Source organism: Heptranchias perlo, chromosome 34, assembly GCF_035084215.1.
Source record: "Heptranchias perlo isolate sHepPer1 chromosome 34, sHepPer1.hap1, whole genome shotgun sequence".
Classification (NCBI taxonomy): domain Eukaryota; kingdom Metazoa; phylum Chordata; class Chondrichthyes; order Hexanchiformes; family Hexanchidae; genus Heptranchias; species Heptranchias perlo.
This window is the reverse complement of record NC_090358.1, coordinates 16,714,402-16,775,349: the sequence shown is the minus strand read 5'-3', so window position 1 is coordinate 16,775,349 and position 60,948 is coordinate 16,714,402. Positions and strand designations below refer to the sequence as shown.

Genomic DNA, 60,948 nt, shown 5'->3' with positions numbered 1-60,948 from the left:
TCCGTCACTTCTAGACTTGACTTCTCTATATCCTCCTTGCTGCCTTCAAATCTCCACCCTATATAATCTCCAGATCATCAAAAATTCTGCCACCAACAACCTGTCCCTCATTAAACTTAATTTACCATCATCCTCCCATCTCCCCTAACCTATACGGGCTTGCATCTGCGACCGGTGGGCACCGCAGGGACTAGAGTGTATCGTCAATCCAGGAAATAGCATGATTATTTCATGTTATAAGTTTCCTTTCTTTGGTACGATTTGGATGTTTATTGTTTGTGCCCCTCTAAAAAGGGGGCACTTTTGTTAGTTTATTTGGGTTGATGACACTGGGACAACCCAGTGTTTCCTTACGGGTTCACCTATGTGGGCTTGCAGAAAAATCAACTGCCAGGAAAGCCCGGAGAGCAGATGGTAATAGGTTGTTAATGTGCAGCATTGGACCAGTAACCTCCATCAGTGAACACTCAGCCTGTTGCTGCTCTGATACACTGGGGGTCAGCTTAAAGTCCCGCCCTCTAATCAGGGTTCAATTCTCGCGATGTTTCCTGATATATTCGCGTCACCACGGAAACCAGGCGACGGGGACGCGATGGAGAATCAGCGGCGGTCGGTGGGTCGGGTGAGGAGTTGGGGGGGAGTCGCTGCGGGCACTGAGCCCAGGTCGGTGGGTCCGGCGAGGGCCCCGCAGGGAGGGGAGAGGCTCAGGTTCATTCAGCAGCACCGTTTTCTTGGAAGAGTTGAGCCGCCGACTGGGACTGAGGCCGCTCTCGCCCTTATCGTGCTCGGGAGTATTCCGGCCTGGGCCCCGCGGGAGGGCGGCAGGCACCACATAGGGGCTTCAACCAAGACCGGGTGGCATCACGCGGGGGCATCGGCTCAGGCTGGGGGGCACCACGCGGGGGTATCGGCTCAGGCTGGGGGGCACCACGCGGGGGCACCGGCTCAGGCTGGGGGGCACCACGCGGGGGCACCGGCTCAGGCTGGGGGGCACCACGCGGGGGTATCGGCTCAGGCTGGGGGGTACCACGCGGGGGTATCGGCTCAGGCTGGGGGGCACCACGCGGGGGTATCGGCTCAGGCTGGGGGGTACCACGCGGGGGTATCGGCTCAGGCTGGGGGGCACCATGCAGGGGCACCGGCTCAGGCTGGGGGGCACCACGTGGGGGCACCGGCTCAGGCTGGGGGGTACCACGCGGGGGTATCGGCTCAGGCTGGGGGGTACCACGCGGGGGTATCGGCTCAGGCTGGGGGGCACCACGCGGGGGCACCGGCTCAGGCTGGGGGGCACCACGCGGGGGCACCGGCTCAGGCTGGGGGGCACCACGCGGGGGCACCGGCTCAGGCTGGGGGGCACCACGCGGGGGTATCGGCTCAGGCTGGGGGGTACCACGCGGGGGTATCGGCTCAGGCTGGGGGGCACCACGCGGGGGCACCGGCTCAGGCTGGGGGGCACCACGCGGGGGCACCGGCTCAGGCTGGGGGGCACCACGCGGGGGTATCGGCTCAGGCTGGGGGGTACCACGCGGGGGTATCGGCTCAGGCTGGGGGGCACCACGCGGGGGTATCGGCTCAGGCTGGGGGGTACCACGCGGGGGTATCGGCTCAGGCTGGGGGGCACCATGCAGGGGCACCGGCTCAGGCTGGGGGGCACCACGTGGGGGCACCGGCTCAGGCTGGGGGGCACCACGCGGGGGCACCGGCTCAGGCTGGGGGGCACCTCGCGGGGGCATCGGCTCAGGCTGGGGGGCACCACGCGGGGGCACTGACTCAGGCTGGGGGGCACCACGCGGGGGCATCGGCTCAGGCTGGGGGGCACCTCGCGGGGGTATCGGCTCAGGCTGGGGGGCACCACACGGGGGCATCGGCTCAGGCTGGGGGGCACCATGCGGGGGCACCGGCTCAGGCTGGGGGGCACCACCTCAGGCTAGGGGGCACCACGCGGGGGCACCGGCTCAGGCTGGGGGGCACCACGCGGGGGCATCGGCTCAGGCTGGGGGGCACCACGCGGGGGCATCGGCTCAGGCTGGGGGGCACCACACGGGGGTATCGGCTCAGGCTGGGGGGCACCACGCGGGAGTATCGGCTCAGGCTGGGGGGCACCACGCGGGGGTATCGGCTCAGGCTGGGGGGCACCACACAGGGGCCACAGCCCAGCCAGAGCAACCCTACAGCCTTATCTTTTGGTGGGGAATAAGGTTTCATTCCAAGCTGGTGAGCTCCACATAGGAGTTTCATTGTGTGTAAACCTAAATGTACAGTTAATAAAGCATGAACATACTTTATTAATTATAATAAAAGAAGCATTTTTGTTTTAAAAGACTGTATGGATGATAGCAGGATGGGTGCATTATATTCCACAAATGCAGACCACATTGGACCAACATAAATTAATCCTAACAGTGTGTCCTCTAATTATTTGTTTTATAGTTTTCCTAATAAAAGTCATTATATTTCAGTTATAGAAGTTCAAGTGTAGTAGAAGCAACTAAATATATTTCTGCATTTAATCAATCTACTTTCTCTTTTGTTATTAATACAAAGAAAAGTTCTAATATCTTTGATAATTATTTTCTTAGAATATTTTTTGGTTTTTAAAAAAAATCTAGGCAAAGAAAGCTCTGTCTGTTAGATCTAGTTCTCTCCCATCGTCAGCTTCAGCAAGGAAAGCTCCTCCAGAAGACTTATTGGCTAAAGAAGAAGAATACAAGTATGAAAGTTTTTCTACATTAAGCTATATATTGCATATAATAGTTTGTAATCTGAAATTTTATCATAGTGGATGTGCAGTCAATATAAATATGTGAGAACTGAACACCTTTTTTTAAAAAAAACTTCATATTTAATCAGGCGATTAAATGCAGAACTGGAAGCAAAAACAGCTGAGCTGGTCCGCCAAGCACAAGAAGTTATGGTAAGTTTAACTAATGAGCGAGAGACTATATTTTGAATTGCAGTGCTGTCTTTATTGGAATATTCCTTACTTTTTCTCCTCTTCCCCAAATTTCTTCCACCCTGGGTTGGTGGGAGAGGGCAGTGCAGAATGTGGATATTGCCTCAAATGCTGCCGCCTTAGTCAACTCAATAGTAAGCATGATTAGCAATGTGGAAAGGTTCTTGGCCAGTTTTCCATCAGACGACATGCCTGAGACTTTGAAATTCATCTTCTAGCAGGAATGCAAGTGCAAATATTCGTCAAGATCGAGATTAAACTTCATATCTCCAATTAGGAGTCTTTGCAGCATTACTATTGTATTGAGCTGCCCATTATGGAAGAATTACTAAATAATGAATTCATATTCACATTATTGTATTTTATATAGCTTCCATATATCCCTAACTGTAAGACATGTTTTAGAAGGCAGTGACAAAGTGGTGCTCTAAAACAGTGTTCCGTGGAATAAGTGGATGTGCCCCTACAATTCCTTGTGCATTGAGTTGCTGATTTCCACATTGTTATTGGGTAGTTGCCAAGACATGGCTGGAGACTTGGGCTCCGATATTTCCGGGGAGACAGGGAGGAAACAGGGGTGCGTGTCTGCAGCCGGGAAACCTGGAAATATCGGGAAGGCAGAGACCCTGCCGAATTTAATGGCAGGACCTGATTAGAATTGTTTTACTCCATTTCCTGCCTGGCAGCAGGCCAGATCGAAGCCTGTGCAGGAGAGCCTGTGGTGGAAGGCCCGGCAATCGGAGAAGATCGAGGATGGGAGAAGGCCTCTGAGCCTTGGAGCATGGCAGTGAGGAGGCATGGGGGAAGGGGAAGAGAGACAGGAGAGAGATCGCCGGGGTGGGTGGGGAAGGAGGCCGGGGGGGGGGGTGCAGGGAAGAGATTGTGGGGGGGGGGGTGCAGGGAAGAGATTGTGGGGGGGGGGGTGCAGGGAAGAGATTGTGGGGGGGGGGGGTGCAGGGAAGAGATTGGTGGCGGGGGGGGGGGGGGGGGGAGGGAAGAGATCGCCCGGGGGTGGGGGGGGTGTGATCATGGGTGCGGTCGAATGACCACGGGGAGGGAGAGATCATGGTAGAAGGTTTGCATGAGGGGGATGCACTCCTGCTCCTCCTGGCTCAGAAGCAGTGCTGGAAGCGCACTTACCTGCTGGATCTGGCGGCTCCCGCTTCCCTTCAGCTACCGGGTTTCTCCCGCCCTGTGAGACCGGGTCCGCAGCTGTTAAATTCAAATAGCTCCCAAAGTCTGAGGAATGGAGTCAAGTTTAAATATTATAATCACTAACCCGTCTCTCCAGAGCAGGTTACTCGGACGCCCCCAAACCCACCGCGATTAAACCGGAAGTAGGCGCGTTTGCGACAGGTTGGGGTCGGGTTTCACATTTTTACCAATTCATCCCCCCGTTCCCCCCTCCCCCCCCCCCTGCCATCATGGGGGTTAAAATTCCCCCCATGGTCTCAGGAAGGGAGGGCAAATAAACACACATGCTGTTGCAAAGCTCCTGTTGGTTGGCTCAGCAAAGGCATTGGCAAAATGCTGGGAGTTGTGCCTGAAGAAGCTATTCAGATTTTTCCACTAGTGTCACTTCAGCAAGGGTATGGTTTTTATATTCATACCGCTGACCACTGCTCTTCTGTGTTCCTGCCCATCAGAAAACCACAGCTGAAAAGTGGAGGTTTTTAAATTACCCTACTCCTGAAATTTATGTCTGTTGCAGAAACATGAATATCTTAGTAACAGAAGATACTAGAAAGAAATTTTTTTAACCCCTTTATCTATATTGGAATTTTTTTTATTGTTTTGTGTTAGCTACAGCTTTAAAAGGGTTGGAAAGTCCAGGAGGAATACATTATGTTCAAAACACCCCCTATTCAATGGTCCCCATGTTGGCAATAACATTTATGTTCCAAAAAAAATAAAATGAGACTCCATATTGCTTTTTTGGCTATTAATAGGGTATTTTGAACAAAAAGTATCCTTACTAGGTTTTCCTTCCCCTTTTAAATGAAGTGTATTTATACTGGGTTCATACTGCTTGAAATTTGCAGGAGCTGTTTTGATACTATGTACAACAGAACCTGGCTCCCAATCAGATAGACATTGGTGAAGAGCCCCATGAACTGCCTGTTACTTGAGTCTTCCGAACTCAAATGGATGCATCTTGTACATTCTTGACTGGGCCACTACATGGAACATCTTGAGACAGCAGACTATTAGACCCAATGGGGCTCGGTTTGGAGGATGGGTGGGGGGTCAACATGTTTCCTTCACCTAACGCAAGTGCACTTACTATTGGTGCGGAGTTAGCTTTGGACCTGGTGCAACTTCCAGATTGATAAGTTACTCTTGTTTGGGAGAAGTGAAACAACTGAGAAATGTCCTGAGGGATTATTTGATTTCAGCTTCTGAGTATTCAGAATTGGCTTCTGTTAGATAATGTATTTAAAGTGATATTTGTATAGTTTAATATATGTGTATCTAGAAGGGGCAAGAGGAGATGCTGTCTCAATCAATATCATCACATATTGGAACGATTGCCATAGTGGATGATGAGAAACTGAGGTAAGATAATTACCCATTAAACAAAGTTAAAGTATTGCCTTGCAGGAATATTATACTTTAAATATTGCTTGATATCTTTGTGAACTTTTTTCTCACCAAGTCACTTGAATACACTCGAGTCAGGGATAGCCCAGTAAGCTGCAAAGTAAACCTCCATCTACTGTGCTCCATAAATCTGCATTAAGTCCAACCTCAGAAGAGTACTCCCCGCCCAGCTAAACCAGTATGATTTTATCCCCATTTCTTATATCAATAATTTATATTTTCTCTGAATGAGGTGGCTAAATTAGACACAGCTTGTGCTTTAGATCATTTCCCGTTAGAAATTGGCTTTAGACTATCCAAACTCATTTCCGGAGGAAACTTTGAACCCACCACTCAGACCTCCAAAAACGTTTGAGACTAGTTGTACGCAGTCTTTCAGGTTTATTTGGCTTTTAACAAATATATAGGTTCTTGATAAACTATTTAGATATTATGAATCTTTGACTACAGTTGAAATTGAATTGAGTGGGCTACTGTACCAGTATACATAGATTGTTTCCTGAAATCTTAACTAAGATATATGTATTACTGGACATCAAACTGCACACCAGATTACTTTTTGTAATAAAATGCAAGCCAGAGTTTTAGATCATTAACTGAGATTTACATTGTGAAGTTGATTTTGTTATTCCAATTGTCTTCTACTAGTCACTGCTAAGTAGTGAGACATTTCATAATGAATCGTGTGCAAGTATTTAAAATAAATTTCCTCTTGCGACTTATTTCCCGAAGCTAACCCCTACTCTGGTGGAGTTCCATGGTTGCTGACTACCTTTCCATATCTTGCCCATAGAACCATTCTTCACAAAAGCCTAGAAAGTGAGTGTCAGTAGCTTATTTGATCATGAAGGGCATTATTTCTGAGGCTTATTCTCACCAATCCACACACACATGCACTTTTTCAGCAGTGGCATTGAACTGTGATCAGGGGCATAAACCCTGTCTGACATCTGTAGTTATCTCCCCTCTAGCCGAGCGATGCTGAGGCCATTTTTAGTGTCCCCACAAGTGCCTTGGCTAAGACTAACTAACTCAGCTTTGGGAATGGCCTTGGATCTTTCTGATCCATATGGCTCAGTAACACTCCACAAAAACATTTAAAGAACCGTTTTTAAAAAATCCCTCCCTTACCCCCTCCCCCTCCTTTCAGTTTTCTCTCCTCACCCCTAAAGATGCCACTGATACTAGGATACTGTTCCACAAATGTTGGTGACCGTCTGGCACCTTCAAAATAGCCTTTCTTCATCTGTCAACCTGAACACTGAATGTAACTTGACGATATGACCATGGGTTATCATGGCAGAACCCAACCCATCTCCAACATTCACATATGCACTTCTAGCAGGAGTTCCTGAATAATATGGAAACTGTGGCAAAGGTTTTCTCTCCCTTGTCCAGGGAAATTAAGGCTAAATAAACTATTCCCTCCCCCAATTCAGATGAGATCAATTAACTCAGTATAAACCAGGGATTAAATCTGGAACATTCTGGCATCTCAAATCTTTCTTTATAACTAAAGCCCCTCATTCCTAATACCGTTCTATTGAACCTATGCTGCACCTTTTCTATTGCTTTTATATCCATTATTTAATGTGGTGCCAAAAACTGCACACAATATTCCAGTTGCAGTCTAACTCGGGTCTTGTGCAAGTTCAGCATTGTTCTCTTGCTATTAGATTTTTTGCCTCTAAATACAAAACCAACAATTCTGTTTGTCATTTTTAATGACCTGTGTATCTGTACAGCAAGATCCCTTTGCGCCTCGACTCCATTTAAAATCTTAGCATTTAAATGTATTTCCTTTCCTGTTCTTACTTTAAAGGGTATTGCTTCACATTTTTTGATATTGAACTGCTACTGCCACCTGACTGCCCATCCTGCTCAAATTTTTATGTTCTCCTGCAGTGTTTCACACTCTTGGGCACAATTAGCAGTGCTCCCACTTTGATGTCATCAGCAAATTTCAAGATTATTTCTTCAATTCCTGAGTCCACACCATTTATGTGTCGATAGTAAATAAGAGCAGCCCCAACATGGACCTCTGTGGAACACCGCACCTTTCCGTGCTAAGAAATTTTGTTTTACTCCTACCCTTTGCTTTCAGCTCTCTAGCCATCTCCTTATGCATGTGACTGCATTCAGCCTTAATTTCATGGGGCATTATCTTTGACATAATTCTCCTTTGTGGTTCTTTATCAAATGATTTTTGAAAATCGATGTGAACCACATCCAGTGTATTTCTTTTATCAATTCTCTGAGTTACTTCAAAGAATTCTTGAATGCATGGCCTGCCTTTTAAAAATCTGTGCTGATTGGCCCTTCTACGCTCATAATTCTCCAAGTGCTTAGTCGCCTAATATTCATCTATAATTTCCTGGGTTATCCCTGTCAGCTCTTTTTGAAGAGGTGAGTCATATTTACCACCCTCCAGTCCTGTGCCATTGCTTTCCTTTTCACAGAATTTTAGAAAATTATAGTCAGAGCATCTGCTATTTCATAAGAACATAAGAAATAAGAGCAGGAGTTGGCCATTTGGCTCCTCAAGCCTGCTCCACCATTCAATAAGATCATGGCTGACCTTCCACCACAACTCCACTTACCCACCCTATATCCCATGTTTCCCTTAGATTTTTGGACACTAATGATCTCAGTTTTGAATATACTCAACAACTGAGCATCCATAGCTCTCTGGGGTAGAGAATTCCAAAGATTCACAACCTTCTGAGTGAAGAAATCTTTCTTCAGCTCAGTCCTAAATGGCTGTCCCTTTGTCCTGAGACTATGACTTCTAGTTCTAGAGAGGGAAACAGCCTCTCAGCATCTACCCTGTCAAGCCCGCTAAGAATTTTATACGTTTCAATGAAATCACCGCTCATTCTTTTAAACTCCAGAGAATATAGACACAATCTACTCAATCTCTCCTCATAGGACAACACTCTCATCCCAGGAATCAATCTGGTGACCTTCGTTGCTCCCCCTCTAAGGCAAGTATATCTTTCCTTGGTTAAGGAGACCAAAACTGGATAATTTCTTCCCTCGTTCCTCTCAGGATCCTTGGTTGTACACGCTCAGGTCTTGGTGATTTGTCTACCTTAAGTTTGAGTAATTTCTTTCATACCACCTCTGTGAATAATAGTCTCCACTAACTATGCCCACCTCTTATATATCAATAGTTTCACTATCCATGCCCTCTGATAACTGAGGCAAAATACTTGTGTATTATTCCTGCCATTTTCTTACTCTCCTTTATGAGCTTTTGTCCTTCATTTCTCTCTGACTCACCTGGTATTATAAAAATAGTATGTCTCACTTGTGGTTTTGTTACACTGTCTGGGTCACACTTACTTATCTTACCTCAGCATACTTTTTAAGATGCAAATTTCTTGCACCAAATTTCTCCAACTACATGACACTAATTATATAGGCACAAACTAACAATTTAATTCTGAATAACATAGTTAGGGATATTGTTAGAGTTGATTGGTTGGCATTTTCCCAGTTTTTTTACATTTTTGTTTTACATTTATATTTCCATCAGGAACTGGTTTAAAATAGTTAACTTGAGTTTTAATGTTGTCTGACACAATGGTATGTACCTTTTCTGTTGCTTGTGTGGGAGGAACTAATGGAATAACATATGTGACCTATTTACTGGACTTCAAATTATCAAGTTTAGTATAATTTCCACGAACATTTAAACAATTAACCACATGAGATTGTAGTGCTATTTCTGCTTAGAAAAAGCATCAGATAACCTGCAAAATTTGGTGACATAAATTACATAGTTTACAGTGTTGAAATAAAGAAGTTCATGCTCATAATTCTCCACACATTGTTACTGATCTCAGCAATGCCTTTCTGCGGAGGTGTCAGACAGAGGCTCGGTGCTTCCCCTTGGTGAGAGAGGGAAATTACAGGGAGACTTACCACATCTGTTGTTGCATACTTTGTAGTGACTGGTTTCAGAGCAATACTGTTGAAAGCATCGGAGTAAGTCATCAGCCTGCCTCTACTGCACAGCTGTGGATACTGCAGTGATGTGTCGGGAGACCCAGAGAAGAAAATACCCCAGAAAGACTCAGCCTCTTAAAAAAAAGTTATGTTTAACAGAATTTCTATCAATTCCTATGCTTGTGTATTCTTTCTCCCATTTTCTGTGTTTGCAGACTGATCACCATCACAAATATACCTTTAGATATAATCATGTGTCTTGAGTTCAACATGACTACTGTAAAAATGCTGGTTTATGTTCAGCTAATAGGAGGTGACATCTGAGTGCAGAAAACCAGATGGTGCTATTTTTTTTTCCACCTCCTGAAATATAGGACTTAACTTCCACGTGATGTGCAACTCATCAGCCCAATTACGACTTAACTAAACTCGTCTGCACCAAGGAAAGCGAGCTTGAGTGAAGTAGAACCATGAACTCAAAAATAAACAGTGACCTTAAAGTTGAGAGCTAAGTGCTTGAGATATCAGGTTGTTGCATAATTTAATACAGCAATATATATTGACTACGACCACTAATATGCCAACTTGTATTTAATAGCATTCCTCCTAGGCAGAATGACATCTAAGAGAATGAGTCACTAATTATGGTCGTTTAGTATTTGGATGGGATAATTTGCCCTATATATTTAACAAATAATCAATAGAGCACATTAACCAGTATAAAAGTATGTAATAATATACTATTCTTTTTTTTCCCAGAGAATTCCTTTCCTCTGATAGAACATCTTTTGAAAATAAAGTAACAAAGGTATGTCTTGCTTTTTCAGATATCATACTTGTTAGGTCCGGAAACAAATGTAATTTAACCTGAGAGCTATCTTGGGTAGAATCTTAAAGCTAAATTATGCTCATCAATATTAAATGTGATCGGTTATATTAAAGGTTTGGAGAATCTTAAAATGTGTGCTCAAATTAGAGACTGAAACTGTTTTTCATAGATTTTCTTTCACTTGTATTTCTCCTTTACAAACTAATATATGAAAAGGACAGGAAAAGACCATCAGGCCCAATAATCCCAGCCCATCCATATATGGTGCAACCATATACACCATTTACTCATTCCTTAAACATGCAGTCTCCTGGGAGAGGCATAATTGTAGCCAATTTAGGAAAAACTCTGGGAAATGATATTCTAACCTCCTAAGGCAATCAAGCAAGGCATAAGGAGACTATAGTAGCCCATTACTAATCATCATCCCAGCTAACTAACAACTTAGCTGGAAATGTCCTCTTCACTCAGGAAGATATCAAGTTCCCTATTTAAAGGACAGCATGTTTTGGTAGTCTGTCCGTAGATAACTGCTTACTAGTGTACCAGGCCCTGGAAACAGTAAAGCAACTGGTCAGAACTGGAATCTTTTACAGTTCAATTCATCATCATGCTCAGTAAAAGGATTTGGTTCCCAAAAATGTCCATATAAAAGGCTCTGGTTGGGTAACATCGTACAATGTGTTGGTGCATTGCTACAGTGCATTTGAAATGTATCAATACACCAATAACAATGCATCAAATTTAAATTTTTTGACATTGTCTTTAAATCTCTTCATGGCCTTGCCTCTCCCTATCTCTGTAACCTCCTCCAGTTCTACTACCCCTATTCCTCTAACTCTGATTTCTTGTTGGCCGGTGTGCCTTCAGTTATCGCAATCCCGCTCTCTGGAATTCCCTCTCTAAACTTTTCCCCCTATCCACCTCCCTGTCTTCCTTTAAGACCTTCCTTAAAACCAACCTCTGTGACCAAGTTTTTGGTTACCCTTCGTAATCTCTCCTCCTTTGGCTTGGCATCCATTTTCTTCCCACCTCCGTGAAGTGCCTTAGGATGTGCCTTAAAGGCGCTGTATAAATGCAGATTTTCTAAATGGATAGTTTCTAATTTCAGCCAGCGAATGGAGGGAAGGGAAACTGTTGACCAACCAAAGAAAGTGAAAAATAATTTACAAAAATAGGAAGTAAAAAATAAAAGCAAGCTGTGCAAGCATGCTAGTGAGCGCCTGTTTGTGTTGCTCTATTTATAATAGGAATGTGGACACATATAGAGCAGAACATACAAACTGCTCCATTCATCTGATTATCCCATTTTCATTTTTCTTCTTGAAAAACCAGTGCAAAAAACCAGAAAAATAAAACTTCAGAATTAAATATTTGCTGTGCCTGAATTGCCTCAAATTTAAAAAGATACCTGCATTCCAATACCAAAGTTCTTCTGATTGTTTTTATGCTGTCTTGTGAATAAAACTGATTGCATCCAACAATCATAATTGTCGATTTTACAAGAGGCTTACTGAAAAGAGCCTGAAACAGTGATTTAGTTAATTGAATAAATTTGCAATATTGTGACTTCATAGATTTCTGGAATTTGCTTTAGTTTTCTCACCACGTTCCACATTTCAAAAAGTAATTCATTGTATGCACATTAGGTTGACACATCCTGAGTGATGTGATAAAGTCCCACATAAATGCAAGTGTGTTCTGGTACCTTAGTTGATTGGCTAACATTGTGTGATAATCCAGACAGTGAGTCTCAGCAAGCTATTTGACCCTGCTCAATTACAGTAATGAAGCCAATACTGTTTATACCTAATGTATGTAAACAATCTTACAACACCAGATTATAGTCCAACAATTTTATTTTAAAATCACAAGCTTTCGGAGATTATCCCCTTCACCTGACGAAGGGGATAATCTCCGAAAGCGTGTGATTTTAAAATAAAATTGTTGGACTATAACCTGGTGTTGTAAGATTGTTTACATTTGTCAACCCCAGTCCATCACCGGCATCTCCACATTATACCTAATGTATGTTCACACTTTCCAGCAGGAGTTATTAGATAATTTTTAGCCTTTCCAAACCCAAGGATATTGACAAAGAAAGAAAGACTTGCATTTATATAGCGCTTTTCACGACCTCAGGAAGTCCAAAAGTGCTTTACAGCTAATTAAGTACTTTTGAAGTGTAGTCACTGTTGTAATGTAGGAAACGCAGCAGCCAATTTGTTTACAACAAGGTCCCACAAACAGCAATGAGATAGTGATCAGATAATCTGCTTTAGTGATATTGGTTGAGGGATAAATATTGGCCAGGATATTGGGGAGAATTCCCCTGCTCTTCTTCAACATAATGCCATGGGATCTTTTAAGTCCACTTGAGAAGGCAGGCTGGGCCTCGCTTTAACGTCTCATCCAAAAGCGGCACCTCTGACAGTACAGGACTCCCTCAATACTGCATTGGCGTGTCGGCCTCAATTTTGTCCTCAAGTCCCTGGAGTGGGACTTGAACTCTCAACCTTCTGACTCAGAAGCGAGAATGCTATCTATTGTAACACTCCTACTGTTACCCTGCCTGAAAACAACTAACGTAGTACAGACTGGGGTTCTGACCTGGTGCCTTCCTAGTTTGCATGGTTCATTACAACATCACCCATTGAGTTATTGGGGAAGGTATTTGTGATTTTATCATTAATAATTTTTTGATGCAAATCAGTATTTAGAGCTTTTAAAATATGGAAAGCAAAAAGGTATATAGACTGCTGAGAGTATAATAGTAAAGTTTACTGCCATGAGATAAGGCTAATGCTAACCGACTTTGACACTTGATGTTACCAGTCCACCAAATAATACAGAATCTGTTTTAAGAAGTGACTTTTCACTGGGTATATTCTTGCAAGTTTGAGGTAATTGAACCAAGGATGATATTGTTACGTCATTTAAAATAAAGAATGACCAAATCATGTGCCAGATGCTGTGGTATTAATCAGGTTGTTTTGAGCAGCGGTTTATATACTGATTGGTAGATATTTAGACATGACATGATTTTGATATAACTTGATTTTGATATAACTTGATTTTGATATGACATGATCATTGACCAATCATAGATTATTGTGTTACCTATACCAATACATGTTGTAGATTTGTAACTAGATTCAAGGATTTGCAGCAATTATATGGATTTAATAATAAACAAGCAGATGGTCTATTTATCACCGGTTTCTAATATCCATCATGAACTCACATAGTTAGATTAATGTGAGTAAGTGTGAAGAAAAAAAAATAGCTCCCATGAGGCATTCCATGTAAAAGTGCTGTTAATAATGTTCTGGACCATGTAAGTGATTAGTAATCACTCACTATACTGTAATTTAAACTTTACAATACCTTCTTTGTACACGTGTAAGAAAACAACTCTCTAATTTCTTGGAGTAACTGTTTGAATGATAGCCATGTATATTTATGAGAATAATATTTGTGGTGAGACTAGAGCATCATATTAGAGGCTCCAAAAAAAACAACAGCAGGTAATCTTGTTTGGATGTATATGATGCTCAAATTTCTCCATGAATAGACTAGACAGACAAGTATTTAAAACTCCTACTCTCACATGCTTTCAATAGCTCTGTTAAAATACTATTAGATATCCTGTGATGTTACATAAATAAAAGGTGCCTTCTGTCTGTTCTGGTATTACAGAAGAAAAATGCAGTAGATGAAATTAAAAATCACCCTATCTACAATATAACACAGGGCTGTGGATGCTCAGTCGTTGAGGATATTCAATTGTAAACAATTTTACAACACCAAGTTATAGTCCAGCAATTTTATTTTAAAGTCACAAGCTTTCGGAGGCTTCCTCCTTCGTTAGGTGAATGATGTGAAAATGAAATCCTCGAAATGAAATCGCATTTATAATTCACAGAACAATGCTTGGTGATTACAGACAGTTTTTTCAACTGCCCGTTGCCAAGGCAATCAGTGTGCAGACAGACAGGTGTTACCTGCCAGGTCTCAGAATATACAAATCACCAAAAAAAACAACAAACAAAAAAAAAAGATGTGGAGATGCCGGTGATGGACTGGGGTTGACAATTGTAAACAATTTTACAACACCAAGTTATAGTCCAGCAATTTTATTTTAAATTCACAAGCTTTCGGAGGCTACCTCCTTCCACATCGTTCACCTGAGGAAGGAGGTAGCCTCCGAAAGCTTGTGAATTTAAAATAAAATTGCTGGACTATAACTTGGTGTTGTAAAATTGTTTACAAAAAAAAAAGAGATAGAGAGGTAGAAACATAGAAAAGACAGCAACTGACCAGTTATATTAAAAACAGATAACATTTGTTCGCTGGTGGGGTAACGTGTAGCGTGACATGAACCCAAGATCCCGGTTGAGGCCGTCCTCATGGGTGCGGAACTTGGCTATCAATTTCTGCTCGACGATTTTGCGTTGTCGTGTGTCTCGAAGGCCGCCTTGGAGTACGCTTATCCGAAGGTCGGTGGATGAATGTCCATGACTGCTGAAGTGTTCCCCGACTGGGAGGGAACCCTCCTGTTTGGCGATTGTTGCGCGGTGTCCGTTCATCCGTTGTCGCAGCGTCTGCATGGTCTCGCCAATGTACCATGCTCTGGGGCATCCTTTCCTGCAACGTATGAGGTAGACAACGTTGGCCGAGTCACAGGAGTATGAACCATGCACCTGGTGGGTGGTGTCCTCTCGTGTGATGGTGGTATCTGTGTCGATGATCTGGCATGTCTTGCAGAGGTTACCGTGGCAGGGTTGTGTGGCGTCGTGGACGCTGTTCTCTTGAAAGCTAGGTAATTTGCTGCGAACGATGGTCTGTTTGAGGTTGGGTGGCTGTTTAAAGGCGAGTAGTGGAGGTGTGGGGATGGCCATAGCGAGGTGTTTGTCCTCATTGATGACATGTTGAAGGCTGCATTGTTCTGTGAATTATAAATGCGATTTCATATCGAGGATATTCAAGACTGAGACTGATAGATTTTTGGACACTGAGGGAATCAAGGGACATGGGGATCAGGCAGGAAAGTGGAGTTGAGGTGGAAGATCAGCCATGATCTTATTGAATGGCGGCGCAGGCTCGAGGGGCCGTATGGCCTACTCCTACTCCTATTTCTCATGTTCTTATCAAATTACAAAAAAATGTATGTTTGATAGAAATATATCTAATGTATTAAAATATATCAAATTATTGTAAATATATATCCAATTGTAAATCTAAATGTATTCAATTACAAATATATATCACCAATTGTAATTCAATTCTAAATATATGGAATTGTAGGCGATCTATTTAATTAAAAGTTTTGTATCTGGCTTTCATCCGTAGAGTGTGGGAAATTTTTTCAAATTTCATAAGGTGCAATGCATACTGATTGGTTCAAATTTCCCATTTATTTTTAAAATCTTTCTACAGAACTGTTTTCTCACTGCCTCTTTCTCCATTCACTAAAACACAGTCCATGAATAAAGTTAACCACCTTTAAAGGCAATCAAATCGGTGATTTTTTTTAAAAGTCTTTTGAGAGGCCCTGTTGGTTCCTCACCCATCCCCAGTACACACCCTTAAAAATAAAATTTATATAAATATTATTATAAAAATTTTAAAGAAAAGAAGAGAGAATCACTTACACAGTCCATATTTGAAATGTCCTTCCTTTCCACAGATATGTCCCTTTCTCGAACTTGCCTTCTACTTTGTTTCCAGAGCTTGGAAACTTAAACTGGGCATTTGAGTCCTGATATTTTTTGGGCCTCCACGCCGACATGACTTCAGTGTCTTGCAAGGATTTCTAGCTTGTTTTTTTTATATAAAGTTCGCACTGTGATTTCTGAGCTTACTGAGCTGTCCATACTTTCTAATCACCTGCTTTTAAAGGTTGTTTGACAAACCTATTAGTTTTTTGAGGGTGTAACTAGCAGGGTAAATATGGGACCAGTGGATGAAGTATACTTGGATTTTCAAAAGGGATTCAATAAGGTGCCACACAAGAGGTTGTTACACAAGATTATGGCTCATGAGATTGGGGGTAACATATTAAGATGGATTGAGGATTGGTTAACAGTCAGAAAACAGAGAGTAGGAATAAACGGGTCATTTTCAGGTTGGGGTTGTAATTAATGGGGTGCCACAAGGATCAGTGCTTGGGCCTCAGCTGTTTACGATATATATCAATGACTTAGATGAGAGGACCGAGTGTAATATATCCAAGTTTGCTGACAATACAAAGCTAGGTGGGATAGTAAGCTGTGAGGAGGATGCAAAGAGGCTACAAAGGGATATAGATAGGTTAAGTGAGTGGGCGAGAAGGTGGCAGATGGAGTGTAATGTGGGGAAATGTGAAATTATCCACTTTGGTAGGAAGAATAGAAAAGCAGAATATATTTTTAAAGGGTGAGAGACTAAGAAATGTTGGTAGTCAGAGGGATTTGGGTGTCCTTGTACACTAATCACAGAAAGTTAACATGCCGGTATAAGCAAGCAATTAGGAGGGCAAATAGTATTGCAAGGGGGTTGGAGTATAAAAGTAAGGAGGTCTTGCTGCAATTATATAGGGCTCTGGTGAGACCACACCTGGAGTACTGTTGCACAGTTTTGGTCTCCTTACCTAAGGAAGGGTATATTTGCCTTTTAGAGGGGGTGCAACGAAGGTTCACTAGATTGATTCCTGGGATGAGAGGGTTGTCCTATGAGGAGAGATTGAGTAGAATGGGCCTGTATTCTCTGGAGTTTAGAAGAATGAGAGGTGATCTCATTGAAATGTATAAAATTCTGAGAGGGCTTGACAGGGTAGATGCTGAGAGGCTGTTTCCCCTGGCTGGAGAGTCTAGAACTAAAGGTCATAGTCTCAGGATAAGGGGTCGGCCATTTAGAACCGAGATGAGGAAAGATTTCTTCATGTGAATCTTTGGAATTCTCTATCCCAGAGGGGTGTGGAGTATATTTAAACTGAGATTGATAGATTCTTGGACACTAAAGGAATTGAGGGATAGGGTCGGTACTGACCATTTTGTGAGACTAATTTTGTGGGTTTTTTCTTTGTTTTCTTTAGAACAAAAATAAGGTTGGATTAAAAAGCACACAGCAAAGCAGACCATGTTCAGCAAATAAAGGAAAGAAAATTACAAGGTAAAGTTTTCTATATCTCTAAACCATAAAACTAATTCAGTATTGAGTATTTGAAAAACCTTACAAGCAATTTTTAATGTACGTATTGATGCTAACATATATATTAAGCACATTTCATAACAGCTTGGTGCTAAAACATCTATTTTATTAGCTTCCAGATTGCTTTTTGCTGCCTGTGTTTGAACTGGTGCAAGATGGGGAGGGGAGAAGTGGCTGCATGTCATGGGGATTAAAGGCAGTCATCCACTATCCAAAAGATAATCAATTTCAGTTTTAAAAAAAAGTTGATCAGAAAGGCATCTATAACCACAGCCCACCACCTTACTGTAGCTTTTATATAAGGATTGGCAGTGTAGCAGCACCTGAGTGTATTACGGGGTATTTCCCTGACCGTTATTTCTTAATATTATATGAATTATCTTGACACATAATATGGATTGCCGTATTAATATATATTACCATGACAGTAACATTGTTTGGCAGTGGCTCATCTTGACTAGTGTATACTAATGTAATTTCCTAATTGTGTTTTCTCTACACTGATCCTTCGCTTTTCTTTTATTTATTCCACAGTTGGTTACATTTTCTTCCCTTGTTTAGGCCCTTCTATGGCCTAGAACAGACTTTAGCCCAGACCTTTAATCAATTATATTTTAGAACCATTCACTAAGAAATATGCAAAAGCAGCAGAGAGTCATTTTCTAGCAGATTTTATCCTTTTTCCCTGTGGAGAAACACTTTTCTCTGTTGATAACCTGGCTTGAGATCAGGAATTCACTATGGATGGAATTGCTAATGTACATCTACATCCTAACACTCTGTGATGGAGTATGTCAGTACATCAGTGCACTGGGGCAGCAGGTTAATGCTTATATGCCAAAAATTAAAAATAAAGTAAGTAAAATAGGCTGTTAGAAATGTATTGTCAAAGTAAAGGCCAAAATTAAGTGAGATATTCATGCACTGCAAAGCCCTCCTGTGCATTGATTGTAATTTTGGATTTGTTCTTAATTTACAACTGATTTGAGTTAAAACTCAGTATTTTAGTAACACCTTTTTTTTTCTGCTCAATGGTACACCTTTGCTTTAGAGTGTGCATAGTTTTGTGGTTAGATACCATATACTATCTGTGCATTACTTTCAGTAAAGTTCCATTATAAATAATTTGGAGAGGCATTGTTAATTAATTATGTGGTATAAAATATGATAGAGCTGTTTTGTGGGGAGGGCAGTAGAATTGGAATTTTGCGACAATTCTAATTTAGAGATAGAAGTAAAATTTTGTTTGACTCGTGTAACAATTATAATTAAAGTAGCATGCCCATTTAACCACTTTTAACATAGGAAACAGTTGCACAATGGTTCTTCAAAAAAAAATTAACATTTTAGGTATTATGGTACATTGGATCACATATGGCCACTACCACACAGTCATGGGATACAAGTATGATTCACTATTCTAGTAAATTCCCAGTGCCTTCAGCTGCCTAGGCCCTAAGCTCTGGAATTCCCTCCCTAAACCTCTCCGCCTCTCTCTCCTCCTTTAAGACGCTCCTTTAAAACCTACCTCTCACCTGTCCTAAGATCTCCTTATGTGGCTCGGTGTCAAATTTTGTTTGACAACGTTCCTGTGAAGTGCCTTGGGATGTTTTACTACTTTAAAGGCACTATATAAATGTAAGTTGTTGTTGTCTCATCCAGTGGCTGGGTGAGATGCCAAACAATTGTCCCCAATCAGGGAGGAGGAGGAGGAGGAGGAGGAGGACGCTTTTATACGGCTCCAGTCAGGCGAGAGTAAGGCCTTTGTGATAGGTACATTAATTTGAGGAATTGCCAAGCATCACCAGTACAACTCGAGACTTTCCCCAACAACAGTTAAACATTAACCTAGCATCTCCTTTTTAGTTAGTAACCTGGGAAGGCAAGGGCAAGTTGTTTGTAAAGCTACAGTATACAGTTTTTTATATATGTCACTGCCTTTGCTTGTTTTACTTTAGTGGGACTGGTAGTTTGGAAAGGTCTGCTGCCAGGGCTGCTCCTTCATTGGTGGATAAATCTTAAATCCAGCAATGAGAGAGCAGCAATGAGAGCCAATACAATCCTGCTAAATTCAAATGGACGACGCCAGTGGCATAAAAATAATTCAACGCATATGTGACAACAGATTTTTTTTCTTAAATTTACTTAATGCCGTTACAAACAGCCTCTCCAGGCTGCTGACAATTTAATAGCAGGTTGTTGATTATTTAATAGGAGGAAAAATTGGGCTAAAACAGGAAAAGGAGTGGACAGGGATTGTAAAACCAGGGATACTACCATGGCTTTGCAGGCTAATAGCAAAGACTTGAGCTACATATGACCCATGAGCGATAGTTTGAACACCTCTGGCCTATAAACCGGCAAGATGAATAGTTTAATGTACATTGTAATGACACAGTTGTTACATTAAACTCTGGATTGCTGCAAGCATTTTCCAATTATAATTTATATCTGGCATGTATTCCAAATATTATTTTGTTGGTTGTCCCACTGCTCTTAACAGTTCTTGTAAAGCCAGCCTTTCTTGGAAAAGAGTGTATACAATTTAGGACGCCTAAATGGAAATATCAAATGACATTTAGGTTAACTTGTCAAAAGCACATTCACATGTCAGAGCAGCCAAATGTGTTACTGAGATTATGAATTTCTGAAATGTGAAAATACTGCTGACTTACTTTGTTTTCACTCCATAAATTCAAACCTGATTTGTTACAAGTTGATGCTTAAACAGTGTATACAGCTGGAATACAAATTATATTCTTAGACTGTGACTTTTTGTATATGTTTTATACTTATTCCATTGTACATAATTATAGTGATTAAGCCACTAAGATCTATGGTGCAATATTTGCTAAACATTCAAAATTATGCCCATGTGAGCATTTCTTGACTACTTTTGAGCTTTATTTTTTCTTAACGATTTGTATTTTGGCGAGTTCCAATTTTAAGTACGTTAGTTCCAGAAAAGCAAATTTATATTCTGAACTGGAGATAGGAAACTCAATACTAAAACATTTTTTTTTTAAATTTTAGTGCTAAACACAAAACTATTGAATTACATGTAGCTGATGATGTTGCGGTTCCAAAGGACTTTTCCGATTTCTCCCTTGCAAAGACAATTAGTAAGATTGAAGGTCAACTGGAGGATGGCTCTCCTGCTGTTGTGGAAGATGAGATCATGCCCAGTATAGGCAATGAAATGGGCACAGGTGGGTCTGAACTCATTGCATTGCTATTGGTCTGCATTATTCAATTCAGTTATTAAAAGCTACGTTACTCTTACAAAAAAAACTTGCAGTACAGTATACTGATCAAAAACATTTCAAATAGTTACTAAAACTGAGTGGAAGAATTTTGATAGAATGCAAATCTCGTGGCGTAATTTTGAGTTTCGGGTTTTACAGAATGTTGTAGAAATTGGGTCACCTTTCAAGGATGTAAGAATCCACAGAAGCTTTCATAGAATCTTATAGCACAGAAGGAGGTCATTCAGCCAGTCATGCCTGTGCTAGCTCTTCGAAAGACCTGTCCAATTTAGTCCCATACCCCAGCTTTTTCCCCATAACCCTGCAAATTAGTCCTCTTCAAGGACATATCCAATTGCCTTTTGAAAGTTATTATGGAATCTGCTTCCACCACCCTTTCAGATAATGCATTCCAGATCTTAACAACCCTCTGTGAAAACATTTCTCCTCATTTCCCCTCTAAATTCTTTTGCCAATTATTTTAAATTTATGACTGCTGGTTACTGACCCACTTGTCAGAGGAAACAGTTTCTCCTGACTTGCTCTATCAAAACCCTTCATAATTTTGAATATCTCTATTAGGTCTCTCCTTAACCTTCTCTGCTGTAAGAAGAACAATCTCAGCTTCTCCAATCTCTTCACATAATTAGCTAATTACATACCCAAGTTACTACCATCCCTTTAATCCCATGTGCTTCTATTTTCCGAATAAGTCGGTTGTGTGGTACTTTGTCAAATGCCTTTTGACAGTCCAGATATACAACATCTGCTGCACTACCTTCATCAACCTTCTCTATTACTTCATCAAAGAACTCAATCAGGTTAGTCAGACACGATTTGCCTTTAACTAAACCATGCTGGCTGTCCCTTATAAACGCATGCTTCTCCAAGCGAGAATTAATTTTGTCCTTGACAATGGTCTCCAGCAATTTTCCCACCACTGACATTAGATTGATTGGCCTGTAGTTATCAGGTTCATCCTCTGGCACCACTCCCACATCCAAAGAGAATTAAAAGATTGTGGTCAGAGCTTCTGCTATCCCCACCCTTGCTTCCCTCAGCAACCTAGCATGCATCCCATCTGGAACTGGTGACTTGTTAACAGAGTGATGCCAACCTATTTAGCACCTCTTCTGTCTATTTTTATCCTATACAATATCTCTACTCCCTCTTCCTCTACTGTGACATGAACTTCATCCTCTTCTTTTGTGAATACAGATGCAAAGTACTCATTCAGTACTTCAGCCATGCCCTCTGCCTCCACAAGATTTCCTCCTTTGTCCCTAATTGGCCCCACCATCTATCTTTAACTATCCTTTTACTTTTTAGATGTTTATAAAAGATTTTTGGGTTCCCCTTTATATTACCCACTAACCTTTTCTCATAGTCTCTCTTTGCCCTTCTTATATCCTTTTTCAATTTCCCCCGGCACACTCTGTATTCCCTGGTTTTCTATTGTACTCTACTTGACATTTGTCATAAACCTTTTTCTGTTTTATTTTAACCTTCATTTCCTTGGTCATCCAGGGAGTTCTAGCTTTGGATGCCCTATCTTTCCTCCTTATGGGAATATGCTTGGTTTGTACCCATATTATCTCTGCCTTGAAGGCCTTCCATTGCTCATTTACTGTCTTCTTGGCCAGAATTTGTTTCCAGTCCACTTGTGCTAGATCCCTTCTCAAATCACTGAAATTGGCTCTCTTCCAGTTGGATATTTTCACCATTGATTTTTCTTTATCCCTTTCCATAACTACTTTAAACCGAATTGTATTATGATCACTATTACCCAAATGTTCTCCCACTGAATCACACTCCACTTGCCCTATTTGATTCCTAGAACTAGATCCAGCACTGCTTCCTTCCTCGTTGGGCTAGAATCATAGTGATTAAGAAAGTTCTCTTGTACACATTTTAGGAATTCTTCACCCTCCTTGCCCTTTTATACTGTTTTTTTTCCCCCGAGGATAACTGAAGTCCCCTACTATTACTGCTCTATTATTTTTACATTTCTCTGAAATTTGCATACAGATTTGCTCCTCTATCCCCTTCTCACTATTTGAGGGTCTATAGTAAACTACCAGCAATGTTACAGCTCCTTTTCTGTTCCTTAACTCTAACCAAATAGATTCAGTCTTTGAATAAGGGGCTGCTCTTTCAAAACTGAGATGAGGAGAAACTTCTTCACTCAGAGGGTAGTAGGTCTGTGGAATTTGCTGCCCCAGGAAGCTGTGGAAGCTACATCATTAAATAAATTTAAACAGAAATCGACAGTTTCCTAGAAGTAAAGGGAATTAGGGGTTACGGGGAGCGGGCAGGAAATTGGACGTGAATTTAGATTTGAGGTTAGGATCAGATCAGCCATGATCTTATTGAATGGCGGAGCAGGCTCGAGGGGCCGATTGGCCTACTCCTGCTCCTATTTCTTATGTTCTTATGTAACCCTCTAGTATGTCGTCCCTCTGTAGAACTGTAATATTATCCTTCATCAAGACTGCCACCCTCCCACTTTCTTTTTTCCTTCCCTATCCCTCCCGAATATATTGTAGCGAGGAATGTTCAGTTCCCATTCCTGCCCATGTTTAAGCCAGGTCTCTGTTACAGCCACCATATCATAACACCATGTGGCAATTTGTGCCTACAGCTCGTCAACATTATTTGTAACACTCCTCGCATTTTGACACCATGCTAGTCTGCTTCGCTTTTTTTCTCCATCTAATTCCTGCTTTTTCTACATTATTCTTTATTCTGTTGCTGTTTGTCCCTCTTGGTTTTCTACGCGCTTTGTCTCCTTTCTGCTGCTACATCCTGGTTCCCCACCCCCTGCCAAATTATATTTGCTGGGGAGAGTGGTATTGGGGGAGAAGCCCGGATGTTAACGGCTGGACCTCATTATCATTTTCTTCTTCTGTTTCCTGCCCGGCAGCAGGCTAGATTGACAAGTTATCTGGCTGCTGGGCGGGGAAAACCAGCAGCAGGAGGCCACAGCCGGGGTTCCGTTGGGCACGGTCCCCAGCAATTGGGTGAGATCGGAGCTTGGTTGGGGGGTTGGGGGATGGGTTCGTTCAGAGCTCGGCCTTCGGGGGGGAAAGATTCGGGCTCGGGCTTGGGTCGGCGGGGAGGGTGGGGTCAACGTCTGGCAATCGGAAGCGGGGGTTGGAGATCAGAGCCTAGTAGTAGGCTCGAGGTGGGGGTGGGGGGGGGGAGGGGTTGCCAATCATGGCAGCAAGGAGAGTCCACGATTGGCAGAAGAGAGGCCGAAGGTTTACTTGAGGGGCTGGGGGGGGGAGCACTCCTGTTCCTCAAGGAGTGCTCTAAAAAGCACTTACCTTCTGTAGCTGGCAGTTCCTGTCTCTATTTCACTGCCGGGTTTCCTGAGCCCTGGGGAACTTGGCCGGCAACTAATAAGTTTAAATCAGGCTCCCAACTGCGCTGTGGGAGCCTGATTTAAATATCATAATGAAGTGTCCTGCCTCTCCAAGACCAGCACACAACCTTCCATAGTGAAAATGGCAGTAGGCACGTATGCGCCGAGTTGGGGACGCATTCCCTGGTTTTTAATTTTTAATCCCTCCTGCCTGTTGTGAGGGGGTTAATATCAACCCTGTTATTTCTACATTCAGTCAGGTTCAATTAAATGATAGAAGATTTGGGGTAATTAATTTTACAATTGGATATCACCGAAGTTAATTTGAAGTGAGAGAATAAGAGACTGTTTTTGTTTTGCAGCTTCTGAGTGCAGCATTGGAAAGCAAATTTTGCCAATGTATTGCTTAGAAAAGAACAGCGTGAGCTAAGTTTTCTTCAAATTTAGTAACGGCTGCAAGTCTGTTTTGGTGGATAAGCTGCAAAGTCTAAAACTTCATTCTATTCTAACCCTCATTTCAGTAACCATTGCTATGAAAACTGACATTTTACTAAGGTGGATACAAAAAAAGTTTTGAAACACCAGCCAGTGCAGAAATCTCTTCTGTGCAAGCATGCCGAAACAAAACTTAAACCGTCGTTATGATGTCCATCAGCTGTGAGTGATTTCAGAAAAGTACTTTAGTGCCCAACATCCTTGCAACTGTTCGCACATGTAAAGAGAAGAGAAACGTGAGAAGTAACAGAAAGCATTAAAGTGACACGACTTTGCCCCTGTTCTTACAAATACTGGAGCAAGTGTAGATGATGGGAGCTAGGCTACTTGCATCTATAGTAAGTCCCTGAAATCAGTAAAAAGAGTCTTTTTTTTCCTAAAGCAAGTGCATGTTAATAATTAGAATGCCTAAAGCAGATGGAGGTTTAATAATTGTTCAAGAGTTCATTACAGCAGCGCTGAGTTGGTTAAAAATGTGTTTTTTCTTTTTCTTCTATTCTTTGCCTCTTCTCCTCCTCCCATAATGGCATTGACTCCTTGCTGGGGTATGATTCCACAAGCATTGCGCACCCTCTAATACCTCACCTAAGTGTTGGTGTGCTATTTGACCACCACAGCCAAGCTTGATCCTGCCCTTCCCTGATGCCCACACCTACTGTCCCTTTTTCCTCTAGCTAACTCAGGAATACTTAGGTCAGTTGCCACTTCCTCACTGTTGCCCTGTTGAGATCAGTTAACTCAGCACAGGCCAGGAACTTTACTAGTGTCAATGACTCAGACGCTTAGGCCTAGAAATCTAGGTGCACCCAAAAATGGGCACGCGGGGTGCACAGAAGTGGATCACTGCGCCTGAACAGTGAAGCCCGAGGTGCACCCAATATTGGCCCTCGGGCTTCATTATCCATTGAGCTGGCAAGCTGCGGATAGTAACAGTCAGCTCTCCGGCGAAGAGGGATTGAAGATCGGGCTACTGCAATGGCAGCAAAAGCCCTCAGGTAAGTAATGTTGGGGGTGATCGGGTCAGGAGGTGCTACGTGGCCGAATTTCTAGGCCACAATGCCTTCCGCCAGGTGAGCTATCAGGGATGTCCGGTTCACAATTAAAATGGAAGCTCCCGCCAGCTATACTTAAAACTCTTATTTCACTTCAGTTACCTATTTAAAAAAAAGGCTGAATTCTCAGTCAACATTTCTATAAAGAAATGTAGACACAAACCTGTTCTAAAATGGCACGTGTGTAATGACAGGTTAAATTCAAGCTGTTTCGCCAAGTTGAATCAATTTATTTTAAACTATTTTCTACAATGACATTAAACTTGATTGGTTTATATGAATATTGCTAGGAATAATTTCTTTAGAAATCTATTTTGATAAACTGATTATGATAATGGTTATAATAAATCTTTAAGATGTGGAGAAAAGACCAATGTAAACCAAGAATCTTTGTTCGTGTGATGGAAAAATAACTTAAAATCAAAAGTGCAGAGGCAGAAAGGTTTTGCTTTCCATCACATGCTCACTTGTTGATTTCCTTTCTGATTTATCACAACTATTCATGTGGGCGGTGGCTAGTCCAGTGGGATGAAAAGGAGATCAAAACCTTGGCTATCATGCAAGAGGTGCAATTTGTGCAGTTGTGGAACCAAATAGCTTTGGACAAGGCTGGTGGATTATTTGTGTCATCTTCTGTAACATCAGGCCCAGATTTACTAACCTTTGTTTGATGTACTTCCAGCTGGTATATCCTTGCAGGCTGCATTCAATGGTTAAACAAAAACTGCAATCTGAGGTTCATATTACAGCAAGACATTTGTTTGTATGGAAAAATCAGTTCTGGTTCCAGACATATGCATGTGAAAACCAGACTTTTGCTGCCACTCCAAATCTCAGTGGAGTGAGGTTTGACCATTTGAGGGGTGCAGGGACTGGCAGCAGCTTTAGTGTTTCAGATTCAAAATACTGAGAACTCTGTTTTAATGGGAATGGGTTCTGGCACAGTCTCTATCGGTGAAACCACAGAACTAACATATTCAGCCAACTGACATCTGAGTTGACTGATACCTATTGACAATTTTAATATCAAAATAATCTATAGCGTCAACTTTCGAAGCACACAAGGGAGGGGGGTTACATACCCAGCCTGGAGACATATTATGACAACTACGTTGCTTTGTAAATAGGAGTAAAAGTATTTTGAAATTAGAATGAAATGAAGATCAAATTAAACAAAGACAAAGAACTAACTTTTTAAATATATAATCTGTGCATGTTGCAATGTAAAAAAACTTAAATACTCATGAAATTCTTGGGGAAACTCATTTTCAAAGAATTATTAAGTCTTTTTTAAATAAATACCGTATGAATTTAATTGATACAAACTGAAAAACAAATCAGCTTAATCAGCAATGCAACATGTCATTCATGCATTTGTTTTGAATGTTTATATCTTTGTGTTTTCAATTTTATGTGTACATCATAGTCTTTATATATTTTTTGTTTGTTCAGCTCCCCCAAAGGCTTAATGAATAATGTCACCACCTGGTGTAGCACAAAGCCATAGAGTCCAAAAAGTCCTTAATTTGATTCTCTGTCTATGCTGAGTTATCTTGACTCAGCCAAGGCTGTCGTTTGCCTCCGTGTCCCTGGGTTAGAGAGAGGGCAAAAAGCAACCATGGTTCCCATTTCTTGATTGGTATTCAGTAACCGTTGCTGGAAAATGCATGTATGTGGATGTTGGGCGAGGACAGGATTGGGCTCATCTATGATAACCTCCAACACTCACTGTCTGGACTCACAGTTGAAGATTTGTCTCGGATGAGGTACTGGAAAGCTGTGAACACGTGTGAAACCATACAGTAGTGAAAGCCAGTGCCTTCAAAAGAGGAGATAATTTTTTTTGTTTGGCTCAATAATACACCACGTGCTACATCCACCTAGCGAGCCATCCCGGGAGCCTACACATCACAGGATAATGCTGTATTCTGTGGGCACGTCTCTTTGGATTACCCTTACTGTGTTCTTGTATGTTTTGTGTGACTATACCCTTTTGGGTTCATCCTTGTTCAGACGAGCTGTGCAAAATTTGTTGGAGATCTGCTGATCTTCCGGGTTGAGCAGGAATGCTCCCCTTTTTTTAGATCAAATTGTGCTTTTAGTTGCTGGTAGGTCTGCATTTCTTACAGTTAGGAGGTGCATTGTTTGTTCCATCCTTTGGGGATTTTATATATGGCAATCACCTGTAGGAATGCCTGGGTTACTTTGAAATTGCAGTGTTGGCGGGAGTTCTGTAGTATCTGCCGGCTTATTTTGTAAAGTGGGTGGTTCTGCTTGGGGGGAGGTACTCCTTCCTTTGATCTAAATGAGATGTAGGTTTCAGGGAGGCTCCCACATCCTGCTTCTAGGGCAGCTATAAATGATTAAAGAGGACTGCTAATACCCAGATTTTAACAACTTGTACTTGGACCACCTAGTCGAATTTACAGTTAGACATCAACAACTCACCCTTGTCTTGAATCCTCTGCTGTCATGGCTGAAATGAAGAACTTGCTACAAGGCACATCAGAAGCTTAGTGTGATCTTTTAGGTTTTTTCCCTTTTTGGTTTCCTTTTTTTCTTGTATTTCTGCCGTACATTAACCATTGCAGCGCTAAGATCATCCTGTAGAAATCATGATAAATGTCACGTTCTATTTGTGCTGATTCTTTTTAAAACTCCAGAGAACTGTATTTACATAAATAGTAGATTGCATAAGATAAGGGTGATCTAATATTTAGCTGATATCAAAAATGGTAGTATAGCATGTTACATTATAATCTGATTTTTTTCTTTTGTACAACAACCCTTTAAAGTAAGTGTTAATAGTACAGTCATTCATGTATTGTAATGGGTAACAATTTTTTTAAAGCTATTGTTTGCTTTAATTCTGTTGGATTAAATTAGTTATAGAAAGAATTAAGAAAATGTACTATTTCTTAATCTGAATTCAGAGGCCCAGATACGATTTCTGAAAGCGAAACTACGCGTAATGCAGGAGGAATTGGATAGATTAGCTCATGAATACAACAAGAAGGTAAGGGTTTAAATATAATAATTACACAGAGTATCATGTGCATTCACCATTAGCTGGATGAATGTCGCAGTTGGAAATATTTTCTAAATGTCATAATCAAATACTAATAATATCACTGTCATTATCAAGTGCATGATGAATAGGTGATTTAAAAAAAAGTAACAAAGCTGATGTTTAAGAATAAATAACTTATGTGATAAAATACGGAATTGGGGAAGGGATGAAATAGGATGAATATCCCATAATAGTATTTATAGAGTAATAGTCACAAGACTGTTAAACTACATTCAAAGATTTAGGAAAACTATTGGTAATTTTGTGTGGTAAGGCTCTGGTTTGGAGCTTTGCTAATGAGATGTGGAGGTTGTGCCTCTCAAAATTATCCCTAATATGTTATGGAGTCAAACCCAGAACTTTTCAGCTTTAAAATCCTTTTCAGTTAAACACTGAAAATAATCATTTTAAACAAAATACCTATGGCTTACTTAGATTGTGATTTTTCAATCAAGAGACATACATAGATGGTAAACATCATGTACTGATGGTATGCACAAAATAAACCATTGAGTGACAGAGAATGGTGATCATAAGTTATGATGGACACAACAGAGGTGGTTTATTTTGCTTAAAAAATCTGTTCCTGCTGTGTATTTTTTTGTTTTAATTAGGATATGAAACATTTCCCTCTCTCAGCACTTGTAGCAAAAAGGAACATGGAATCAGCCATAAACCTATTGCGTTTCACAACCTCAGGATGTCCCAAAGTGCTTCACAGCTGATTAAGTACTTTTCAAGCGTGGTCACTATTGTAATGTAGGGAAATGCAGCAGCCAATTTGCACACAGCAAGGTCCAATAAACCGCAATGAGATAAATGACCAGATAATCTTTTTTAGTGATGTTAATTGAGGGATAAATATTGGCCTGGATACCAAGAGAACTCCCTGCTCTTTGAATAATGCCATGGGATCTTTTCCATCCACCTGAGAGGGAAGAATGTTGCTGCTGAGCCAAACACCAGGACACTTGCAACATCAGCCCAACAGTGGCACTCTCTGAGGAGGTGCTTGGCCTTAATTTGTTTTGGAAACTCTGCAGAGTAGGTAGATTGTACCTCAACTGATGGTTGTAAGGATTTGAGTTGGGTTGGAGTGCGAGGAGCCAGTAGGGGAAGAATGCTGATCCCCACTTAGATAACTGGAAGTCAGCTGGAGATATGTAATCTGAGAACGTTTCACTTGGGTGATAAACCTGATGTAGGGTGTCTCCAGAGACTGTTGTCAAAGTTGCAGCACTTTATATAAAGCAGGTATATAAAATGTCTGTAATAGACTTCCTGTGATGTTTCCCTTTGAAAACTGTAATATGCATAACTTTACATTTCATTCATGGATAGCAATTTAGGTTATTTTTGTCATAAGTTTTAAAAATATTATTTGAATGGTTGGATATAAACATGACCAAGGGTTGCTGAACCATTGGAATTCTTGCCTATAAATAGTAGCAAAAAGTTGACTAAATAAAAAAGATGATATCCTTTCTTGCCTTATCCTCAGCCCCTTGAGGACTTTTTCCATTCTTCAGAAAATTAACATTTAATTATCAACAGCACTAAATAACACAATATTGTCTTCCTCAGATGCGACTGTCTGTTTAACCTCTTGAGACACAATCTCTTCTCATAAGAAATGAGCTTGTGTAGTTAAAAGGACTTGAATAGGTTAATAATTAAGCAAGAACATTTGTTATCCTTGAATGTGCAATGCAATAAAAATGGATTATATTGGGTAAATGCCAAAATAACAGAAAAATATATGCTGAAGATGGTTGTAAATAGCATCTGTTATGTTACGTCTTTCTTATGAATAGATTTTTAAAAAATCTCTAAAAATTATCTTTCATTTCATATATTTATTTGTAATTAAAAGTCTTGCTGGGGGTGCCATTTTGACCTCAGCAAAACAGGTCACTGGATAATATATTGATATTAAACATATGTGGAATATGGAAAATATTCCACAGATGGTAGATATTATCTGGATCAGGACTAATTCTTTACACATTTGCTCCAACTGACATTTTTATTTTTAACAGAGCCAGTGCTTGTTTCCATGGGCTGATTTCTCAGGCCCAAAATATCCTTTCTCCACACAGTGCTTAATCATCTTCCTCCAACCCATTTCAGAAAGGTAGCAAACTCTGGTTATAAGTATAAATTTTTTTAAAATAGCTAAATACCTCATCTCTCCCTTTCACCTCCTGCATCATTGCTGTCTTTCCCAAGTTACTTGACCATCATAATCTCCACATTCTTAATTGGCCGTAGTCATGTCACTCATACTTTTTAAAAATACCGACGACTGCCTTTATCATTTCCCAATGTAGGATCTACCTCCTGATTTTTACAAGGTTTAGTTTCATCCAACGCATATCTGATATTCAGCAGCACTCCTCCAGTCATTTATTTGTGTACGCCAGTTTTACTTGAGTTAAACCTAAACCTTAGTCGTCTACTGAACAGGAGCAAAGATAGGAGAAGGAAAATGCTGCAGAATTGGTAGAGGTGTCGAGACAGGATGCTATCCCAGGGTAAGGAACTAAACAGAAATACTCCAGAAGCAATTTAAGGGTTGTTAGTATAGGAAGGAGGGAAGATGATACACTGTAAGGGACAATCCCAAGATGAATAAGAGCAGTATATAACCACACAATCACCAATGGATGGATAAATGTTAGAGATTAAGAGGAAGATACAACAGTCTGTCGTTGTAATTGTTTCCTAAACAATATATAGCATTGGCAGCTGGATACTGACTACAGATATTCCAGGGACAGAAATGCAATGCACGTGTTAAGCAAGTATACTCATTTGGAAAGCACAGCGAAGAAAGTTAATGAGACTCTGGGCTCAGATAATATTACTGGTTGAAATGGGCGTATGGCATAGCTATACACCGACACAAGATCCTCACTGCTTTGCTACTTTTTCTAACAATATCATTATTTCCATATCAGCCAAGCCTCACTTTCAGCAGAGATGCATCCAATTGCCTCTTGAACTAATTTATATTCTTGGCTTTGGTGGTTTTCCATATACATTTATTCCATATGTCTATTATCCTTTATGTGAAATAGTCATGCCTAAATTCTTAATTTAGAGAGTCAGAGTAAATATCACCCCTAATTTTTGAAGCCCCTCCACTTCCTTCCATCAATATGGACAATTTGTCTCGATCAACCTTAACAACAATCCTCTTCAGAAGTTTAAAAACTTTTATTAGGCCACCTCAGTGCGTCCTGCTTTCCAACAAACAAAGTGTAACTCCCTGAATCGTTCCTCATAACAGATTCCTGCATCGTAGTGTTATAGAATGATAGAAAGTACAGCACAGAAGGGGGCCATTTGGCCTATTACACCTGTGCCAGTGCTGGCTCTTTAACTGGAGCTTTCTACTATTGCAATCCATTTTCATTGCCCTTTCTCTGTATCCTTTTATATTTTTCCTTTTCAAATATATATGCAATTCCATTCTAAATGGTGTAGTGCCTGCCTCAAAAGCCACTTATTGCACAACATTCCATGTCCTAATGACTGAATTTTTTTTCTAATTTTGCCCGTTGTTCTTCTACCGATTATCCTTAGTTTAAGCTTCCTTGTTAATGTTCACCAAATCGCAGATACAATTTTTCATTCATGCTCTCAAAACCTTTCATAATTTTGAAACTTATATTAAGTCCCCATTAACCACCTCTTTTCCAGTGAAAAAAGCCGCAATTTTTCTAGCTTTTCTTCTTCACTATAATCTCTCTTTCCTGATTTAATTGCAGTGAATCTTCTCTATCTTTATCATTTCCACTGCTGTACTGTCCATCCTTTAATGGAGTGCTGAGAACTGCATGTAATACTCCAACTACATGCCAATGTCTTATATAAATTGAACATCAATTCCTTGCTTTTGCCCCAATTGCTTTTTTTTAAAAAAAAGTCCTATTCTACCTGCACTACCACTTTTATAGATCTATGTACCTGCACCTCCGATATCTCCGTTTCTCCACTTTAAGAATCATAACATTTAGCAAATCCTTCCTCTCATTGTTATTTTTCTCAGTGTACTACTTAACATTTCTCTGCATTGAGCTACATCTGACACCAATCTGCTCACTCTGTAACCTGTCTATGGCCTTCTGCAATCTCCTCACTCTTTGCCAGGCCTCCAATTTGATATCACTAGAAAATTTCCACTTCATTCCACTTGAGCCAATGCCAAATCATTTATATAAATGGACAATGAAAGAGGACCAAGCATGGACCTGTGGAACATACCACTATCCATATATCATCAATCTAAAAAACATCCATTTACCCGACTCTTTGCTTTCTGTTCCCTAGCCACTCTCTACCCATGCAGCGACATTCAGTTTAATATTAAGTGCCTTAATTGCTATAACAAGCCTTTTATATAGTGCATATATCAAACATCTTCTGAAAGTGTACTACATTCCCTTTATCTACACTCTTACTCTTAATTTGAAATTGCTTAATTGATGATTTTCTGTTCACTTTGCATTACTAATCTTAATGTTGATTGTGTGAAGTTGAGTGACCATTTCAATTGAAAAGATTTCAATAATTTTACCATAAATCTAGCCACAAGATTATTTTTCATAGTCTATTTCATTGTTTCATTGAATAATAGGATGAAGAAAATAACACTTTGAGTAATCATGTAAAAGAAGTAGAGGAAGAACGTAACAGATTACGCAAGGCAACCAGCATCCAGCAGACACAAATTGAAAAGTACAAAAGCCTGGCAGATGAGGCACACAGGAAAAGTGATGGATTGCAACAGCAAGTATCCTCCTTAGAAAAGGTATATTTTATATTATAATGAAATCTGAGTAAATTCATGCCTGATTCAGTTTAATTGTAGCATTCCCACTTAGACATTTTTTTAAAATTGAGGATAAGTTCCACCTATTTCTCTGCCCCCCCACCCCCTTGCTTCTGAGTATCACTTGGTCATTATCAACTGCAACTGAAAGGGCAAGCAGGTGACCTGCTACCAGGCCTCCATCAAATTGCTCATAACTGACCAAGAGTCACTGTCCCTCTGATTTTTTTATCTACGTGGTTCTGTGCAAGTGCCTGGCCTTCACTTGATCTCCACAACAGACACCATAAGCACATGGTTGGTTTAGGAAATGAAAATGGCATACTGACATTATAGAAGGGGAGAATCATATTGGGGAAGAGTGGAGGGAACTTTATCTTGAATTTAACCTGTTCTATACCTTATCTGGGATGCTTGATACTGGTTGTTACATTATTGGGTCGTTTTAAACCTTCTTATCCTAGATTATTTCAGTTCTCATATCTTACCACACCCTTGTGGACAACTCACAGCTCCCCAAATTTTTAAGTGTCTACCCTTGCCACAAGTAGGTAAGCTTTCAGTAACTTGTCCAGATAAAAGAACGATGAGTCCGATTTGGTAATTGCTCTTGGGCATTGGAAAATCTTGTACCTCTAAGATCCCACTTCAGTCTTTGAAAGCAATAAGGAATCACATCAGAACTCATTTAAAATTTAAAATATGAAGTGAATTTATTGCACAAATAAATATAAATGACAGGTAAAATGTTCTACTGTAAATATAACAAGTAGAAAAAATAATGAAAGAATGCAACTTTAATTAAGAACTAAACTAATCCTTTATAAATAGCTGTTAATTGCACAGTGGTTCTCCTGTCTTTCAAGACTTTAAAATTGTTGGTTGTTCTCAAACAGTATCCAGGTTGCTTTTCTGAAATTTTTAGTCTGTTACTTATGAGATTTTCCAGCTGCCAACTGCTTTTTTGAACAGAACAGCTCCTTTTCATATCACAGAAAAGAGCTACCAGAACTTCCTGGATTTTGGATACCTTAACCCTCCTTCAAAAAGGAGCTGTCTGTTAAATTCATACTGAACCAATCATGAAGTCTGTATACGTATTTGAAAACTGAGTGTTAGATTCACACTCATGTTTGTTACCAGGGAGAGTGTGGCTAGAGTTTTCAACTTCAGTGCTTACGAGCCCATGATTTTCTCCTCATTAAAGTTAATGGGAAGAATTCTTGGGCTGGCGAGTACAGAAGTGGAAAACTCTGGCTTATAACTACAAGCTTCGCAAAATTGTATTGGAGAAAAGCCTGGCATTAGATTCTGGCTGGACTAACTGTTAACCTCCATAAGCATAATGAACAACTTTTAAAGAGTCCTGAATGAGTCACATTGGTGCAGGAGTTCCTTAGGGCAGTGTCCTAGGCCCAACCATCTTCAGCTGCTTCATCAATGACCTTCCCTCCATCATAAGGTCAGAAATGGGGCCGTGCCCGCATGCAGCAAGACCTGGACGACATCCAGGCTTGGGCTGATATGTGGCAAGTAACATTCGCGCCAGACAAGTGCCAGGCAATGACCATCTCCAACAAGAGAGTCTAACCACCTCCCCGTGACATTCATTTGCATTACCATCGCCAAATCCCCCACCATCAACATCTTGGGGGTCACTATTGACCAGAAACTTAACTAGACCAGCCATATAAATACTGTAGCTACAAGAGCAGGTCAGAGGCTGGGTATTCTGTGGCGAGTGACTCACCTCCTGACTCCCCAAAGCCTTTCCACCATTGACAAGGCACAAGTCAGGAGTGTGATGGAATACTCTACACTTGCTTGGATGAGTGCAGCTCCAACAACACTCAAGAAGCTCGACACCATCCAGGACAAAGCAGCCCACTTGATTGGCACCCTATCCATCACCCTAAACATTCACTCCCTTCACCACCGGCGCACTGTGGCTGCATTGTGTACTATCCACAGGATGCACTGCAGTAACTCGCCAAGGCTTCTGCGACAGCACCTCCCAAACCCGCGACCTCTACCACCTAGAAGGACAAGGGCAGCAGGCACATGGGAACAACACCACCTGCACGTTCCCCTCCAAGTCACACACCATCCCGACTTGGAAATATATCGCCGTTCCTTCATCGTCGCTGGGTCAAAATCCTGGAACTCCCTTTCTAACAGCACTGTGGGAGAACCGTCACCACACGGACTGCAGCAGTTCAAGAAGGCAGCTCACCACCACCTTCTCAAGGGCAATTAGGGATGGGCAATAAATGCCGGCTTTGCCAGCGACGCCCACATCCCATGAACGAATAAAAAAAAAATCCAAAGCCTAGACAAAAATATATAATTTTCATCACATTGATGAAAATCAGATGAGAAAATCAAAATGCCCCTGTGCAAAAGAATCCAATTTTTAAAAAAATTACAGCAAACTGTTCAGAAAATCAAACTCGGCTCCACTTGGTCCCTTCAAGTAATCAGAAATATATGGTTTGTATGTAGACTAGCAATACAAGGATGTGTAAAAATCATTCTTGCAAATTGAAGACTTTTGAGATTTTTAAAATCCAATTGACAAAATAGATGCTTATTCTTAAGTAAAAACTGTCAGATTATAAAAATTACATTTTCATGTTTATTTTGTATAGATGTTTATTATATAACCACTAATGTGTACAAATTTGTTTATTGCATTCACTTATTACGTCTTGCATATTTGAAAAGAAGTATTTAAAGAAAAATCTGAATAAGGAATACCACCAGTGTAGCATATCCTACAAACATGAAACTGCTGATTTTGCTTTAAGATGTTGGACCTGAATTTGCACCACTGCTTACATAAAAATAGTCTTGGTACAAATGGGACAGGTACAATTTTATTTTTCAGGAATCAGTCAAAAAATACATAATTCATTGTCTCTGAACACCACCCAAACTCCTTTCCAAATCCTTTCAGCAGGAAATGTGCATACCACCCCAGCACTCACCCTGTAACAGCATAACCTCCAGCTCACTGAATGATGCCATAGAGTCCTGCTAATGTATTGAAAAGAATTCCAAATGTTTTAAAAAAAGGATATTTGACTCAAAATAGAATGATGCTGATTATTACACATATTAAGCATGCCTCATGAGTAAGCAGTACATGGTCACATTTATATTAGTAATTATGTTTATTTGTTCTTACAATATTGATGTTTTTATTTTTTGAGGTGTATGAGTTAGTTTGGTAACTAGGTACATATGTTTTGGTGTGGAAAGATAGAATGGTCATCTAAATGTGAAGGTTCTACCATGGGAAGTGTTTAGTGCCTATTGTGTGAACCTGGAGAATGATCAAATATTTTAAAATGGGAAAACTTGAGGCCTGTGTAAGCTCCATTAAAGTAGAATTATACACCTATTTTAGTGTTTGGAAAATGTAAGTAAACTTGTATCTTTGGAGAGCAATTTTCTGTGAGAATGACTTGAGGCTGTAGATCAAGGTAGGAAATGAATTAAGTATTAAAATGTACGTGTTCACTATAAGCTTCAACGATTTGTGTGATTATTGCTTCAAATTTGACAGGAATAAAATATTTCCAGTCATAATGTTATATTGAAGTGCAGTACCGTCTTTTTTTTCCTCGTGGAATTTTTTCCAGTTTTCTCTCCTCCTCTCCTCTCCTGAAGGAGCTCATTACATCTGGGTTATAATCTACGGGTGCCAGCAGGTTTGCCCAAGTGGCTATTCTTCAAGTATAAACCCAGACTGTGAGTTATTCAACCATGGAGGGCATCACAGTTGAGTCCGATCCTGTTTTTATCCAGCGTGCACACATGTACTTTCTGTTGGGTCACTGGATAACAATCAGGAACAGAAACCCTGGCAGATTTTTCCATTTCCAGCCCAGGGGCACTGAGGCCAATAATAGCTCCCCATCTGTCGCCCCGGCTGAGATCAGCTAACTAACCATGAACCAGGAATCAAACCTGGAACCTTCAGCTCTGCAGGGTTTAGTACTGTACCAGACGGTGCCTTCACTCACCCGAGCCATTGCGGATCAGTCATTTTTAAGAGACATTGCAGTCAATGAATTTTTTTTAAATCTAAAAAAAGTTAAATGCTCAAAAACTAGAATAGTTTCATTAAGTTAAGAATTTATGACCAAATCACACTTAAGCACACTTAAGTTACTAAATCACACTTAAGCAATAATGTGTAAAGAAGTTAAATCAGAAATATTACTTGTTGCTGCCATCTGATGGTTAGGAATGGAAAGTTCACTATATCTATTTATGATTTCCTGTATTTTTACTCGATTGCTGCATTCACTGAATTTTATTAATTCATTCTCAGGATGTGGATGTTGCTTGCAAGGCTGGCTTTTATTGCCCATCCCTAATTGCCCTGAGAAGGCAGTGGTGGTGGGCAGTCTTCTTGAGCAGCAGTTTGATACAACTAAGTGGCTTACTAAGCCGCTTCAGACGGCAGTAAAGATTCAACCATGTTTGTGTGGGACCGGTGTTACGCATAGGCCAGACCGGATAAGGACAACAGGTTTCTTTCCCTAAAGGACATTAGTGAACCAGTGGGTTTTTACGACAATCCAATAGCTTCATAGTCACTTTTACTGTTACCAGATTTTATTTCCAGATTTTTTTTAAACTGAATTCAAATTCTCGAAGTGCCATGGTGCGATATGAACTTGCGTTCATTGGATTATTACATAGTAGCCATTTGGCTCAACTGGTCTGTGCTGGTGTTTATGTTCCAGACGAGCCTCCTCCCACCCCATGGAATCAATGCCTGTTTTAGTACGAATGAAGGAACTCATTTCTTCAACTTTTATTTGCTGTTGAGTATTATTGATTGAAATGTAAGGATTCCTAATTCTAAACCCAATGCATTACTTTACTGAAGAGATTGAGGTGAATAGTATGCTTTTAAATATGCAACTAGATTGCTTTTAGTAAAGGGTCTGTAATTTACTGTATAGCCACAAAAAATTAGAAAATCTAGTTAAGAAAATACATGTAGAGATTTCTAAATTATGTTGATATACAGCAATACATTTCTTGTATTATTTCCCTCTATATTATCCTTCATTTTATCTCTTTTCAGACTGTTAGCTGTTAAGACTTTGGACAGGTCTGCAAATAATTACTATTGACCTCATTTTCAGATTTGCTGGCTTAACTTACCACCAGTGCTAAACTCAGCCAGCTAATCAGATACTCATTGAAATGGTTTAACCTTACTCAGGCTAGCGGAGGAAATGAGCCATTGACCTGTGCAAGTAAGATGACTTCTTATATTGGTGGCAGTACAGTGGAAAATGTGGGGTAAGACAAATACAAATGACCAAACGTCAGTGAAATTAAACTTTCAGGTTATATACACACAATACAAAAAAGCAACAAGAAGCACACAGGACGTTGAACAGGTTCACCAACAACAGGGCTTTTGAAAAGCATGGCCCATCACTGGGAAAAAATAAAATGGTATTCAGAAAGTAGACAGCTAATGCAGAGGACTGATGCCAAAAAGAAGCCAAGTTTAAGCAGCAACTTCATAGACCGAAAAATACTGAACAGGAAAGCTAAGTACCATCAAAGGAAAGAGGGGGGGGGGGAAAGAAAAGAAAGAATACAAAGACAACAAAAACAGAGTAACAACAACACGAAGGTGACAGACAATATATTCTCTGACACAGTGCAATGCCATAGGAGATTCATTAATAAGTAAATAAGAATGTCTACTTATGAATATTTAATAAAAAGTAGTGCTTTGAGGTTTTTCTGTGTATTTAATTGTTTTGAAATGCTGTCTATTGAAGACAAATAGAGATGGTGTTTACATGTATAGAAAAACAATATAAAATTATTTATCTTCATTTCCATGAATTGATTAAATAGCTTATATATATTTATGCAGATCAAAATATTGCTTTAATTTTCTGCCAAAAGTATTGCAGCTGCAGGAGTTACTTTGGATCCAATAGAGAAGGCTGTAAAAATGCAATATAATTCAAATAGTTTTTTGGGCATATAGTAACAAAAGAAAGAACTTACATTTTGTACCTTTCACGACCTCAATGTCCCATCACGTTTCACAGCCAATGAGGTATATATAGGCTATTCTTTCTAATATACAAAAAAAACCAGTAAGAATGTCAGTAGTATTAAAGCCTGGTACAAGTGGAAGATTTATAGTGGCAGTGCTGTAAAGGGTTCGTAATGTCAAAAAATGGTGTTTTATTTAACTTAGTTGCATCCACCCTCTAACAACTTGATTGGTGTTCGAAGTCTCTTAATGGTAAGTGTTTAGCACTACTAAATCCATATCAGAAATTGCAGCTTGGCATTAAATTGCCACAGTCAACATTTCTACCATGTCTGTGCTTTTCTGTCTGATATTGTCAGCAAATAGGAACCAGTGATATTTTTAAAGAAATGAACAGTTTGTGTAATAGTGAAGTCGAGTGCAAATTAGTGCATTTTCATATATTTCAACTTCTTAGAAGTGAATAGTCTGACTTTTCCTCACCATATAATCTTCATCTTAGGAATTGGATAGCCAGAAAAGAGCCCAGAAGCAAGCTGCCACAAACCACGGTGCCACTGATGTACGTCTGAATAGGGCATTAGAAGAAGCTGAAAAATACAAGATAGAGCTGAATAAACTGAAGCAGAGTAATAAGGTAAAAGTACAAATATTCGGGTAAAATTGTCGATCCTATACTCCAAGTGGAGAGCTACGCAATGAAGGCTGTGCAGGTTGGAGAATTGTCGCCACAGTATTGTAGCCCTATTTCCAACCAAAGCTCCCTTCATAAGAATGTAAGAAGTAGGAACAGGAGTAGGCCATACGGCCCCTCAAGCCTGCTCCGCCATTCAATAAGATCATGGCTGATCGTCTACCTCAACTCCAATTTCCTGCCCTATCCCCATAATCCCTGGATTCCCTTAGTGTCCAAAGATCTATCGATCTCAATCTTGAATATACTCAATGACTGAGCATCCACAGCCCTCTGCAGTAGAGAATTCCAAAGATTCACAACCCTCTGAGTGAAGAAATGTTTCCTCATCTCAGTCCTAAATGGACGACCTCTTATCTTGAGACTATGACCCCTAGTTCTAGACTCGCCAGCCTGGGGAAACAGCCTCTCAGCATCTACCTTGTCAAGCCCTCTAAGAATTTTATATGTTTCAATGAAATCATCTCTCATTCTTCTAAACTCCAGAGAATGTCGGCCCATTCTACTCAATCTCTCCTTATAGGACAACCCTCTCATCCCAGGAATCAATCTGGTGAACCTTCGTTACACCCCATCTAAGGCAAGTATGTCCATCCTTAAGTAAGAAGACCAAAATTGTACACAGTACTCCAGATGTGGTCTCACCAGAGCCCTTTATAATTGCAGCAAGACCTCCTTACTCTTATACTCCAACCTCCTTGCAATAAAGGCCAACATTTGCTTTCCTAATTGCTTGCTGTACCTGCATGTTAACTTTGGGATTAATGTACAAGGACACCCAAATCCTTCTTAGTCCCTCATGTTTTAAAAAATATTCTGCTTTTCTATTCTTCCTACCAAAGTGAACGATTTCACATTTCCCCACATTACATCCATCTGCCACCTTCTCCCCCACTCACTTAATCTGTCTATATCCCTTTGCAGCCTCTTTGAGTCCTCCTCACAGCTTACTTTCCCACCAAGCTTTATATCAACAACAAACCTGGATACGTTACACTTGGTCCTCTCATCCAAGTCATTGATACCTACTGTAAACAGCTGAAGCCCAAGCACTGATCCTTGTGGCACCCCATTCGTTCCAACCTGCCAAACCGAAAATGACCTGTTTATTCCTACTTTTTTCTGTCCATTAACCAATCCTCAATCCGTGCTAATATTACCTCCCATCCCATGAGCCCTAATCTTGTGTAACAATCTCTTGTGTTGCACCTCTTCGAATGCCTTTTTAAAATCTAAATATACTGCATCCACTGGTTCCCCCTTATCCATCCTGCTAGTTTACATCCTCAAAAAACTCTATAACAGATTTGTCAAATACGATTTCCCTTTCATAAAACCATGTTGACTGTGCCTAATCATATTATGATGTTCTAAGTGCCCTGTTACTATGTCCTTAATAATAGATTCTAGCATTTTCCCTGACACTGATGTCAGGCTAACTGGCCGATAGATCCCTGATTTCTCTCTCCCTCCCTCCTTTCTTTAATAGCAGGGTTAAATTTGCTACCTTCCAATCCACGGGGATTGTTCTAGAATCTAGGGAATTCTGGAAGATCAAAACCAATGCATCCACTATCTCTGCAGCCACCTCTTTTAAAACCCTAGAATGTAGGCCATCAGGTCCAGAGGATTTGACGGCTTTTAGTCCCATTAATTCTCCAGTACTTTTTCTTTACTAATCTTAATTACTTTAAGTACCTCACTCTCATTAGACCCTTGGTTCCCCACTGTTTTCTTCGAGTGAAGCATTTCACTAGGATCAAGGGATCAGTGAATTTTACCCTATTGATTATTAAACTTAATTTTACAGTTAGCAACGTGCATTTTGGAAAAAAAATGAAATATTTGTTCAAGTTCCACTTTAAACTTTTAAAGAAATTAATAGCAAATTATCTAGCTGGTTTAAACATTGGCTTGGTAGTAGGAAGCACAAGGTAAGTATTTGGCAGAGTTTTGCGGATGTCTGCTCTGGGTCATCTTCTGTTTACGCATCATTACGGTGGCTCTGAAATGGTTACAGCTCAACAGGGTGGAGAAGAACAGTACTGGAAATTAGGATATGTTTTGGTACTCATATCAACCAAGTTATTGGTATTTCATAGCTCGGTGTCTGTGTTACATCTCCCCTACATACTTCTCTTAACTGCGGACAGGCCGTACTGTTTGTGTAATAGTAAAGTCCAGCACAAATTAGTGCATTTTCATATATTTTAACATGTCAGAAATGAATATTATTTGACTTTCTGGAGATCCGGGAGAAGAAAAGGCTTCACCATCCCCCAAGAGTGCTCTTGGGTTCCTGCAGCATCTAGTTTCATACTAGTATTGATGGGGCATGGGAGTGGTTTACCGGTCCAGAACTCGTTACCTATCCAACCTGCCACTTTGTGCTCTGCCAACATGATTTTCCTTTACCCCACCTAATACACATCACCTTACACTGAGCCAGTCTGTATTTAATCATCAGACGTACAGTATTTTTAAAACATATTGTGTAGGTTTTCCTCAGAGGAAGAGTGGAAGAGTTTAGAATCTATTTAGAAGTAATTCCAAGGATTTCAATGGAAAGAGAACACTAGCATTGATAAGTCACTTAACAGAAGGATTCCTAAACATTTAATATCCTCTTTTGGACACCAATAAGGTAGAAATTTATATGTGAAGAAGAAACAATTCAATGATGACATGGCCTCTAGTCTTGCAGTCTAATTTACATCCTGACAATCTCCCAAACACATTCATTTGGATCAACAGACACAGGCTTTGATCTATGTTATTCATAAAAAGGATATTATGTCATCTGCATACACATGCACTCAGTGTTCATCCATATTCCCTCAATATTTTTAATTTAATTCAGTTCAAGCTGCTGACAGTTCTAATGTGATTAGACAAACAAAAGCAATGACCGTGAGCCTGATTGTTGTTCCTAGCTAAATCACAAGAATCAAAGATGGACAGTCATCTTGGCCATTGCTTTGCAATCCAAATTAAGAATCCTAACCAGCTCCGTGAATGATTTCCCAATTACAAAATCCTTTAATGTTTAGACCTATTGTACGTAACAAACTTGTTGATTATAGCTAATTCCACAGAATATTTTTCCTTTAAGACCACCTGATCCTGACAAATAATCTGTACATAAGTTTTACTCACCTAGCAATCATTGTCAGTGTTAGAATCTGTGTTTGAATTTGAGGAGATATCCTTACCTAGTGGCATCATCCATCCGGTGTACAGGTCATAACTGGGCACAACTCCATTTAAATGTGCAGTGAACTCATTTGTACATCAAAATTGTCTAATAGTGTATAGTGTGCATCAGCTGAGTGTTTATTGATCTTCTCATTTCAGGAGCCTACACTTATGTTTGTGGCTCAGTATATAGGGAAAATCAGATCCAGTAGGAGACCTCCTCAAACCAGCACTGTAGAAATGAGATAATAAGTAAAACTACAAAGGACCACTTAATGTCAATCAGCACAGCTTGTGATACTGTCTTCCATATTTATTCGATTCCTTTGTCATCTGTTTGGTCATGTTTCATTCCATATCCTCACACTGTAGCAGCTCATGTTCATTTTGCCGTCGTATGTCCTTGCTCATTACCTGCTATTTCTACCTGTCCGGTGTTAGAAAGAATAGTTTACCCTAAGATTGATCTAAAAATTCAGCAGTAGCTCACAGAGTATCCAGGAACAAAGCATTGACTTGCATCATTTACCTGCAATAGGGCTCCCCCAGCAGCTGTGGGTTTTATGGGTGTCTGAAGCCACTCTGTACCTGCCCATCATCTCAACTGGGAAGCCCAAGAATGGGAAAAGGGAGCATATTATTTTGCAAAAAAGAAATCTATTGCAATACAAACAGTAGTTTTGTAAAACATGCTAATCATTTATTACCAGGACACAACTAATCAAGAGAAATTAACGATTGAACAACTAAAGACCGAAAACAAGAAATTAGAAAAGCAGAAAACTGAGCTCATGACTGGCTTTAAGAAGCAGATGAAGCTAATAGACATCCTTAAAAGACAAAAGGTAAGATGGAATGAAAATTAGAGAATTTACTATCAATACAAGCACTTCTAAAATCATGGTATTTTTAACCTTAGCATTTGCGAAAACCAAGAGGGATTATGTTTTTATCGCACCAAAATAAACTGGTGATTGAATGCTAAATTATAATAGCAGTATTAGATCACAAACTTGCTTGTTTTTTTTAGATGCACATGGAAGCCGCTAAGATGCTCTCCTTCACTGAAGAGGAATTTATTAAAGCACTGGAATGGGGAAACTGATGGGAATAGAAAATTGGAGTTATAGCTCAGTGTTGTACAATATGAATTTAGTTGCAATTGAGTATGAAACTTTTTCTTGTTCAGTATTTGCATTTATCCTACCAATTTTACAAAAATATTTTAAAGCAATAAAGATAAAATTGTTTTCTACCTTTTTTGTTATTCTTTAATTCATTCTACTAGTAATCAAATAATTGTGGGGTGGTTACTGGTTTTTACCTTCCTATGTAATCCATAAGCCCTGAGTGAGATGCTACTGTTTTTTCAATCATCAGCTTCTAATGTATCCCACATCTTGAAGCTACTTCGTAAAAATGATTGTGCAGCCGTAATTCTCTCTTCTAAAAGTAGTTTTTGTTGGCCGATTGATTTGTTCTATTTTCATTCAATATATTTTCCTTAGAGCCCACCAGTGTTGGTATTTCCCCGTGCCTAACTCAACTCTGGTCTTGAACCACTTCCCTGGTTTCAAAGTATGTTTAAATGTCAGCTGCCAATAGGGACAGCCACAAAATAAGAAAACTTGACTAGAATATCAAGCACCAAGATACACCAGCATAATCTGTCATCTTCACTCTACAAACAAGCACAATAATCACCTGTGGGGGTAGGTCTGGGAAACTTAGTTCACCCAGTGATCAGGTGAGATTATCTCCATACCCTTTTTTTGGCTAACAATGATGTCGAGGACTTCATTTGTTGTGTACAACCTTCTCGCTCCCTTAATATACATGTCCTTGGTATATGCACCTACAGTCATGCTTAGGAGAGACTAACCTGGCACCAGCTAACACAGTATTGACACAGACTTCATGGACTGACAATGCAGTTGCTACTGCTAGAAGGATTTCCTTTTATGAATTTGGCCATTTGAAAGTTAGCCAAAATGTCAAAGTTTGTCATACCTGTATTAGCTGACACATTGGCCTCAATCAGTATATTTGAAAACAAGGGAATTGTCTCAAGGTCAGCATTAGTTGAAATGTTCTTAACCAATGATCTGGTTCTGGCAGAACCCTAAGTTTAACTTTGAAGTCTGATTGGGAGGTTGGGGAGACTGTACTTCTGAACATTACCCTGTAAGAAAACCCTGTTGAAAGGGCCAGCTCAGTCCAAAGTCTCCTTTAAAACCCTCCTTGATTTAGTTCTTTCCACAATGATGACTATTACAGAAGACAGTTTGTGGTGTCGATGGTAGTCATGATGTGGAGATGCCGGTGATGGACTGGGGTTGACAATTGTAAACAATTTTACAACACCAAGTTATAGTCCAGCAATTTTATTTTAAATTCACAAGCTTTCGGAGACTTCCTCCTTCCTTCATTTACCTGAGGAAGGAGGAAGTCTCCGAAAGCTTGTGAATTTAAAATAAAATTGCTGGACTATAACTTGGTGTTGTAAAATTGTTTACAATTACAGAAGACATGTGAGGAAGGATTGGGTGAGTGGTCTATGCCCTTCAGATGTCAGAGACCAAACTACTGTTAAGTGCCATAGTCAGGTACTCTTCAGTAGTTTAAGTACAGATGAAGTTTGCTTCAAAATAACACTCCTATTTTCTTACCCGCCTGTTCTGGAAAATAATTTACAGGCAAACATTTAAGTGAAATGAGAGAAAGATGTACTCATTAGAATTTATGGACTACCTTTACCAGCTTGTGATAGATCCAGACACATTGATGTTCTTGACATAGAAGCTGAATTGATTTACTCGAGTACACAAACACACCATGAATAAGTCTCCTGTCAGATTTTCAGGCAAAGCTAAACACTTTTTGTACAAATTGCTACAAACTGCTAATTGTAGAGCAGAGAGAGGAGACACGAGAGACCTCTAAGTAGCATGGGAAAAATCTAAAGTCTATCTGTGGCACAGCAAGCAAGGGCAGGTTTGCTCCTAGGTAAACCAACCATCAGTAAATCATGAGCTTAGCACTGGGAGCACTAGAAACATATTTAGAAGAGCTGACCTTGAGTTATTGGGCAAATTCAGCGTATTTGTGCACAGGCGCACACACCTACTGGACAACAGGCCCAGGGCAGGTGCTGGTTCTGTATTATCAGCCCCACAGAATAATTTTCAATTTTTCACTGAGGGGCACGGATAGGATGGATACTAAGGAGTTTTTTCCCTTCGTTGAGGGTTCTATAACAAGGGGATATAGATTCAAGGTAAAAGGCGGGAGGTTTAGAGGGGATTTGAGAAAGAACTTTTTCACCCAGAGGGTGGTTGGAGTCTGGAACTCACTGCCTGAAAGGGTTGTGGAGGCAGGAACCCTCACAACATTCAAGAAGCATTTGGATGAGCACTTGAAATGCCATAGCATACAAGGCTACGGACCAAATGCTGGAATATGGGATTAGAGTAGACAGGGCTTGATGGCCGGCGCGGACACGATGGGCCGAAGGGCCTCTATCCGTGCTGTATAACTCTATGACTCTATTACTGTTGCTAATCATGTTGTTTTGCAAAGATCTGTCCCGGCAGCTTGTATTACTGCACCCCACCCCCACCCCCACCTTTCTAAATTGTACGGCTTTGGTAAAGTGTGTGGAGGATGCTTAATGAAGAATAAAGATAAATGTAGATTACCTACCTTGTACAGTTTACAAGGTATCATTCCTTGATCCTACCCCTCCACCCACATTGGTGTCTGTTCCCTTCAGATCAATGTTAATTGTTGCAATATCTTGGCTTTTATGTGATGTGGGACCAATCAAGCTAGGCTTTACTCCTAAAATATGTAAAGGATGCAGATCATGCAAAGAGATAAGTGGACCCACAAGGTAGGTAATCTATTATTACACATGATCCTCCATTGGTCTGGTATCTTTAATTTTTCCCCCCATAGCATGCTTTCAGGTGCAGTACACCACCAATGTACCACAGAAACAAAATACTACAAGCATTAATACAGTACTGTATTGAAAATACTGATGTTAAATTGAAAACCTTAATGAATTCGTAAAACACTTAGATTCCAGATATTGCCGACCTGAGTAGCAAAGTTCACTGGTCTACAATCCACTACTCTTTAAGGTGTCTTCTCCATAAAGATGAGCAATTTCATGTTTGTATTTATAATATTTATTCATGTAATATCATTAACATCCATGTCAGTTACACTTTCAACTCTACGATTAAAAATAGAGACCAATATAAATTTATGATTGTGTGCTGGCTAGTGCAGCCATCCATTAGACAAAGTTGATATACGATGTCAAACATGACGACAGGTTCGGGTCTAACAATCCCAGCCTTCATCTGAAGACAGATTGACACTTCCTTTCTTGAAATTCTTTCTGAAGGTATCATCAAACATATCAAGCTCTTGTTCATCTTTAAATATACCCTTTTAAAGATACATACAAGAAAGTAATTAGCTGAACCAGCAAAAAAATCATGCAACCATAATTTTAACTATGTTCATAGAAATAAACGGAGAACATTTAAACAGAAGTAAAATCAGTTCAAATCATTCAGTATCAATTTTTTGGCCAGTGAATTTTTTTTTTTAAAGTTAACTCGCTGTCCTTGCAGGGTGACCACTTCCTGGAATTTACATTCCAGGAGCCCTTGAATCTTCCATATGTGACAGTCCCTACCAGCTCCTTAAGCTCAGAAACTTTGAGCTTGAGCACAAGCAGTCAGAGGCACTTCTCAAATGTGGTCATTTTGAACACACAATACATCCAGGACCTCTCACATCATGCAGGAAACACACATCATTGACTTCAGCTATCCTCCTGTATTAAACAAGACCATTTAGTCTTTTTTTCAAAAAAAAAGTTTAATAAATCAAACTGAATAGTGATTTAATCTCAAATTTAATTTTAGGCCATCTGCATGTCAAGGAATAAAGTTTAGCCCTTACTCCACTGATCTAGCAACTACACTCCCACTTGTACAAAGCTGTCTACTGCCATTGACACTTAACTATTCCAACTTCCTTTAACATCTTTCCTTCACAATCCATCTCCATGGCGCTGCTCTCCTGCTTCTACTCCGACCTGTCACACTTGTAGACAATGCATTGCCTCAGATGATTTCTCCTCCTGTGCCCACAGTCACCTCTGGTGTACCCCATGTGGCCTCCTCCTCTTCATTTAGTTTGGTAATATTATCCAGAAGCATGGGGTCAGCTGATGGCACCTAGCTCTACCACACCACCTCCTCCTTTGCACCAACAGCTGTTGCTGCTGTCTCAAACTGCTAATCTATCATGAAGACACATATAAGTCAATTTTTCTCCAGTTCAATGCTGTCAAAGCCAAACCATTCTATTCAGCTCTTGCAGACGCTTGTATGCCTCGGGTCTCAAGACCAGTGCCCTGCTTACCTGCCGCCTCAGACTTAACTGAGGGGTGCAGAATATTGGCACATTGCTTAACCATAAGCTCAGCTTTCTTCCCTGCATCCAATTTCTCCTCAAGAGTATTTCTTTCACATCCACAACATCACCTGCCTCCAACCCTTGTTCTGCTGTCAAAACCCTAATCCACAATTTTGTTAACTTGCAGCAAGACTTCGCCAACCCTCTCCTTTCTGGCCTCCCACTTCTACCGTTCCTATAATAAAAATGATCCAGAATGTCACGACCTGACTATATTTCTTGACCTTATCTTCAAATCCCTCCAGAGGCTCACACCGCCACCCCAGGATCTCCAACAGCCTTACGTCCCTGCGCACATCCTCTAGTTTCAACACCAATGTACTTCTTCCCTGCTTCCTGAACTATACCATCAGTGGTCCCAACCTTTGGAACTCCCTCCCTAAGCATTTCCCCCTTTTTACCTCCCTCCATACATACATTTAAAAACCTCAAGCCCCTTCTCTTCAGATGTACTTTTGTCCTCATGAAGCTCCAAGTCGATTTCCTCTCTGATTCCCATAAAAAGTGCTGAGACATCTCGTAATGAGTACTATTAGAAATGGGTTTTGAAGCCAGTACTGATCATGAGTTGATTGTGAGGAAGTAGCAGCCTGTATTAATTTGCTTCAATTCTTTTGTCCCAGTAGGGACTTTAAAAGGGGAAATTTAAAGAGCTATTTACAATCAACATGTAGAAAAGGGGCAGGAAAAAATTCACTTCTCTTGCAAACAGACTTGATAGAATAGAAATAGAAATCTATAGAGAGGCTTCAATAAAAATTGCCTGCCTACTGTTTCACCACACAAATAATAACAAGGCAGCACAACACCAGGGTCCAGCTGGAGACACCTGCAACAAAAATAGGTGTCTCACAAATTTGACCCAGGTAGTTTGAGGACAGAAAGACTCAGACTTCGTATAACTTATACATGTTCCAGCTTTGCTAGTGCTTAGCGCTGCATTTCATCTCATACTTATAGTAACTTGAGTTCCAGGTGTCCAATGTCTGGGAGAGAGTTCCACAGTAAAATGAAGTGATGCATGAAGCTTCACAGCTGCTCTTCTCTCAATTCATTTTTTTTAAGTAGTACATTTTCTAAGTTTAAACACTAGAAACCCCAAAATTCTACCATTCGGTTTCTAAACAGGTAAGATTTCACGCTTAACGTACCTTTGGAAGGTAACCAAGTAGCTTGCTGGCATGCTGTTTGAGAAGTTTCTGCCTCTCTTCCTCAATTATGGCTTGAAGAGCGGCCTCCTTCCTCTCTTCTTCACGACGTGCTTTAAGTTCACGTTCCTATATAAATATTAAACTAAAATTTACTGAAAGCCACGTATGCAGAACACATGAATTCTTGGCCTTCTATTCATGAAACTGGATGCAATAGGGCCTCTACTGTACTTGGTCAAATGTTAGTTTTTTTTTTAAAAGTACCAAAATATAGGCCCTGGTATAAAGCGAGAACCAAAAATATGTACTCTACTTAGTATACACGATCGTATACTTTTGCGATCAATAATTTACACTCCAAATGTGTGCAGAACAGTTTTCTAATAATGAAACTGTAACCTTGCTAAAAGAAAAATCAAAACAGAATCTGAAAACAGTAAGCTATTAAATAAAACAAGGTGTTAAATAATGTATTAATGACGTAGATGAAAATCAGAGTGTAAATACTAATTGCATTTTAAATAATGCACATTACGTACTTGGTTTGCTTCAAATTGTTTGCGACGATCTTCAATGATTTGCTCTACAGCCTTCTTATGCTCAAGCTGTTTCATACGCCGTTTCTGTGCATTCATCTGCTCAATACGGTCATCCTCTGCAAGCTTGGCCAGCATCTTCCTCCGTAACACATCTTCCTCCTGCTTCTCTGCCTGCATACGTCTCTGTTTGACAGCCATTTGCTCCTGGTAGGTCTGCTGCATTTCAAGACGCTGCCGAATTTGCTTTTCCATCTCTGCCTGTAAAAGTAAATGTTAAAATGCAACACTTCTTTGCATCACCTTAGAGTGTAGTTTGATCTTTATTATACAGTGAGGTGGAGCAACAACATGTGGTACCACTGTAGTTGGGAGTACAGGTTTCGTCCTGCATGCTCACCTCAGTGTGCTTCCATGGTGGAAAGGATTGCTTATAATTTTATTAGTTCTTTTCTTAAGCCTTTAATTCAGTTGGAAAACAAGAGGAGTACAGCTATGAAATCTATTGTGGTACAGCTAAGAAACACATCATACACACACAAATGCTAGACCTTTAACTTCTAGCCACAAACTTGCTGCTTTCCATCAAGTTACCCGATTACTAGTTGTTTTTCATCCCTGCAAATGCAGGAAGCAATTTTTAAATTGAATACTTCCTGAAAATTCACATTGAAGGTCATTAGTAAATTAACAGTGGTATAATGTCTGAGGGCAATATTATCCTTGCAGTCTTCATATTACAATTATATTTTTGTTTAATTATAGGAAATCTTTTCACCCATTTCCTGCAAGCTACAACATATGCTTTGTGAAGTCAGATGAAATCTTGCTTGTTAATACTAAATAATGGGCACTTGTGGGAATTATTTTCTGATACAGCACAGCTCTCCAATAAATGATGTATGGTATTTCAACCCAAGTACTAGGATTCTAAAAAATGAACAAAGACATTTTGATCAATATCCTTTCAAACTCTTAACTTGAACAATTTGAATTGAGTTGAGTTGTACAAAGCCATTTTCTTTGCCCAACGATAGCAAAAGATAGATACAAGCACATCAGGCTCAATTTGATAACTCTTTTAACCAAGATATAATTGTTGCATCTTTTCAATGCACTCTCAATGTATGTACTGCCAGAAACAAATCAAACTTTTTAATTTAAAAATAAAGTGGTGGTAAGTTTTTTCAATACATACTATTTCTTGCTGTCTTTGAGCCTCCGCTTGTTTTTCAAGGTACAGTTCTTGTCGGACATTTTCCATTTCTTCACGATCGTGCTGCTGCTTTTCAATTTCCCCAGCAAGCTATAGTGAAAAACAAGCCAGTTATTTGTTAAAATTCAATTTCTAAGAGTTAGAGTACTTTTAATGCACATATCATGATAGACTAAGCAAACAAATAAATTTATATTACCCTTTTGTACAACATTTCTTTATGTTCATCTCGTTCTCGAACTTTGGCCATTCGGTCAACTTCTCTGCCTTGTTGTGCATTAGCAAATTCCATAATCTTTCTGTTCTCTGCTTCCATTCTTTCACGTTCCATTTGTTTCCACTCAGCTCGTTTCTTCTGGAACTCATCAACGTACCTCTGAGTTTCCTTCATCTTCTCCATTTTCAGCTCTCTGTCCCTGTGCAGAAAGAGTGAGTTAAAACAAAAGTTGATGGTGAATAGTTTTATCAAGAGGTATATTTCCAATATCACAAGCAAGAATTAGGGAGCACAACAAATTTTAACTTTTTAATAAAAAGTTTAGAACCCTGTCACTACTACAGCACAGATTTGAAAAGTGCTGATCTTTTTATTTGTTTGTAAAGAGGTAACCTGTGATCAGCTGACTTGCTTTATAGTAGATACCTTTTGTGTGGTGATTATTTTATTATTTTAGTGCATTACTTTCTAGATGGTGCATGGGGGGGGGGGGAGGGGGAGATTTTGTGACCTAGCTTTCTGCTGACTGACTACTATGCTATAGCATTCTAAATGGTTGCCTGTTAAGCCTTCACTCAATAAGCATGAGTTTTGGAGCCTTAATTAAAAATGCTTTTCCCAGAATTCCAAAATTCCCTTAATATAATTTCCTACTAAATCTACACTTAGTAAAGGGGGTGGAAGATAGGCATGTGATCTACTCTATTCATTACACATTGTAAAAATGTAGTTCACAAGAATATATATTTTTTTTCAAATCACTTTTCTCCCTCCTCTCTTGAAGATGCTGCCTCATGCCATGGTAGGATTCCATGAGCACCTTCGATTACTAGCACCTGATCTTACCACTCAGCTATTCTTCGTGTGTCAAGCCTGAACTTATTCTCACCCAATCTCCACACACACATTTTCAAGGAGAAGTCATTGGATAGCAATCAGGAGCAAGAATCTTGGTTCATATTTTCAGCCAATAAATACTTAGTTCAACAGGAGCACCTCAGCAGCTGCCCCAATTGCTATCAGTTACTTAGTACAGATGATGCATTGGTCAACGACTACCCAACAGGACATTGGGAGAAGCCCACTAGAAATACTTTTGAGAGACGATATTGAGAAGAAAATGCATAAGTGTTGACATTCATTCATGGTCCTTTCCAGAAGCTATTGAATCCAATTGTCCCACTAAATGCACTGATCTCACTCTTTAAATATTAGTGACATCCAGAAGCAATTTAACAGTGCCACAGACTTTATATGATTAAAGCCTTATAGGATACTACATTCCAAGGGGAAAAGATTAGTCAAATATAGAAATATACCCTCATTTTACACAAAACAAAGAGGTTTTTTTGGACAAAAGAAACACCAATTAATTTAAATAAAGTTTACCTCTGATCTTCTTCATAGATCTTTCGTACAATTTCATCAATCCGTAGTTTATCTTTTAGGAATTCATCATATGCTTCCCGTCTCTTTTGTTCGTTTTGACCAAGTTGCTGCTCCAGTTCCTTCTGATATTTTAAGGCTTGTTCATGACGTTTTTGTTCCTCCTTATTCTCTTCCTCTGTGGCCCTTTCATGTTCTTCCTTCATCAATTTAGCAATCTCAGCCTCTCGTTTCTAGTTTAAAAGATTAATCATCTCTATTTCTCCAGAGGCTGCAGGGTTTTTTTGTATAGACCACACTAGTTCTTGAAAAACATTTGAGGTTTATTTTTCAAATGTAAACACTGCTTTTATAGATTGTGCATAATCCAAAATGTTTGGCATTACAGAAACTTATTTTGCAAGAAACTGGCATAGTTTTACATGTACAATACCTGTATATTTAATCAAACCATAGCAATTTGCAAGCTTCTAGTTTTGATTTACTCGAAGACTAGGTCTTTGGAAAAAGTTTTCAGCCAAATCACAGGGTAATGTTTTGTGTGGAAATGGGGATTCCATTTCCAAAATGGATGGTGGCTTCTGGGAGGCAGAGAAAAACTGTTAAGTATTTCAAACTTGAAAAAAAGGGTACAGATGGTTCAAATAGGAAGCATTAGTTAGAAATAAATTAAAAGTAAGGTTAAAGCAAAAAAAAACACAGGCAAGCAAAAGATATTGAGGAAAAGAAAGTCAGGTGAACAGAATTTTTTTTTTTTAAGAATTAGCATTTATTTTAGCTATATATAGGATTAATATGGACTTATTTTTCCATTGTCACAATCAGTGACCTGAAACCTTTTTTAAAAAAGTAAGTGGCTGGCCAAGGAAGCCTAGAATTCCCTGGAGCTGCCAGCAGTATAAAAGGTTAATTAAAAGCATACAACATAACATGGACGTGTAAACTGGAATCAATTGAATCAAATACATGATTTCTAGTCTCTCAACCCAAAAATCTTATAGCTGTGCAGCATCTTCTTTCAGAGATGTTTTTATAACTCACCTGTTAACCCCCATCTTTTAAGCACAGTACTTACTATCTTCTCAAAGCGATCAGCTTCTTTTTCAGCTATCTGGGCAGCTCTTTCTCTGTTCACATAAGCAGCTTTCAACTTAGCTTCCAACTCACGAAGCTCAATACTAATTTGAATATGCAGAAACACAAGAATAAATAACAACATAATAAGTAATCACATGAAAAGTAGGCTAAGTAGCATAATAACACTACCTGTATCCAATTGAAATGGAATATTTGGCTGCATTTTGTTTGTGTTTCACCAAAAATGTTTTGGTCCCATACCACAATAGACATAGCCCACAAGTCTCCACAGTGAATGCTTTGGCAGAGGGAGGGAAGTAACTGATGGTAGAATTTCAAGGCGATGTACATACTATTACCCAGTAATAAACAAGAGAAGTAGAATACTGGCAAGCACATACATCTTGAAAATTGGGAGCAACCATACTTGACGCCAATAAGCTAGGTGTTGCAAAAGGACTTTGTTGCTTTTTGTTTCGGGGGTGGGGGGGGGGGGTGGGGAGAAGAGAAACTGCAGCAACATTTGTATGCATGTCGAGGAAGAAGCAACTTCACATGATTTTGGTACAATAATGCAAAATTATACTGCTAAAGAATTAAACTACTACTTAACATTTAATACTGATTCATGAATCAAACTATAACCTAGTTAGTCTCATTTATGACCATGGCTCATCCTGAAAAAAAACTGCAGTTTCAATCTCCATTCAATATTAACAATGTTTCTAGCCATTCATTTTTTTTTACATTTCCATTCCCTCCTTTGGGATTACCTTAATCTTCATAACAGTTCAAAAGTAATTCATTAATTGTGAAGCCCTCTGAGACGGTCTGAGGATGTGAAGAGGCTACATATAAATTTGCATCTTTCTTTACTTTACCTGTTTTCTCTGATATGCTGTCTCGTTTTTTCATCTTTTAGTTTTTCATACTTTATTCTTTCCAGTTCCTTGGCCATCCTCTCCTCTTGTTCCAGCTGTTTTGCCTTCAGTAATTTTCTTTTTTCTGCCTATTACAGGGAAATAGTCAGGAACAATAAAGCACAAGAATTACATACATTAACCAATGTGAAACTCTTCAAAAGAACATTCCTAATGATCAGTCCAATTAAATGTTATACATGTATGCACTTGAAACTACATTTTGTTTTATTGAATATTAACAAGTTAAATTGAAACATTTATATAGTGGAACCTGTTATCAGCATTCCAATTATCCACCTTTCGGATTATTTGCTAGAATTATCCCAGCACAAAGCCTTGAGCAAGGCATCACCTTATTGCACAGCACCAATCTCCTCCTGTCTGAAATAAATCAACCTTAAGACTAAGTTCAAATTTATGTTATTTATATTGTAATTATCTTCTTTCCCATGCCTAGGGATTGCTGTACCATACATGCATGACCAATATTTAGGGACTTTCAATTATCCACCTATTTCCAGAATCTACCAGGGAGATCCTTCCATTATGGAGGATATTGAAGGCTCCACTGTAATTTTCTTTACTGACTTTCTTTTTAAAAGTTATATAACCTTTGACTTGCAGTATGCTAAACAAAAGATGAGTAGAATTTAGCAAGTCACTGAAGAGGAATATTACTATGGGAAAGAAGCAGCATGTTTGATGCAAGATATCCCATCACTATAATGAAGACACAATCACAAAGTAGTTTCCTATCTTTAACAAAAATGTATTTTTTAAACTCCCCGCCACATCCTCAACACAGGCTGCTGAGGAGTTTTCACACAAGTTCATACATACATATGAACATACATACAAATTCAGAGCAGGAGTAGGCCATTCGGCCCCTCGAGCTTGCTCTGCCATTTGATAAGATGATAGCTGATCTGATTGCGACCTCAACCCTGCTTTCCTGTCTACCTACTATAACCTTTGACTCCCTTGTTAATCAGGAATCTATCTCACTCAGCCTTAAAAATATTCAATGACCCTGCCTCCACCGCTCCCTGGGGAAGGGAGTTCCACAGACTCATGACCCTCAGAGAAAAAATTTCTCCTCATCTCCGTCTCAAATGGGAGACCCCTTATTTTTAAACTGTGGCCCCGAGTTCTAGTCTCTCCCACAAGGGGACACATACCCTCACCATCTACCCCTTCTAGTCCCCTCAGGATTTTATATGTTTTAATAAGATCACCTCTCATTCTTCTAAATGCCAGTGTATACATGCCCAACCTTTCCTCATAAGATAACCCCCTTATCCCAGGAATCAGTCGAGTGAACCTTCTCTGAACCGCCTCCAAAGCAATTATGTCTTTTCTTAAATCAGGAGACCAAAACTGCACACAGTATTCTAGATGTGGTCTCACCAATGCCCTGTACAACTGTAGCAAAACATCTCTACTTTTATATTCCATTCCCCTTGCAATAAATGACAACATTCTATTTGCCTGCCTAATCACTTGCTGTACCTGCAGACTAACCTTTTATGATTCATGTACTAGGACACCCAGATCCCTCTGTACCTCAGATTTCTGCAATCTCTCTCTTTAAATAATATACTGCTTTTCTATTCCTCCTGCCAAAGTGGACAAGTTCACATTTCCTACATTATACTCCATTTGCCAATTTTTTGTCCAACTTCAATGGAAAGTTTAACAATTCAAGACTCAACTGATAAATTAAAATGGCAAATGGAACAAAGTATTTTTCCTTTACAAAGGTAACTAATATTATAGCTACATCAGCTTCCCCACCTAGTCCCTAAAGAACACTTTCAAGCAACCATATGTCTGAAATAGCTTAAAAGTTAAATGACAACCATTTGAGTGGATATTGACATCTACAAGTTCATAACCAAACCTCCACTCAGGAGCTCCCTCTCAATGCGAGCACAACAATCAATCTCCTATATGAACTTCGAAGACCCACAACTGGATCCTATATTGGTAATTAATATGTTCAAATAAAGAGGATGCTGTGGGATGATTTTTTTCCCATTTCATTCTATAAAACAAACTTAGCCATAGAATGAAAAGTTGTTACCAGACTCATACCAATAACCTATCGGAAAAATCATATTTACTCCAATGCACTGATGTGTACTACTCTTAATTTGTCACCTCAAGATGCTAGGCCACCAGTGAGATCTATAAATACTTAACTAGTGTTCTATCCCGACACAACCCAAGTTTAGAAGGACCAAATTTATCACTGTACTCACGGTAATTTGTCCTCCTTTCTGCACAAAGTTTCTATTCTAATGGCATTTATAAAATGATGAATATTCCAGACTGCACCCCTCCACCAAGTGAGGAAAGATATAAAAACACTATCCTTCAAAAAGAAGTTAAAACAATCTAAATGCAGATTATATTAACTTCTAATAACTATCCTCAGAGGAAATCAGGATTAGTACAAAGCAAGGTGTTTCTCAATGCCCCTCCAACATCTCAAGTATGCAAGCCTACTGGCTACAAGAAGTGGGGAAGACCCGATGTACATTTATATACCAAATGTATCAGTGGAATAAATGCACCAGACACAGTCTTGGAGGCCAAGTTATTCATATCAACATGTGATGCATTTGAGCAGTCCAAATAAGGAGTCCGTCAAGTATAGACGGTTTTCATATAATTAATGACCTGCCCTGTGGCAGGTTAGACCTGACATCTCCCGAGATGCTAAGAATGGTTCTGACAGGTTGAGTGAGTGTTTCGGTTTTTTAAAAAAAATTAATTCCGGGGTTTATATTGAAAGCATACCACCAGTTATGTAATTTAAGAGCATAAGGAAACCTCCTACCCAAAAAGGCTAATTTGTACTTTAATTTATTTTCCCTTTCCAGTGAGGTCTGCTATTTCAGGCCTCTATACACAGCTGTGGACTGCTGTACTGATGCTTCAATTAACTGTCATGTGTGCATCTCCACAGATCTCAACCCAGTCCTGTCCTAGATGCCAATCGGGTGGCATCTCAGACAGGAAGATTCAGTACCCGCCCATCACTGCTATAAGTGGGTCTCTCCTAATTTGCTGACAGTTCAATAATTAAAGTCTTTCTACATAAGAGACATTCCGAGAAGGGCAAAGCATGAGTGCAGACTTAAGCCGTCGGAGAATATAAAGATTTGAATCCATTTTACAATATTAACCCAAAGAGTAAATTTTTTTAAAAAGCAAACGGGAACACCCAATCAACTCCATCAGAAGCATTTGCAACACCCAGGAAGAGGTGAAGGTCAACTTACCGCAAGACATGGAATTAATTATATTAAAAAAAGTCTACAAAAAACAACAGGCCCTTTATAAAAAACACAGCTGGACCCATCTTAAGCAGAGAAGGTAGAATAGTTGCAATTTTCTAGTTGATAATTTGGCCAGGATTTTAAAACATGTTTAACAGGAAGATTAAGCTAATGTTACCAATATTCAAGACCACATTTTTTTGTAACATCTGATGTAATAACCATCATTTCCTATAACCCTTGTGCTCTGCACCTCCTCTATGCCTGCTCAACTCTGGTGTAATAAGGACATTAGATTTCAATCTGGCAGTGATGTGGTAGTAATTCCGGACTATGGCAAGGAGCATTGATCTAAGATTGTATTAATAATTAAGGGATCAGTCATGCATTTAGCTCCTGGCCTTATAGGGCTCTCTCATTTAAAGCTCTCTTTTTAATTTGGAGAACAGAAAAGTAACCATGCTTATTACAAAATTTCATTTTTTGTTTAGTATTAAGGAGCCTTTTAAAATTTGGAGTAAAAACAAGGGACAGAAGCACAGTCAGATCACTGCAGAAATTACAGTGACCTTTTCTATCATAGAAAGCAAAGCTTTTGGGAGGAAAATGGGGTAGCACCTTCTCAACAATGAAGAATATGCCAAATCTCTACCAATACTAGATTATTTACCTGGGACTTGGTTGTGGCATATTAGTTACACATTTTTCTGAACTGTCAGAACTAGATAAAAGTTGTCTAAAGTGCAGCATTCAAATTCTCGACAAGAATTGCAATGTACGCTTTGTACTCAGACAAAAGTAGCTAATATCAGACATTAAAGTTAGCTGCTTATTAGGGGCATCAATGTTTGTGTTTCTGTGGTACAAAAGATTACTGTAATTCTTGTCGTGATCTGACTAGACTAGAAGGCCCAATTTTTGACCTTCAAGTGAAACAAAAAGCTTTTTTCTCAATCCACTACAAGTCAATCGAGATTAAAGCCAATCTTTCCTGAATTAAGTTTGCAGAATCCCTCTTTTCCAACCTTGTCAGCATTGCAGTGGGAAAGCACCAAGCAGACAGTGGGCACTGTCACACTGGGAAGAAGAAAGCAAAATTCAGATGGAGAATGACTACAGCTATCATATGCCTTATAGTGTCCAATCTCGGGATAACACAAGTGGAGCCCGGGAGCAGGCCCTTTCACCTACCCTATGGATGGCAGGTGAAAGGGCCTCCTCCCCCAATTTTCTCTCCTGCAAGTGCCAACATGCTGGGAATGATGCTACAGGTACTGGGAGCCGTCGACATACAAGGCTAGACAGTGAGTACTGTCAGGCTATTTGATTGTGGGGGGCATCACAACAAAGCCCAAGGCAATCTTCACGAAATATCCACACACACATGCACTTTCTAGCAGGAGTCACTGGATAGTAATCAGGAGTGGAAATTCCAGGTGATTGTTCTCCTCTCTGGCCCAGAGGCTCTGGGGTCAGTTGTAGTGTCTCTACCACTAGTAATTAAACTGACTACCTTAAATACCGACCATCTTAATATTAAACTTCCTGAAAGCCAGAAATTCATAAGTAAACTCAAAACAAGGATAAATCCAGTAGAAAATGGATTAAAATTTAAAGTGAAATCCCTCACTATTATTTCTAAAAAATACACCAGGAATTTCCATGGTGGTTTCCCCCATCTCCCACCAGAACTTTGGCAGAAGATCGGCAGAACTCCGGGAGAACAGCATTAATGTCTAAAAACAGCCGATAACACTCTTTCTCCGGGAGTTCCACCATAACTTAGACGAAAGAATGGTGGAAGATCACAAGAACCCACAGAAATTCTGCCCAATTATGTCTAGCTGTAAAATCTGTCTCATGCTCTGGCTTAGAGAGAAAATTATTTACCGCGCCTATAGAGGTGAATGTCTGAGTGCTAACATTAAGGACAGCTTTAAGACATGCAGACTGAAGAAGTAGTATGTAATCTTGGAGTGCCATAATTTCTTCTGAATAAGGAGAAGTGTTTTCCTCAAGTCCTAGTTTTTAATAGTTCAACCATCAAGCTGGTGCTGCTGGTTCAACATTGCTGGCAAAAATAGAAACTATAGCATCAGACTGATGGACTTGCAGCAAGCAATGATCTGCAATATT

General features: G+C 39.9%; 2 protein-coding genes across 3 annotated transcripts in view; one reads left to right on the top strand and one right to left on the bottom strand.

Moving 5' to 3' along the window:
• Positions 1–540: 540 nt before the first annotated feature.
• tex9 (testis expressed 9) lies at positions 541–44,778 on the top strand. 2 transcript variants are annotated; one of them, XM_067971170.1, is made up of 12 exons: positions 541–613; positions 2,610–2,710; positions 2,851–2,914; positions 5,430–5,509; positions 10,265–10,313; positions 17,410–17,486; positions 20,559–20,734; positions 28,615–28,697; positions 33,394–33,567; positions 40,137–40,271; positions 44,234–44,368; positions 44,554–44,778. In XM_067971170.1, exons 1-12 carry the CDS (start codon positions 542–544, stop codon positions 44,626–44,628), a joined length of 1,221 nt encoding a protein of 406 aa, XP_067827271.1. In that variant the 5' UTR covers position 541; the 3' UTR covers positions 44,629–44,778. The 2 variants fall into 2 exon arrangements, with proteins under 2 accessions (XP_067827271.1, XP_067827272.1); XM_067971171.1 differs by having other exon boundaries at positions 582–622.
• Positions 44,779–47,727: 2,949 nt separating this feature from the next.
• The window catches only part of mns1 (meiosis-specific nuclear structural 1), a 20,361-nt gene continuing 7,140 nt past the window's right edge, over positions 47,728–60,948 (bottom strand). The window contains exons 3-10 of the mRNA XM_067971169.1: positions 55,487–55,614; positions 54,604–54,706; positions 53,532–53,761; positions 52,125–52,341; positions 51,908–52,015; positions 50,713–50,970; positions 50,174–50,299; positions 47,728–47,981 (exon numbers count right to left, since the gene is read on the bottom strand). Of these exons, the coding sequence (XP_067827270.1) occupies positions 47,874–47,981; positions 50,174–50,299; positions 50,713–50,970; positions 51,908–52,015; positions 52,125–52,341; positions 53,532–53,761; positions 54,604–54,706; positions 55,487–55,614 (1,278 nt within the window). The 3' untranslated portion in view covers positions 47,728–47,873. The remainder of the gene's footprint in view (positions 47,982–50,173; positions 50,300–50,712; positions 50,971–51,907; positions 52,016–52,124; positions 52,342–53,531; positions 53,762–54,603; positions 54,707–55,486; positions 55,615–60,948) is intronic.

Bases quoted from the DNA above. Each gene is read 5' to 3' on its own strand.
- tex9 (XM_067971170.1), top strand. From the start codon at position 542: ATGTTTCCTGATATATTCGCGTCACCACGGAAACCAGGCGACGGGGAC. The intron at 614-2,609 runs GTGGGTCGGGTG...AAAAAAATCTAG, and splicing joins TGGAGAATCAGCGGCGGTCG to GCAAAGAAAGCTCTGTCTGT. The intron at 2,711-2,850 runs GTATGAAAGTTT...ATATTTAATCAG, and splicing joins GCTAAAGAAGAAGAATACAA to GCGATTAAATGCAGAACTGG.